Source organism: Ursus arctos, unplaced genomic scaffold, assembly GCF_023065955.2.
Source record: "Ursus arctos isolate Adak ecotype North America unplaced genomic scaffold, UrsArc2.0 scaffold_11, whole genome shotgun sequence".
In the NCBI taxonomy this organism is placed as follows: Eukaryota; Metazoa; Chordata; class Mammalia; order Carnivora; family Ursidae; genus Ursus; species Ursus arctos.
Window position 1 is genome coordinate 52,274,945 of NW_026622775.1, and position 72,089 is coordinate 52,347,033.

The window sequence follows — 72,089 nt, forward strand, 5'->3', positions numbered from 1 at the left end:
GGAAGGATATTCTATAATAATAAAAGATATAAATGATTTATAAATATATATTCCAAATCATTAGGAAGATATAACAATTATATATGCACCCAATGCCAGACCACACAAAGGTATAAAGCAAATATTAACAAAACAGAAGGGAGAAATAGACAGCAATTCAATAATAATAGGTTACTTTAATATCGCAGTTTTAACAATGGATAGAACATCCAGACCAAAAAAAAAAAAGAAAAAGAAAAAAAAAAAAAAAAAGAAAACACCAGACTTGAGCAACACTATAGACCAAACAGACTTAACAGACATATGCAGAATATTTCACTCAACAGCAGCAGAATGAATATTTTTTCCAAACATACATGGAACATTTTCCAGGATAGACCCCATGTCAGGTCACAAATCAAGTCTTAACAAATGTAAGAAGATTAATATACCAAATTTCTTTTCTATAGCATAATGATATAAAACTAGAGATTAATAACAATAGAAAAATTGGAAGTTCCACAAATATGTATATATTAAATTACACAGTCCTAAACAACCAATGGGCCCAAGAAGAAATCAAAGGAAAATCAGAAAATATCTTGAGACAAATGAAAATGAAAGCACAATAGATCAAAACTTGTGGGATGTGGCAAAGGCAGTACTAAGAGAGAAATTTAGCCCAACAAATGCCTACATTAAAAAAAAAAAAAAAGTAAGGTCTTAAATAAGCAATCCAAACTTATACCTCAAGGAACTAGAAAAAGAACAAACTAAACCCAAAGTTAGCATAAAGAAGGAAATAATGAAGAGTAGAAATAAAACAAAGACTAGGAAAAGAATAGAAAAGAAAATCAATAAAACTAAGACTTAGCTTCTTTGAAAAGATAAAAAAGTTGACAAACCTTCAGCAAGACTAAGAATAAAAGAAGACTCAAAGTAATAAAATCGTAAATAAAACAGGAGACATTACAATTGATGCAACAGAAATAAAAAAGGGTCGTAAGAGACTGCTATGGACAATTATAGGTCAGCAAATCAGATAACTTAGGAGAAATGGATAAATTCCTAGATACATACAACTTACCAAGACTCAATCAAGAAGAAAAACAAAACTTGAACAGACCAATAATGGGTAAGGAGATTGAGTTAATAATTAAAACCTCCTCACAAAGAAAAGCCCAGGCCTAGACTTCACTAGTGAATTCTACCAACCATTTAAGAAAGAATTAATGCCAATCCTTCTCAAACTCTTCTAAATAATTGAGGAAGAGGGAATACTTCCAAAGTCATCTTATGAGGCCAGCATTACTCTGATACCAATCCAGACTACAGGAAAACAAAACAAAACAAAACAAAAAACTGCAGACCAGTATCCCTCATGAATATAGATACAAAAGTACTCAACAAAATACGAGCAAACTGAAATCAACAGTAAGTACACTTTGATTAAGTGGGATATATCCCTAAGATGCAAGGATGGTTCAACATATACAAATTAATATAGGTGATTCAGAACGATGGGGGAAAATCACATCATCAACCCAACAGATGTGAAAAAAAAAAGCATTTGACAAAATGTAACATCTTTTCATAATAAAACCTGTCAACAAATTGAGTATAGAAGGAACATACTTCAACATAATATAGGCCATATATTACAAGTCCACAGCTGATATCATACTCAATGACAAAATAACTGAAAACTTTTCCTCTCAGATCAGAAGCAAGGTAAGGATGCCTACTCTTTTCACTTCTATTCAATGCAGTCCTCACCAGAATAATTAGGCAAGAAACATAAATAAAAGGCATTCAAGTCAGAAAGGAAGTAAAATTATCTGTTTGTAGAAGATATGATCTTATATGTAGAAAACCCTAAGACACCAAGAAAATCCCCCAACAACTGTCAGAATTAATAAGCAAATTCAGTAAAGTTGTAGGATACAAATAATTGATATATAAAAGTTAGCCATATTTCCATACACTAAGAACAAACCATCCAAAAAAAAGTTAAGAAAATAATTCTATTGATAACAGCAGCAAACAGAATAAAATCCTTAGGAATAAACTTAACCAAGGAAGAGAAAGATTTGGACACTGAAAACTATCAAACATTGATGAAACAAATTAAGGAGATACAAATAAATGGAAAGATATCCCCATTCATGGATCGGAAGACTTAATATTGCTAACATGCTCATAATACAGATCCAATGCTATCCCTATCAAACTCTACATGGCATTATTTTTTTTACAGAAATAGAAAAAAAAATCCTAAAATTCATATGGAACCACAGAAAAACCCCAGAATAGTCAAAACAATCCTGAGAAAGAAGAAAGCTGGAAACATCCCACTTCCAGATTTCAAGATATATTACAAAACTACAGTGGTTAACGATATGGTACTTGCATAAAGACATTAAATATAGATTAATGGAACAGAATAGAGAGCCCAAAAATCAATCCACACATGTACAGTCAACTGATCTTTGACAAAGTTGCCAAGAATATACAATGGGGAAAGGATAGTCTCTTCAACAAATGGCGTTGGCAAAATTGAATATCCCCATGCAAAAGACTGACATTGGATCATTATCTCATACCATACACAAAAATCAACTCCAAATTGATTAAAAGACTTAAATGTAAAATCTGAAACTGTAAAACTTCTAGAAGGAAACATAGGGGAAAACTTCTTGACATTGGTCTCAGAAATGATTTCTTGGATATGACACCAAAAGTATAGACAACAAAAGCAAAAACAGACAAGTGGGACTATATCAACCTCACAGAAGCAGAGAAACGGTGGTTGCCAGGGGCTCCAGATAGAAGAAACGAGGAGTTGTTGTTCAATGAGTATAGAGCTTAAGTTATGCTATATTAATAAATTCTAGAGCTCTGTTGTTTAGAGTTAATATAGCATTGTGCACTTGAAAATGTATTAGGAGGGTAGAAATAAAACAAAACAAAAACACAAAACAGAGCGACATAAGGAAACTTGGGGAGGCATTGTATAGATCTTTACCTTGACTGTAGTGATGCTATCACAGGTGTTTGCATATGCCTAAACGCACCAAAATGTACACATTAAGTATGTGCAGCTCTTTGTATATCAATTATACAAAGTAAATACACAGTAAAGATGTTAAAAAAGAAATTCTGTCTAAAATAATGAAATACCTAACTGTGGAAATGTCTCTAAAATCGTTAGTGATGTTTCTTTAAATTTAATGCTGACCACAATGCTTTGTAATTTTCCTTTCAAAAACTGGATTTTCCCAGCATGACACCCAGTGCTGGCATTAGTAAGAGACACTGAAAAACACTCATGCCAAGGAGTTAACAGGAAATATCTTGGCAAATTCAGAGTCAAAAGGAAAGCACAAAATTGTCAGAACACATATCGTGTTTCTCAGAATTATCTGTATCATGTTGGAAGTTTTTATACGGAAGTGTGTGTTGACACAAATGATTAAGGCCAGGATTCCTACAATTGACAGGAAAATGACCTATAAATAATGACCTGTGATGGGCTTGTCATACAGTCATTAAGTGAAATATTCTAGTACCAGTTTCCTCCCTTTGGTATCCCACTTTCCGGCTTCTGTGAAGTACTTTTCCTCTGCAAAGATCACTCATTTTATCTGAGACCATCAAGTTTTCTTTGGGCTTTATCAAATGATAATTTCATTCTCTCCCTTAGTAGATAACAATATCAAATAGAGTTTCACAAGCCTTCTTGGAACACATTTTGCTTGCACAGAAATTTTCTCTGGAGAGCTTCTTATTTCTCTTTCTATATAAAGAGCAAAATAAAATGCTTGAAGTGTTGAAAGTTTAGGATTTCTCAAGTTTGAGATAAAAAATTTTTACAAATCATTAAGCAATCAGTTTGCCAATTATTTTATGTAAAGCAGAATCTATATTTTTCTATTAAATTAATAAAGTTTAACATAAATGGTAAATGGTATTTAGAAATGTGCAAATGAGTTAAATATTACAATTCCGTCATTTTACCATATATATAAATATGAAAGATGTAAATTTCTGGAAAATCATTTTATTAACTAAACAATCAGAGTTTCTCCAGCTGAGGGATACAACTCTCAAGGCTTACAGAAAAGTAATAGTGGGGACAGTGAATGAAAGCATAGTTCCCTTTCAGTTTTTAGGGGCTCCAGCAGGGTTCTCTTCTTTGTCATTCCTCCTCCTCAACCCCCAAACACTCTGTGGACCAGTGGTCTACCTTTTTTCCTTCCTTCTTTCCTTCTTTTCTACCTTTCTTTTCCTCATGTTGATGGTTAAGGGATTATAGTGGAAAAGTAATATGTGATAAGCACTATCTTCTAAATCCACAAGAAAGATCCATGTTTTTAGGCACTTAGAGGAAAAGAAAATGGAGAATTTAAAGCCATGTTACAATGATCATATTGTAGTAAATCAACGTATGATATGATAAAAACTAACATGGAGTCAAGGCTGAGATATGTTTACAAAAATCACTCTATCACCAGAGAATCAATACCCTGTACATCCTATATTCAATGATTTACTATGTTCCTTATTCTAAATGCAATTATTGTGATAACTCATTTTTTAGAACACAAATGACCACATTTAAGACCCCTCTGTAAATCATCTCACATTCAATGATACCTAAGAAAGAAATAACACGTTGGTTTTGTACCAATGTTCAGAGGTTCAGAGATAAAGGCATCTTAGAATTACTTCATTTAGACCTCTCATTTTAAAGACAGTGAAAGCAAATTTGAGAGACTTTAGGGTAAATGTCACCTTCCAATGTTTACATGGCCAAAGCAAGACTGGTTTCTAAATAAGTGAGATTTTGATACAAAATGATGTATATCTGTAAGGCAGTTCTAATTATGGGACCAGGGTTAATATTTCCCTGGAACTGGCAATTTCTATTTTCTCTCTCCCATCCTCCTACACTCTCTTTGGACTGCCTGTGTGTCAATCAACATTTCTGTGTGACTTACTCTACAGGCTGGAGAGTATGAAAAGAAGAGAAAGTCCCAGCTCTGTGCTTAAAAAACAAACAAACGAACAAACAACAAAAACCTTCATAAACACAATGGAGAGACAGAACATGAATGTGTGAAAATAAGTACAGAAAAAATACAATACCAACAGTGGAGTCTAGTTCCTTCTATCCAAGTCCTAACTGGTGTCTCTCTCTTCAAAACATTTATCCCTTGAACCAGTCTCATCAAAGCTACATGAAAACTTTTCTAGAGGACCTCTTTGACTCTACTCTTTCTCTACCTGAAATCATCTCTACCTTGTGTCTTTTCAGGACGAACGTAGAACTATTTGGTCAGGTAAACAGCACTTGACATAATATGAACCATCTCTCTGCCCAGCCTTGAAATCACTTTTCCAGCCTCAGGTCTCATTATCCACCTAAAAAGGAGGTAATTTGCAGACAAACCGCATGGCCCGCTATTGCCAGAATACACCTATTTTTAAAAAACCTGCCTCTGTGCTCCTTGTTATGCCATGCTATATTTGATGCCCTGTCTTCAACCCATTCATCAGAATTCTGCCATCACTGATAGCCCAGGTCGAGTGTTTCCTTTTCCATAAAACTTTCCTTGTCCAGTCAGCAGTGATCCTAGAACATCGTTAGAAACATGGTTACATTGTTTTGGGGGCACTTAACACATTCACCCTTGAACTATACTTCTTTTATTTCTCCTAATAGAGTGTTTGTTCACTAAGAACTAGAACTACCAACCTCTAATTTACCTATACTATTTAGACTAGTATGGCTTTTTTTCATAGAAAATCTCAGGAACTAATTTTAAAAAGTACTAGTTAAGAAAGAATTTAACATTTATTTGGCTCAACTTCTCACTCAAAAAAGGAAAAGCAAAAGGTGAGCTGGTTTTATTTTTGAACAGTTAATACTCAAAGAAAATCTTTACAGCATTAGGGCAGGGAAAGATTTCTTAGGACAAAAAAAGCATGAACTACACAAAGCAATTTTTAAAAATTGGACTTAATTAAAGTAAAACATCTGCTCAGCAAAAGATATTACTGAAAATTAAAAGTCAAGCCACAGGCTGAAAGAAATATTCATAACACATGTGTCTGATAAAGGGCTTGAATCCAGAATATAGAAAGAATTTTCATAATTCAACAATGAGATGACCAAAAAAGGGGGATGTTATGTGAACAAATACTTCACAGAAAGTCATACAAATGGCTAATAAACTCAGAAACAGATGCTGAATTTCATTAGTCATCAGGGAAATGCTAATTAAAACTACCATAAGATACTACTACATACCCTTAGACTAGCTGAAATTATTAAAAACAAACAAGCGAACACATACTGAAACAAAACCCTAATGATACCATCTGTGTCAAATATGAGTACCAACTGAAACTCTAATATACTGTTAGTGGGCGTATGAAATGGTAAACCACTTTGGAAAACACTTTGACAATTTCTCAGTTATATATACACTTTTTGTATGGACTCATTGATTCCACTCCTAGGTGTTTACCACCCCCCCCCAAAAAAGAAAACATATGCTCACAAAAAGATTTGTACATGAATGTTGATGGCAAATTTACTCAAAATAGCCCCAATCTAAAAATAACCCAAATGTCCACCAACAGGTACATAGATACACAAATCATGAAATATTCATATGCTAGACTACAACTCAACAATAAAAAGAAACAAACTAATGATACATGAGGGAAGATGGATGAATCCCCAAATCATCAACCTGCATGAAAGAAGCTAGGCAGAAAAGAGTATATATTGTATGATTCCATTCTATAGTGGCCAAATGGTTGGCCCTGCTGCTGGTGGAAAGGGGATTCACTGCAAAAGAGACTTGTTGGTGTGATAGGAATGCCCTATATCCTGAGTGTGAATATCTTAGGACTTCACAGTGTAAAAGTAAAAAGACTGCACTGGCTTCTACAAAGGGTGGATGCCCTCTCCTTGGAAGTCTGCTTATTCATACATTAATAAATTAATTATAAAATATGTTCCATATTTTAAACTAATTTCAAATAAATTGAGTTAGTGAAACTTTACTACGTAAACTCAGGGTAGGATTTGTAGAATTGCAACAGAGCTGAACATGGAAGAGAAATGTACAGTTTGAAAGGTCATCTTCCAAAACTCTTGGGGCCAGATGGCTTTTGGTATTCAAATTGTTTGGATTTTAGACGAGCAATGTGGTGTATATACCATATTTTACACACCAACTCCACCATCCCTTAATTAAAATATGAATATTTCTGTAGTGAAACACATGAAAATTCATACAAAGTAAGTTAAAGGATATATATAACCTAATGTCAGTTGAGTGCATGTTTATAAGCCAAATGAGTTCTAGAACCACACTCATCCAAAACTTTCAGGTTTTTTTCCTAAAGGTTTATTTATTTATTTTAGAGAGAGAAAGAGAGAGACAGAGCACAAGTGGGAGGGGCAGACAGAGAGGGAGAGAGAATCTCAAGTCGACTCCATGCTGAGTACAGAGCCCCATGTGGGGCTTGATCTCAAGGCCTTGAGATCACGACCTGAGCCAAAACCAAGAGTCAGTTGCTTAACCTACTGGCTCCCCCAAAACTTTCAGGTTTTAAAGTTTTGGATTTTGGAATTGCAGGTAAAGTACTGTCTGTAGTTATTAAAATGACTCAACAAAGAATATGCCTGCTGTGTTTCAAAGTCAGATAAGTGGTTGTGATAAACTGCTTTCTTTAATCAAATATAGAAATCCTAGCCAACATTAAATTCATGGCACTGTTCTTTCAGTGAAAAACATAACCCCAGCCAAAGATAAAGTTTCTGGTTTTAGCGGGCTAACTATGACAATGAAGTGATATTTTTTACTTGAATGAAACATCCTTTTACTATTTATTTGCATTCAAAAATGTGTACCTATATTACAAAACTACATGAAATGAAGAATCTTTCTACAGAAAAAAACAGTTTTCTTCATTAAAATGAACAACAAAAAAAGTTCAACATGGAATTGAAGACAGAAAATTTAGATTTTTCATTAGAATCACTGCTTTAGTTCTCACTCAACTAGGTCTGATTTCTCCTATGTCCTGACCAGTGCTTATCATGCATGTGTGTGTACATATTTGCCTCCATTCCAAGGAAACACTGGTAACTCTGGTATGGTATGGAGGTAATGTGATACAGTACAAAGAGCATGGGGATGGGAATTAGTAAACCTGAACTTAAATCTGAGGTGCTCTCTTAAAACTTTTGTGACTGCAGATAATTTAACTTTATTAGGACTGTTGAATCATCTGTAATTTGAGAGATGTAAAGGAAAATTTTCTGGATTATTTTTAGGATAATATGGGCACAAGATACTGTCAATCATCCAACACAGAGTAGGCACTTGATAAGTGGTAATTTTAATAATAAGTTTATTACAGTATTATTAAAAATTTAACAGTGAAATCTATGATTAAAAAGGGAATGGTAATTGTGTCAGAGATCAGCTTAAAACCTCAACTTGTGAAAATGTTATTCTGCTTCTCCCTACAAGACCGTTACGTATTTTCACCACTGGAATTTGGCAAGAGCTATATTTGATAAGAGCTATATTTGATAATGTTTGATGAAACTGTACATTGTCTGCTGTTCTGAAACATCCTCTGTAGAGCCTGTGGTCAGGAATTACAGTCTAGAATAAAAAAGGTTCAGAATTCTAGAACAGGAGAAAAATTTTTCACTCAATAGGAAAGACATAAATTACAACCAGGGATCATTCAAAAATTAAGGTTCTGATTAGATTTTGTCATGGTGAATAGATTTAACTCATTTTAAGAAAGTTTGGGTATAAATCTGATGATGCAAATGAGGCAAGGTGTTTTTTGTAAAATGTCAGCTACAAATAGCCAACACGAGTCAAGTAAGCCATTTATTCTTGAAATATTTTTTTCAGATTGATTACTTCAGTATTAAATGCAGTTAAGCAATTGACTTCTTCCTCTTTTATTTATTTATGTATTTTTCACTACTCAGTTCTTATGGGAAATCCTATCTAGGTCATCATAACACAATTGAAAACAACTGATAATGAAAAGAATGCTAATTGGTTTCCTCTCTCTCTTATCACTGGTCAGTACACAAACTAATGCTTCCACATTCTTCCTCTTGTTTGTATCCAACCTCTCTATATATCTAGACTTTAAAATTTTTTTCAAGTAATCATGAACTAACAAAGCAATGCACTGCATTAGTAAACTATATTGATCAGTAGACAGTGAAATGAGCTTGGACTAGAAATAGTGTGTTTAAAGTCATTGGATCAAATATTTATTGAATAGGCACTAAGCCAGGTGCTAAGGATAAAAAGACGAGACTCAGTTTTGCCCTTTGGGAACTCAGTTTAGCAGGGGTGATTTGTAAGTAAACACATGCAATACAAAATGATACATGCAATAACAGATTGTAGTCAAAGTCATAAACATTTAGATGAATAATAAACATGCTGGGCTTGTAGAGATGGGGCCATTACACCACTCAATCCGTATATTCTGCTTGAAGACTCCTGTGGCCAAACCAACATTCCCTCAAGTTAGGTGAGCCAAGAACTATCAATCAATCCCTCCATTCTACCTCCTTTAAATGTTACTGTCAGGACTAAATTCTTGAACTCCCAGGCACTTCATTCCTATTTAATTCGGCCAATATTCAAAGTCTCAGAGACCTCTTTTAAAAAAATTGTATGATCTATAACCAAAAAAAAAAAAAATCCATTTTCTACTGCATTATGCTGTTTATCTTCCTGACACAATTTCTCCCAGTCCCTCCTCCTTGTCCTTTCTCCCCACTCATACAAAAGTTCCCCTAAAAGATCTACTCCATAACATAAAAATCCCCCTATACCATCAACTTCTATTTAGAACATTCCTTCCACCTCTGCCTCAACTGGACCCTGGTTCTGTCTTGAGAACCCAGTTTCACTTATAGGCCTCAAGACATTGCTTTTATTTTTCAGCACCTCCATATATTAAGCATTCAAGCAGTAATGTTAGATTTCAATCATTTCTTTCTGACTGTCTGGTGAGGACTCCCATTGCTGTGCGGCTTGCCACTTAGTCATAGAACACACTCCCACGCCCTATGGGTGGCACCTACCAGCCACTCAGTAAGTCCCCATTATTCAGCGAACACCTTGACACCTAAGTCACATATAGACTACCCCTATAACCCAAGATTTCAGCTATTATCCTATAAGATTTTCAGGTCCATGGCCCACCCATTTAGGACTCTACTACTCATTTCCAAAGTTCCCTTCTACTTCATTCTGACACTCATTCCTAAAGCCATAATGTGGACCTGGCCATAGCCTGAAGCTAATAAAATTCAATTCATCATCTGTCCATAATAAGTTTATTTTTCAGCTAAAATCTATGATGATCGTTCATCGATCTTTTCAGGTCTTTAGTCCTTTGACTTTTCCACACTCTACCCTACCCTTACTCTACTCCAACCCTAACTCTAACCATAACCATGACCATGACAATGACCATAACCATAACCCTTATCTTTACTGCCTTTCTGTTCAGTTTAGATTCTATGGTCCATTATTTCAGTTATTCTTTTTTTCCTTGTAAACTCCAATTCTTTCTGTGTTTTCATTTCATTCATTTAGCAAAACTAAATTCTAATGGAATCATTTTTCTGTGTCTTGGGCAGTGAATGATACTGGAAGAAATAACAAACAGAGCAAAGTAACACTATAAACTTATCATCACTGACTTCATCTAGGTCATTAACAAATCTCTCACTGGCTTCAATTATTCACACATCCTATACTTTTTTCAATCTCTATTTACACCACACCAGACCCATTGTTTCTCAAACCCAGATGAATTTACTCCCTAGAAAAGAAAAATAGAAGCTCTCAGATGGGCACAACCTTAATTCCCAACCACTCAACCTATAAACCTAATTGCATTTGCACCATCCACTTCTCCTCCCCTCCTGTTCAAACAGAAGAAGCACATTGTCCTTGACCCTGTTAAGGTCAGTTTGTCCTACATTCAATCTCCTCTCACCTACCCAGGAAGCATGCACTGTTTCTTATCTTGTTGCTCTTTTATGTAATCAAACACCTTTTTTCTCAAACAGATCCTCCCCGTAAACATTTAGAGTTCTTTTCATGTTAAGAACAAAACAAAACATAAACAAAAACAAAACTTTCCTTGACCCAGCTTTACTTCTGTCATCTTCTCTCTCTTCCTCTCCTGACCTTGACAGTCAAATTTCTTGACACAGTTGAGCACCTTCACTGTATCCCCTTCTTACCTTCCCATTCTCTTTTCAACATACTCTGATGAGCCTCATGAACTACTACTCCACTGAAATAGCTCTCACTATCATCAACAATGACTTTCATGCTACTAAATCCAAAAATCAATTTTGTGTTTCATGGCCTACTTTTCTCTGAGTAGTTCTGACCACTTGGCTTAGAGGTGAGTATAAAGTAGTTGTTAAAACTGTGGGCTGTGGAGTCAGACGACCTGGGATAGATTACCAGATCTGTCAATTACTAGCTGGGACTGAAAGCAATTAGTTAAAAAAGAAATCTCTCTGTGACTCAGTCCTCTTCTTTGTAAAATAGAGACAAAAATAGTACTTACTTCATAGGAATGTTGTAAGAATAAAGTAAATGAAAATATGTGACGTTCTTAGAAGAAAACCTGGCACCCAGTAAGTTCTCAATAAATGTTACTATTAATTCTATTGACCACTGCTGCCTTCTTGAATAATTCTATTTTTTGGCAACTACACTTCACACTCTCTTGGTTTTGGTAGAATGGTTATTTATATCTGCCCCCAGAGATCATATAAAAAATAAATAAACATTCTCAGGGGTTTAACAGTGTCGATTCAAATATAGAGTTTCTCTTGTAATCTAAAAAAAGTCATATTTCTGTCTACATGTATTAGTTTTCATTTGTAAATGGTAAGGCAGAAATGGCTGAAAATTAAACTCAATGTTTAATATCTGGGTTAGTTACAGGATCAAAATGTAAGGTGTATTCACAGACTATCCAGGTGTCCTAAATAAAAATTAGGACATTGATTAGGAAGAGTAGGGGTATTGGGGTAGATATTAACAAAGATGAAAATCTTGAATCTACCTTAAGCTTTCTTTCAGTGGGGTGCTTGTTCTTCTAATGACCTATCCTTACCATCCCTATTGTGTCCAGACCTATAATAAAGAGATCTGAGTACATTCCAATAGGGACAAGTAAAAAATTCAACCTAGGAAGAAATAGGTCACACTCCAAAAGATTGCAGTATTTGTCTAAGTTATATTGGCATAGACCTAGGGAATACACATGAGAATACATTTTAAGAATGTTAGACTAAGGAGGATAAAATATGACATTAGATCAGGCCAAATTAATCAACATAGGTATACTTATTCTTGAATTAATATGGTAGGTTTAATAAATAATAGTGTTCTCTATGTGCCTCATTTTTCTGTATGTCTCAAAGCTCAGTTCTATTTCCCAATGGCTCCCCAGATAATATTATCAATACACGGTCTTAAATTACTATTTATTTTCCAATGACTCCCAAATGTGTATCTCATATCCGTTATTTCTCTGAGCCCTAAGACCTCTAGATTTCAAATAATCTCATCAAAATCTCCATTTAGATATTTGAGAAAGAGAAAGTTCAAATTCTATATGTCCAAAAAATAAACTCATCATTTATCTCCTAAAGAGAGCTATACTGAGTTATACAGAGTTATACCTCTGTAAATGACTAGGTTACCCACTCATTTGCATAAGTGAGAAACCTGGGATTAACTCTTTTTTTTTTTTTTAAAGATTTTATTTATTTATTTGACAGAGAGACAGCCAGTGAGAGAGGGAACACAAGCAGGGGGAGTGGGAGAGAAAGAAGCAGGCTCCCAGCGGAGGAGCCTGATGCAGGGCTCGATCCCAGAACGCCGGGATCACGCCCTGAGCTGAAGGCAGACGCTTAAGGACTGAGCCACCCAGGCGCCCCATAACTCTTAACACTTCCTTCATCTCGACTGCTAGTAACTGATGAACAAGACTTGTCTTTTTACCCACTAAATAGCTTTCTAAATTATCCACTGTTCTTATTTTCACATTTCCTCATTCCTCAAAGATTCAGTACTTGCCACTCTCTTCAACATTTTGATATCTGTACAGATCATCTGTCAATATCATAGACCGTAATTCCTTGACAGTCACTGTCCCAATGATCTTTCTTGCCCCCTATCTCAGATACTAAATTTCAAGTTCATACTCTTGTTAAAAAACAAAAACAATAACAGCACTGCAATTCATGCAAATTTTCCATTTTAAGCAACACATTCTCCAACCAGCACCTCCCAGCTTGCCAGCTAATATCCACTAGAACGGCGGCTCTCACAATCTTTCCACCACTCTGGCACCTCACACATCAACCCTCATGTCTCTGCTCTCTCCTTGTGTCCTCTCTCCTTATCCAGTTTAAATTCAGGGTCAGTCACAATCATTCCTCACATATGCTCTGAACCCCTTTGACTTTCTCTCACTTTTGTGGCACTCTTGCAAAATGACAACCCTGGTCCAGCTCTTTGCCTAATCTCTGCTTGCAGTGACAGAACTTGTCTCTTGTTTCACAGAGACTGGTTAATAGTTCATCCAACCTATTTTCCTTTCCACCTTGGTACAAAGCTAGGCAGTATTTCCCAGCCTCTGTTGACTTAAGATGTAGCTATGGCATTGAATTTTAGCCCATGAAATGTAAGTAGAAATGATGCATACCACTTCCAGGCCTGGCATAAATAAAATTTCTTGAGATCCTCCATTTTCTATCTTCCCCAATTTTCCAACTAGATGTCAACATCCAGGATAACCCTGGAAAAACATGTGTTGAACCTCAGCCAGGATCACTGAAAGACAAAGTTATGCCACCTTGGATTCCACCTTCACTGCCATGTCCTACTACCCACTAGACCTTAGGTTACTGAAATATGAATTTCTATTGTGTTCAGCCACAAAGATTTCAGGGTTAATCTGTTGCAGCAGCTAGCATTACCTTAACAAATGGAACCACCATAGAACCATGTCTGTAGAAAATACACAGCTGAGCTAATTGGTCTCACTTTTAAACTCTTGATCCCTAATCTTAATTGTTACTTAATATTAACACTAAATTTCTGTGCTTGATTCAATCTCCTACTCTCCTGGATAATAATTCATACTTTTCCTCTCATCTCAAAACTTATACCTGATCTATCTGCAAATCCCATCATCAATACCTTCAAATATATTTTGAATATACACAGAATGTAACCACTGTCACAGTCAGGTCCAAATATTTCTAGTGAAATATTCTATTTGGTCTCTCCTTTCAGTCTTTTCCAACACAGCTGCCAGGGTGATCCCACTAAAATGCAAGACAAATTATTCCAGATCTCAGAACCCTCCAAAAGCTTTCTGTCAGGGTGTAATAAAAAAACCAGAAACAACACTGGACATTTCAAACTGAGGGTCCCTTAGGTAGGTGTTGGACAACTTAAAAACTGAAACAATAACACAACAATTAGTAACTGTGGGCAACAAGTGCCATCATTGGGCCAGGGAACAAAAAGGGAAGAGACAGGTTATTAGCTAGGAACTTAGAAGAAGGGCTCTGCAGAGCTGGTTCTCATACACCGAAGGGAGGAACCTCTGCCAGGGCGCTACAAGTTTCTCTGAGAGCACAGCCCAGGAATGTGCTAGACATGTCATAAAATACTGGAGGCTTGAACCAACTGCTGCTTCTGGGCAATGTTGGCAAAGACAGGGAAAACAGGAAGGAAGTCCCTTCCTCTGTCTTCTCTCTATGTATCCTGAAGGTAGAATCTAAAAGGAAGTCAGCTGGCAAAAGGAACTGGGAAATGTAATTTGCAAAATTCCAGCCCCAGTCTCAGCACCATAAAGCCACCCACTTTGGCTACTCAGCACTCATAAAAACTCCTCTACACATATTTTAACTTCCATGCAACAACAATAACAATCTCATGCTTCCACCCAGCAGGGTCCAAATCTTTTATCCAAATGAAGTCACTCTCACACTTTTCTCCATAAAGAGGAGACTCAAAGTCTTAACACTGACTGTGTCCCATCTCTGGGGGACGTTAAATCATCTTGTTTAGTCACCGTCTCACTAAAAATCCTTACACAAAGCAATAGGGATAAAATAAAAGATGAAACAAATTAGTGATTCCTCTGGGCTCAGATGGACTCACTCATCTGTCTGTGGTCAGCTGCTGGGATGGTTGGTCTTTGGACTCTCTTGTGTGTCTGGGGCCTTGGCTGTAATGGTTTGTCCCTGTTCCATGCGGTTTTTCAACTTCCAGATGGCAAGGACAGGCTCTTTTATGTGGTAGTTGCAGGGTTCCAAAAGAGAGAACAGAAGGATACAAATCTCTTGAGACCCAAGTTTAGAATCATACAGTCACTTCTGCCATATTCTATTGACCAAAAGAAGTCACAAGGGCAACCCATTTTTCAAGACATGGAAAAATAGATCCTACCTCGAAGGGTGGGGCTGTGGAAATTTCTATTTTGCAATGTGCTACATAAGTGAGGAAGAAAACATACATAGCTCTCCTTTCCCACTACATCTCAATTCCCCTGAATTGGCCCACTACGAGATGGAGATTTCACACACTGCCTAGCCATCTACTTTGAGCAGTGGTCCAAAATAATTTCTGAGTTCCTAGGATTAGCATCAACTTAATCTAGCTGATGTACACAGTCATCTAGTAAATGTGTGCAATCATGCTTTGAGAGGGTTTGGAAAGGTTTTATAGTTTATATTTATATTTGTGGCAGTGTTGTAGGATCCTTTCTCAAAGATATCTAACCTCCTTTTTATTTATTTATGTATTTTTGAGAGAGAGAGACAGAGAGAGAGAGAGAGAGAGCACGCACGTGTGCACATGCTGGAGGAGAGGAGAGACAGAGGGAGAGGGAGAGAAAGAATCTTAAGCAGGCTTCATGCCCAGCTCAGAGCCTGATGTGGGGCTGGATCTCAGGACCCTGAGATCGTAACCTGAGCCCAAATCAAGAGTCGGATGCTTAACCGACTGAGCCACCCCAGCGACCCTCTAGCCTCACTTTTAATCAAAGGACTCTAGGTCAATGAATTGGCTTAGGTTTGGGAAGTGGGTGAGAGACTGTGAATACTGAAGCCAGATTTCTACCTAGAATTTACCTATTATATTGACTAATTAACATTCTAGAAATCCACCCATATATTTTACTCCTAAGATATTTTACTCCTAGGGATCAAGAAGCCATAGTAAAAGATTCCTGTAAGGCAAGATATTCTGATTACCAACACTTCTTTGGGGTCCATTACAGTAATTTTTAAAAAATCTTGATTCTTGAAGTTCGTGTTGCTACTTCTGCTACTCTATGATCCCATGATATCTATTGAGATTAGGGATCCCTTTTCAATGACAGCACCTTCCACTGCCATCTTTAGCCTTTAGAGGCTAGCTACCACAGAGCTTTATAAGGATACTGGCTCATGCCTTAGTGAAGGGAATATACTCTGGGCCATCCAAAGAGATGTAGTGAGGTGGTACATACGTAAGTTTCACAAGTTAAGTTCATTCTTATATTCCTATATCCCTCAGGCTTTTCTTTGTATCAGTAAAGTACAGTAAATTCTCACCAAAACTTATTGAAAGAAGACCACTGCTGAACCCAATAAACCAAGAAAACTGTAAGGACAACTTTCATCTGGTCAAACTACTATATTAAATCTGGGATAAGAACACCTATGTTGATTACTTCGTCCTGATTTAGTGTCACATTCGCTCCACCTTGTTCTAACTCCCTTATAACATATTCTCACATACAACCCCTAGGCTCATGCCAGTATAATTAAGGAAAATATTTTAATTCTTTTGGGGTATAACCTGTTTCTTCCTTGATTGAGTTTTTCTCTTGTCTCTATTAGAAGGTGCTCAGATTTCTCTAGCTGGAGGACTAGACAGAATAGGAATGGTAGATCTTGAGGAGAATAAGCATCAGAGTAGATTCAAGATTTTCAGCTTTAATTGTGTCCACCTAGATATCTCTACTCCTTCCCAATCAGTGTCCCGATTTTCACTTAGCACACTTGGAAAGTCTACAAATAGACCTTCCATTGTAATTCTATACCTAACCCAAATACTTAAATGTTGAGTTTAATTTTTAGCCATATCTGCTCTGCCATATACGAATTTAAAAAATATGCATTCATACAAAATAAGAGAGTCTTTAGGATCACAAGGAGAAGCTCTGAGAATGCTAAACTCCTGAGCATGTCATTTTCCTTTTGTATGGTCCCCAGTGCAGTCAGAAATAGCCATTCTACCCCACAGTCATCATAGTTATCATTACCACTGTATCAGTCAACTGCAGCAGCCACTTGGTCCCCTAAGATATTTATTTCAATAAGCACTTTATCCCAAGTAACTGCAGGTGGTAATTTAATTAAATAGTGCATGCCATGGCAATATCAGTATCCCATTTTCTACTGACAAGGAACTTAACATTAATTAAATTCAAGGTCAAGGATATATCTCAAACAATTCTATAATCCCATCTTTGAGGCTTTCCTGGGATTATTCTTGTTACCTGACACTGTAATCATCAAGAAAACAGAAATTACATTAAGCATTTTTAACAGAGGGCATTTAAACAGAGAATTGGTAGCATGAGTGTTTGAAGGTGAAGGAACAAAAAAGGAACATTGCAGTAACCCAGATATTAATAACTCAGGAGGGGACTTCCATCCCTAGGTCCTAGGAACTGGGGGTAGGTGAGAAAATGACCAGGACTTAGAAGGTTAAAAGAGGAACCCTATTGCATTGGTCCTCAGACCTCAGAGTGAGGGGTCCCAAATGGCTGCTGCTGGAACCTTTGAGGAGGTGCCCCAGGGCTGATCCTGGAAGTGCTCACAGAGTGTGAAGGTTGAAGCCAGTAGCTGATGTTGACCAATATAAAGAGAGACAGGAAAAACAGAAGAGTGTGTCTCTTCTCTTCTCCCCTTGCCTTCCAATCTCCTTCTATCGCCTTCTATTGGCAAAAGTTAAAAGGAAGCCATTTGACTAATTGGGAAATGTAATTTACAGAGTCCCAGCTCCAGCATCATAGAGAAGAGTATTGAAGGTTGCCTTTAGAATCAAGAGAAAATAGGTAAACAGCTGACACAGGCTTCCCATCTCACCCAGAGTAAGTGCCGAAAACCTGCCATGATCTCTAGCTTCTGCATAACCCAGCCCCTTGTTAACCTCTCAATTTCATCTCCTGCTCATCTTCCCTACTCTTTCTGTTCTTACCATACAGACCCCCTGCTCATTCTTGGTCACACTAGGACTGTGAGGTGAGAACATCACAGTCTTCACATTTGGGGCTCATTCTGCATGAAATTGTCTCCCTGAAACTCCCAAGGCTTGCTCCCTCATTTCTATCCTCTCAAAAGCTACTTTCTCGGGGAGGCCTTCCCTGGATGCTCCACCTAAAATTTCAGCTCATCATGGCATTTTAAATTCCCTCCCCTGGGTTATTTTTCCCTTATGTACTTACCATCCTGTAACATACTATGTATTTTCCAAATTTATCTTATTGTATATCTTCTCCAGTAGAATTTTAGTTTCAGGGCACAGAGACTTTCACTTATTTTTGTTTCTGGCTAAATCCCCAGTGAAAGAACAGTGTCTGGCACATATCTGACATTCAATAAATCTTTTTTGAATTAGAGAATACCCACGAACATAGCCCTGGCCAACTTTCATCTGAAAACATCCAACAGTCTAACTGCTATCTCTTCATCCATTCTTACTGTAGGTCCATTTTGAACCCCAGTGCTATAGTGATTTTTAAAAATTAATTACATATTACAGTATATTTCAGGCAGCCAGAGGATAAAAGTCCTGTATTATTTATAATTATATCCTTATTTCTTTGTTCCAATCATGGTCCTATATCTAAAGTTGACTTACTTAGATAAATTTGACTCATTCAGAGTTCCGTAAGTCACGTAGGTAATGAAGATTTCTACACATAGCAACTTTATCAACAGTTTTTCACTTGACTTGTGGTTCTAATTTTCTTACTTATGAATCTTTGCAAAAATCTCTCATTACCTAATTTGGTTTTTCACACCATAGAAACCAAATGGACCATTCATAATCTGGTCTTCGTTATATAGACACAGGATGAGAAGGTATATATTTTACGTAAGACAAAAGTTATGGTCTTGAAATCTTGCCTGTGGACAAACATATATGTTAAATTCTAGGTTTTTATTTCAAAGGAATTTATAATAAATTAAATATGCATTCCTCTGGAAAATTCCTTGGGAATGAGACATAATAAAATCTCACTTAAGGTAAGTGCTCATATAAAATTCAAAAGTCCTCTAAATCACAAAATATGAATGTGTATTTTATATTTAGCATAGTTATTTAAAGGTCTAAAGAGAATAATTATTTAACAAAATGTCTATCGACTTTTCTCTTGTTTCTAAAATATAGTAACATGTTCCCTTTTTTCATTGTCCAAACTCTACTTCTGTGATCTCTGTAAAAGCTGCTTTCTTTTAGAAATGAACAGGTTGATAGAGTCTGATGGGAGGGTCAGCTACAACAAGAGTCTAGGCAACCATTCAGCACGTCTGCCTGGTTGTTTCTCTTGATTCTGAACTACCACATCCTTTGAGCTTTGCTTATGCCAAGCTGGTGGCTAGATGTTTATCCCTTCTCTTAGGAGACTCTCATCTCCTGGAGGTTAGGTTTTAATCACTTTGTGTCCACAGAGGCTTTTTACAGTGTAGATATTAATATTAGCTGATATAATTAATTTAAAAATTGGACAGAGAGAGAAATAAATGAAGCAATTCTACTGACACATCAATGGAACTTACTAAGCACAGCAAAATCTTTAGATGCAATGAAAAGAATGAATGCCCAGATTTATCGATTATGTAAAATCTAGTGTTCTATGCAATGAACTAGGCTCATAGATCTTGTGAGTGAGTGAGTGAGTGAGTGAGTGAGTGAGTTGGTATGTATGTATGTGTGTTTAACGGTTCAAGCTTAATTGAAAGGACGGGTTTTGATAATTCTCAAAACAATGCTGGCTTTTTTTTTTTTTGTATAAAATACAAACTGCTTTAAATAATTCTGAATATAAATACATGCATGTTCATTTCCTACCTTCAGCTTCTCCCCTGCAGATCTTGGGTCCTAGACTTTTCAGGACTGTCTTTTCCTCCGGCTCATGCTCTTTTACTTCCTTTAAAGCATATGTTATGCAACGTATTGAAAGGCAAACTGCTTATTTAGAAAAGGGCGATTTCTTTATGAGACCATCTCAATCTCCAAGGAAAATGCAGAGTCACACAAAAATATGCACAAACAGCTGGAGTACAGGTTGACGTTAGTGAAACCAAATTTTTTTTTATATTGGCAAATGTGAGTGAAGTTACTTTTTATAAAACTTCCCTGCTGTTTTCACAGCACAGCATGCAGTCGCATGAGACTGCGTAAGCTATATTTTCACAGAGACTTTTCTTAAAATGAGCTAGTACTGATTGTCTAATCTTTACAAAATACTTACACCTCTGATAAAAAAAAAAAAAGTCCTCCACATCTAATGGTAGGGTTGTAAGAAAAAAAGAACATAAGGGCATTTATTTGAAATACTGTGTTTCCAAACATATGAGTATAAAAAATATTTACTTTTTATCTTAGAATTATTTTCACTAGTTTATCTTTAATGTAATTAGTTTTTCTATCACGATTTAACCTTGGCTTCGTGGGATCTATCTGGTTGGATAGCAGCCAATATTTATGTTCTTTTAGTGTTTTCTGCGTGCTTACTTATATATTGTCTTACAAAGTAGATATTCCTCTTAACTGCCCTTCGCAAATGTTTGATGCTTGATTTTGCAGCTGTTATTTGATGATGTTAAGGTAAAATCCAAAGATCCAAATAACTTAGAATATTTAAGAGTTATATTTTTAATAAACTATCAGGTACTTGTATAATAAAATAAATGTATTCAAATTTATTATTGTAAACCAATTAAAATAGGAGGAGAAATAATAAATCTAATTTAACTGTTTACATGTGATGTCAGTATTTCATCATCAAAAAGATGTTAAAAATTATATTTTACTGCGGTGCTTGGGTGGTTCAGTCGGTTGCGTCTGACTTGGTTTGGCTCAGGCTATGATCTCATGGTCATGATCTCAGGGTCGTGAGATCGAGCCCTGTGTCAGACTCCGCACTCAGTGTGGAATCTGCTTAAGATTCTCTCCTTCTCCCTTTGTGCCCCACCCCCCACTCACTCGCAAGTACTCTCTCACTCTCTCTTAAAAAAAAAAAAAGAATTATATTTTAATACCAGTGACAATAGTCTAAACAAAAGATGTATAGCTCTGTCTCATGTTAAACTGAAGCTCGAAGCTCAATGTGGTTGAGGAAAGCACATTATACATAGTATGTATATATATTGCGTACATACTATGTATCAGGGAACTCTGCTCTTTCTTTCTGTTCTGCTGTACTCAGCACATATTTTCCATTTTCAAGGGCACAGGGTGGTTTCTGGAACTCCAGCCATCATATCACCATTTCTGTTCAGATACAGGGGAAAGAGAAAGAGAGGGCAACAGGTTTTTCCAGAAGTCCCACCCAACACCTTCCACCTGTATCTGACAGGTCATCCTAGTTGCCAGAGGCATGGGAAAGGTAGGCTCTTGGCCAGCTCATCATTACAGGGGTATAAGTAGAGATTAGTTACTAAGGGAGAAAAGGAGAATGGATTGGGCATACAATTTGCTATTTTTGCTACTCATCCATAAAGGAACATAGGGTTTTCCTGCTTTAAAGGACAGTATCCTTTTAATCCTCTGAGCTATCACCCCACATGTAAACAATGCCCCGGCAAGGCATTAAAAAGGATCACTGATTAACTTAATCATCTGATTAAAAGAAAACAAATTGAGTTTAGTAAGTGAGGGTGACCGTTGAAAATGGAAAATCATCTACCCTCATTCAAAAGATTTTATGATGGCACTACAACAATGAACTAGACCTCAAAAATGTGAAATTATTAGTAATCACGGAGTGCATGGCGATTTACTAAGAAGTCTGGTAAAGAGTAGAAAGTTTGGTTAAATGCAATTTTCTCTATTAAGGAGTTTGCAGTACTGTTTGTTATCCAATAAAAAGCTTATATTATTTTCAGGAGAAAATAAATGGCTATAATTTCTAACTCATTTATTAAAAATCTATACTATTCCTCCTTAGGGATCACTTGCTGAGAGTATCTTGGGACCATTAAGGAACTGTTTAAATTATGACTATTGTTTTCTGGAATTCTGAGAGCTAAAAGGGATCAAATCATCTTTCCAGAGTCTTACTCACTCCTATCATGGGCATGACTTAGAATATAAAATCCATTAGACTACTGACATCAAGCATTCAGAAGAACAGTAAATTATTAAAAATAACATTAACTCACCATCTCAAAATTTATGTAGTAACATGTGAAAACGTGCTAGACCACACAAGTAATACAGCACAAGTATATTAAACACAAACACGATAGAATTTAATATGTAATTTTATCGAGAACTGGTTAAGAAAAGTGATATAAACATTGCCTTTCATTTCTTGGAGAATAATTGGCAAAATGTTTTGGAAAGATACATACACACATAAATGCATTTTTAGCCATATGTGAGTGTGTATATATATACATGGAGAGTATTAAAACAGCCATATTCTTTAACATAGTAATTCCATTACTGGAAAGCTCTCTTAAAGAAATAATCCTAAATACTGAAAAAGAAGAAAAAGCTTATTACTTAATCTTCGTGGCAGCCATGTTTAGAAGTAAAACACTAGAAATAGTAGTTGTTCAACATGGGACAAGAACTAGGTAACTAATGATACATTTACTTATCGAAATAACTGCATTGTTAACTTACTAACTGAAAGGCTAAGTAAAGAGAACTCAAAGATATCACAGAGGTACTAACTGCTGGAAGCACCTATCACCCCTGGGGGTGGGAGCACAAAGGAAGGGAATGGGGCTTATGAAACTTAGTACCCTCACGCCTTCTTACCTGAAGTTCAGGTCTCTGAAAAGGCAGCCCCGCCAGTTGACGCTGATGTTTGAGGTGGAGCATGATGAAGCTGGGTCTCCAGTCGTTGAAACTGCAAACTCAATTCACTTGCTGCTACGGAAGACACTGCTCCTTGCAGCTCTAGAGGGATGTTCAGGGCTCAAGCAGCGGGTAAGCTCTTAGGAGGCATCTTCTTTCTCCTCTCCGTGTAGCGCCCCCTGTTGGCAGAGCTTAACTGGGCCAAAGAGGGCAAAGCATACTCTTCAGCCCCTACCTGACCCCTTGCCTGTGGGAGATCCTGTCAGTTGTGCTCCTTCCATCTCTGTGCTCACCCTCTCCCTCATCAGCTCCTCTGGCTCCCGGCTTCTGACTTCTGGGAAATCATGAAGGAGTTGGGGTGGGGTGAGGGTAAGCGGGTGCTCCCTGGATCTTCAGGGCTGAGCAGGAGAAGCCTGTGCCCAGGTGCAGTGAGCACATTCCCCCAGGCTCATGCGCCCGACAACGGGTACGCAAGGCTGCCTAAGGAGGGGTGAGCTTGTGCCTCACCATCCCAAAGCTGAGTATAGAAGGGTGGTTCGGAGATGCGAGACAGTAGCTTCATAACCGCCATTCTCTTTATTTATCGCCTGTCTCCCCATCTAGGAAATAAACGCTTAAAGGACAGGGTAGCTTCTGTTCTTAAAACCGTGCCTGGCACATGCCTGGTGCTCCGTAAATATTGTTGAATCAATTAAGAGAAACTCTTGTTATCGAAGGAAGAGGGAAAAATATGAAAAAAAATATGGCATCCTTATTTCTGCATTTTAGATTTTCCTAGTCCAGAAATCAACAACTAAAAGGCATAAACTAAGGGGACACCTGTCCTCTTAGTCATCCTGCTCCCGTCTCTTTTTAACTGTGACTTTGGGAAGTTACTTAACTTTAGGAACTCCAGTTTCATAATCCTAAAACTAGAAACAACACTTACTGTAAAGCCTGGTGAGATGGGAAATGTGGAACCCCTTCTCCCACGCAGGGCACGCGTTTGTTCAGTGGATTGCGCGGGCGAAATCACAGCACGCATTCCTACACCCTTCAACCATTGTGCATCCGGCATCATTTCCAAGTCGATATGGTTTCTAAGTAAAAATAGAAACTAATATTTATTTGTGCCACACATTATTATAAGTGTTTTGTCTGTAATAACTCATTTAATGCTTCCAACAATGTATGGGGTAGATGGTTTTATTTTTCAATTTTGCTGAAGAGAAAATGAAGGCACAGAAAGCTAGGTAATTCTTCTTAGGTTGCATAGCTAGAAAGTGACAGAGCTAGGATTTGAACCCGCATACTCTGGCTCCAGAGTCCATCCTCTCAGCCATTGTTGCTTGGTTTCTTGAATAAGACTTCTAGTAAATAATCTTATTCTTCTTTTTTTTTTTTTTTTTAGCTTTTATTTATTTTTTCCCCAAGTTTTTATTTAAATTCCAATTAGGTAGCATACGGTGGAATATTAGTTTCGGGTGTAGAATTGAGTGATTCATCGCTTCCATACAGCACCCAGTGCTCATCACAAGTGCCCTCCTTAACAGGTGATGGGTAAGAATCTTATTCTTAACGCTGATTCTGGGTCTTTACAGGACTATCTTGTGTGATTGTTCATAGGCACTTGACCCAGTTCAGCCAAAAATTTTAAGGAGAATTATTGGCTTTAAAAAACCTGCATCTGAGTAAATTGGATACACCAAGAATGAGGAGAGGTGGTGTCTCACAAGAGTACTTGGGTAAAGCTTAAATTCACTCAACCTAATTATAAACTGTTATCCCCCTATTATGGAAAAACCCTGTAATTGGATATCAGAAAATCCTCTGTAAAAGCTGGCCCCTCAGGCAAGGTTTAACACTGGTCTTAGAAGCTCAATTAAATATGATCAAAACAGTATTTCAAAAAAGTTATACTTAAAAAAATTGAAGGTAAACACTTCACAATTTGAATGCAGTTGATTTTGGATGGTAATGCAATGGGTATTGTTTTTCATTATCTTTTCCTTTAAAAAACATTTTTCTGAATTTTTCTAAATGAAAATAAATTATTTTAAAAAGAATGCTTATTTCTTAAGTATGAGAGGAAACGTATTCAAAGCAGAAAATTGAGATTAATAAAAAGAAAGGGAATCATACATAATCACACCATTATGTGTTTAAACTTTTTTATATTTTCCAGACTTTTTCCAGTGTAAGGACACTCATATACTGCATATGTGTGCAGAAATTTTTACCAAAAGTATCAGATCATATCGTTCATACTGCTTCATACTCTGTTTTTCTTTTCATTTATCGGAATACTGTGAATATCTTCCTCTATGAATAAATGCACATATATATCATACTTCACGTATCTTTACGTACGTTAACACAATTTTTAAACAGTCTTGTGTTGTGGGATATTTAGGTAGGCATCTTATAAGTATCATAGCCCAAAATTTATACGTTTGTTTGAACCACTTGTCTGGTGAGTTCCCCAGGATAAGTTCCAAGAATTAAAATACTGGGTTACTGGGCATATACTCTGTCTCTTAGTGCATCTTGAATATTTGTCCTCCAGAAAGATGACGCCAAACAACCCTTCTACCTAGCAGTATAGAATGCCTGTTTTCTTAGAGACCCACTCTGCTCTTTATCTTTGATCACTGCTGTACTTTTGTAATTTGTATTTCATCTTCTCTGAGTTGACTGTTTTTGTCCTTTGTCCATCTTATTTGTTGAGTTTTTTTGACTGATTTGTAAGCATTCTTTATCTTATATTATTTTTAATATGTTGTAAAAGCTTTTACTGCATTTTTACTCAAAGTTTGGTGAATTAATTATACAGAGGTTCCCTTTTTCATATATTTCATATATTGCATCTTAAAATAAGGATAAAATGCATATCCGAAGGAGTCCTGGGATGTACTGAAGACCCTAAGCAGAAACAAGAGCGTGAAAATCCCTGAAACACAAGAGACTCTCCTCGTTTGGCACTGAAGTTACAGGAAAAGGCTGTGCTGGGCTCATGACAGACTCTCAGGAAGAAAAGCCAAGAATTCAGTCTGGTTGAGAACTGTTCCTTCGGCCACAGGGAAAAAGTTTCTCTTCACCAGCTTCTTCATGAGACAAAACTAGAGATTGATATCAAACTCCACAGTGTATCCTCCCCAGTTCCTCTCTGCCTGGTCAGGGTCACTCATCCTTTAGATCTCGGCTCAAGCACCGCTTCCGCGAGGAAGTTTTCCCTGACCTGGCCCCCAGGTCAAACCTCTTTTTTGTGTGTTCACGAGACGGTGTGTACGCCTTTGCAGCATTTCTTACCGTTGTGATTTTACGTTTATTTACCTGGTCATTTGATTCATCTCTCCTTCTTGCTCACTGGAATGGAGACTCCCTGAGGGCAGAAACTGTCTGGTTTTGCAAGTTTTCATGTCCCTACACTTAAGCCTGTCACATAGGAAATGCACGACTAAGATATGTTAGGCAAATGGAGTGCATATAAATATGCATTATAAATTATAATTAACATCCATGGAGAGTGAATTCGGCTATTCTTCATTAATACTTGGGACGTTTTTACAAAGTGCTGACTTTAAGAGCCACCTCAGATATTATTAAATAGAAAAACCTGAACTTGGGAGATATAGGTAAGCAAGGCCTGTTTAAATAGAACGACTTTCCATTAAATCCCTCAAAGGCTTTTACAAAGACTATTGATTGATTAGACCCACAGAGACCTAGAGAGTAAAGGAAAAAATCCTCTGCACTGGGCAGTCCAAAATGATAGCCACTAGCCACGTGCGATTATTGAACAGTTGAAAGATGGCTAGTCGAAATTGAGATAGGCCATAAGTGTAAATTGTGCATGGGGTTTCAAAGACTTAGTATGAAAAAAAGAGTGAAAAAAAAACCTCAATAATTTTTAGATGTTCAAATGATATTTTGGATATACTGGGTTAAGTAAAATATATTACTAAAATTAATTCCAACTGTTTCTTTTTATGTTTTTATTGGGTCTGTTAGAAAATTTTCAATTAAATAAATGACTCACAATATATTTCCATTGGATGGTACTGCTCCTTACTATAACTCACAGATATAAAAGACTTCACCTAACTGAGATTAGCTTTACACCTCTTTCCTACCTATTTAAAAGAATTGAAAACTCAGAATTCAGCAAAAGAGAGACGTTTGAGTAATAAAAGCATATTATAAAAATCTAAGTATTAGAGCTTACTCAGTGGAAGTCTTACAGTTGCCACCCAATGTTTGTTTTCTCTTATTTTATTCACAGTTTAACAAATTTCCCTTTTCACTTCCTAAGGTCCAAGAAATAAATTTGAGTATTGAGCAAGGTAGCCAACAACAAACACACATATGTGGGAATTCAAACTCTTATTCCCTCACATCTTGTTAGGTGACAACCTGGTACGAAGGAAGGTAATAAAAAGTACTATGGAGAAGTACCATAAAGAGAAGATAGGACTACAGACTGAAGTTGTGGAGAGGGCAAGATGGCGTGCTTTGTGCAGGAACAAGTGTTACCCCCTCTGTAGTTTAATATAGTTTAGTGCAGTTACTGATGTAAGAAAAAGCTAAATGATTGATCAAAGAGCATACTCCATTTAAGAAAACAGGATGAGTTTAAAATTATAAAAATAAAACGTGGACTTTTGGTGATTTTGTCGACCAGGAACAGCTATTCACCTAAGCAAAAGGGGAAAACAGTGACAGGTGGAGAGAGGTAGTGGGAGATAAGAAAGAATAGAGGTTGTGTTCTTGTTAGCAAAGTTTTATTACAAAAGAGTGACTTTAAAAATCAGTCACCTTTTATTGTATAACAGAAGGAATTTTAGGACAAATATAGGTTAGAAACAGAATGTTGTGAAACAATATCTTAATATTGGTATCAGTTATTGCAGCCCACCTATTAGTAGGAAAATATTCTGCCCTGCCTCCTGTGTCAAGTACCATCCTCCCTGTGCTTTTATGACAAGATTTTAATGGAGCCTTTGGGTTATTATACGCTTTGGCCTGAGTGAGTGAATGACCATTAGGTCTGTTCACTGACTTCAAATCACATGTTATCAGTGAAACCTTCACTGCTGAGTTTCCTTTCATTGTATCTCCAGGCTGACCATTTCCTGTCAATGTCCTTAGAACGGAGAATATACTGAAAACTGGGGTCAGCCACTATGCCGCTAACTCTACACTTCTGGCTTTGAAAGATAAAGCAGTTTTTATTTTGTTTTGTTTCAAAATATTATTTTTTTTTCTTTTTTAAAAAAACCAACATTAGATTTTTCTGTGATTTGTTCCTTGTTAAAAATCAGCAAGATGCATTTTAAACAATGTAGTGTCATCCAAAGATTCACTCACTGCAAATTGAATTAATTTCTTGTTATGTATAGTATGCTTCATTCAAGAATTTTCATGCTCTGTCCAGCATAGTCTTTGAGACTGCACAGAATAGGAGCAACTCAAGTCTGAATATGACCCTTATAATATGGGGACTTCTGAAAACATAGTAAACAGTGTATAGTGATTTGCTCATGGAAAATAACTATTTTTTTAAAAGCCTATAGTGTATTACTTAGAACTTCAATGCAATATCTTTTGGATATCCATCTGCAAATTTGTGTTCACAAGTTTGTGTTCTTTTAGGATACATTTCATAGGGCATTTTATTTCTTCATCATGTTATCTTTGAAAACATAGTTGAGTCACTATTTTGACCATGTTGGGGGAAAATGAACATACTGATATGTAAAAGAAAGTCAACAAAACCCCAAATATAAATATCAAAATAAGAGGACTGTAACTGCCTGGTAGCCGAGGACAGTTAGCCCAGCTGCTTGAAAGTGTGACAATCACCCTCCCCCTTCAGATTTCTCACATTATTATTAGACTGGCTAATGACCAAGGTGCGAAGGATTAGGATTCTGGGCTCTCTAATTAGCAGTATACAACCTGTTTTTATTGGAATGACAGAAGGAGATGGAAGCTACTTACATGTGGGAGGAAATGGGATGGCAGAGTACGTAGTTAACTGCTTATTTTTGAAAGGGCTTGTTATTGTGTTGTTGTCATTCCTACTATTAAAGTGAGTTCCTTCCCCGTCAGCTTCAGAACACACTTCCTGCTCCGGGAGGAGAGAGCTATCTCCATGAACAATAAAATAAACTGATAGTTGTATAAAGGGAAAAAAATCACTTGGATCAAGAGATAAAATGATTCAACAATTTTATGCAGTCCCGTGGTGAGAGATGTTCTCCGTCAACAGCGCCAATGTAATTGGCATGAGGCACTGGTGAGGCTGGATTCCCACACAGTAGATTAACGTAATTCTGACAGGGATGAGGAAGGGCTCTTCTCTGGGGACAGGGCCTGGACAGGTGACTCTGAGCAAGTCCAACCCAAGGACACAGTGTACTATAAGAAGAAGAAGAAAGATCGTAAATGACAGTAAAAGAGGGCCTGAAGAAAAGATGTCCTACCTTTTGTTTTAGTTCAGTAGGCTCCCGAGCAGGAGTGAGAGATAGGGGAGAAAATATATCAGTTGTATGGATGTTTTCCAATGTATTTTTTGCTATTATTATTTTGGTTTTTTTTTTTGTTTGTGTGCTGATTTGGGGTTGGTTGATATTTTAAACGAAGCCAGTCACTCGCTTTCCTCATGGATTGAATGCCAGTTGAACCACTTTGGGCTTCCAAATGGAAAATTTTGATTCTCTTGCAATTATCCACACGAGTATGATTTTTCTTTCTTCTGCAAGTTCCAGGGTCTCTGCTTCTCTGTTACATGCACTCCAGGGACAGATGGCAGAGGAAGACACCACCTGTCTGACAAAAGACACTACCTGGTTGGTGCCCTGAATGTCATGCTGAGAAGCAGTAGCTGTCACCGAGGAAGTATCAATTGTTATATAATTACACAGTCAAGCACTTGGTCATATTCAGTTTTGCTGCTAATTATGTACTCCCTCATATTTTTAAACTTGATGTATATGTTTCTGCAAACTGTGAACTCCTAGAGAACAGAGATGGCATGCTTCTTTTATGGCCTCCAAATGACAAGGAACATAGAATCGAGCAGGTATTTGATAAATTAAATTCAACAGCAGACTATAATTTTCATGACGGCAGAGCTGTAACCTTTTCCTCCACCATTGTATCTCTAATGCTTAACACAATTCCTGACATATAAAGTACTTCATAAATATTTGTTTAATGGACAAATAAATGAATCTTCTAAAATCATGAACTGGGTTGTCAGCTGAGATTGAGTTTGCTGAGGAAGGCAAGAGAGGTGGAGTGGAAAAAACTTCCTACTCTTGGATGTTATGTCCCACTAAAGGGCGCATGAAGACCATCTTTTTACCGTTGGTTTTCTCTACATTATTGGCAGAGGGTCAAACATAAGGGCAGATTCAGAGAACTCTGGATGGGATCTAGTTATGCTTTTAAATCTTCAGAACCAGAATATACGCCACCAGCCTCTATCCCATTCCCATCTCCCAAGTCCCTCATCAGAGGATGGACTTGGGCCGAACACCTCACTTTGTTTTGGTTAGCTGGACCAGCTTATATTTTCTGGTCAAGTCATATAATCCTTTGTGAAAGTCACAGCATATGGTTTTGATTTTTTTACACTTTAAACTCAGAGGACAAAGAAACCCCCAAAAACAAAACAGAACAAAAAAACCCCTCTTGTCTGAAACATTTTCTGCAAGGTTAGCTATAGGTCCTGACTACCTGAGCACCTAAATTCATACACAAGGCTCACGGGTTTCACCCACAATTCATTAGTTCTATTTCAGCACATGATTCATTCTATCCACTTCACACACTAGATTGAAATTAGTGCCATGCTTTAGTCATTTTTCTATATCCTGCTTGGCACATGACATGTGTTCATCAGTATTTGTTAAACGAATGAATGAATGAATGAATGAATGGCCTGGCAGTTTGTCTTACTACTAACACATTTTCTTTTTCTCGTTGAGAGGAGCTGCTGTTTTTCAGAATACATCCATCTCTCCTCTGAATCATGTTCATGTTCTCTATTTTAAGACCTCATGCTGGGAAATCCCAATTTCCTATGTCACAAGGTTGATTTGACTACTCAGAAGCTTCTTAACCTTGGTTTGTTACAGCAAGTTCCCGGCATTCTGATTCATGATCTCCTCATTAAAATCAGAACAAAATATACAGACACTCCTTAGGATGTATTTTTTTTAGCTCTCCTTCTGCCCACCAAATTGAAACTATAGTTAGATTTAAAAAAAAAAAAGCAGCTGAATGGGTATTTCAAATTACAATTTGACTTACCTAGAGATAAATTAGGAAGGACAAAGCAGTCTAACCACAATCATGTAATATAGTTAGGAATATATTTAGGTATCCATTTAAAAAACACAAATGAAAATGATACATATATTTTTAAATGCCCTTAGGATATAACGTCCAGCACGATGACTAGAGCTAACACTGCTGCATGATGTACAGGAAAGTGGTTAAGAGAGTAGATCCTAAGAGTTCTCATCACAAGGAGAAATTTCTTTTTTCTTTTCTCTTTATTGTATCTGTTTAAGAAGATGGATGTTAACTGAACTTATTGTGATAATCATTTCACCACATATGTGAATCAAGCCGTCATGCTGTAGACCTTGAACTTACACAGTGATGTATGTTAATTACTTCTCAATAAAACTGGGAAAAATGTCTTTAACCTTTGAGTTTATAACTTAGGTCTTTTATCATCATATTTATTTTCCATTACCAGAAAGATAACATTTTAAATTAATGGGACCTTGAAAAGTTTTCACTATCTTTCCTCAAAGTAGGTGATCAGATAAAGTAGCATAGGATTTTTTGTCTCATGTTTAGAAGCAATTAGAATAAATGAACTGATCTGGGGAGCTCTCAAAAGGGTACTATTATGAAATTTTCTGATTCTAATACTATCCCCTTTGAGAGTCCCAAGACTATCCTATGAAATGATTGGAGTATTTTTCTTTTAGAAGCTTTCTACTTTTTGTTTTAAACTGCAATTCTGATTTCCTGAGATAGTATCTGAATACACTCTAACAAGAGGAGATGAAATCATTTATCTTGGAATAACTTTAAGAACTTTCACAATTATAACATAGGTAAAACTTGACCTCGGTCCCATCCCTCTGTCCATCCCATCTGTTTGGCCCCAGCCCTCAAGGCCTCTCATGAGCCAAAGGACCTCACTCTGAGCTGGTTATTAAATAGGTTGGAAGAGGTGTTGGCTGGTAACTTCAATTGTATCACTTCCAATAATACATTTTATTACAGGGTTTTATAAACAGAATATCCTTGAATCCAAAAGAAATGGTTGCTAGTAATGATATTTCTTGGGGCAATATTTTAAACTTTCCTATGATAGCCACCTGCTTCAGTGAGACCCTGTGAGCAGATACTTTAGGAAGCACTGGGCTGGTGGCTAGGTCGAACAGATGTAAAAACAAACAAACAAACAAACAAACAAATATTTTTCAGAATGGGCACAATGTGTGAAGATCAGATACTCTATTTCCCAAAACTAAAAAAAACCAAAAAACAAAAACCAAAAAAACCCTGCAAATTGCCCACATTTATGCCTCAAGGTCTTCAGTGGGGTGTTGTGTAGATAAATAGAAGGGATAGGTTATAAAAGAAGCAAGAAGGAGAAATGCATTTGTTGGTGTAAGTGCATTTGCATACAGATCAAGTCAACTATCAGACTCTAGAAACCTAAGCATCTCTCTCTGATGGAGAGATGTCATATGGCAAAGGGTTCCCAAACATTGTACAAGTCATTACTAAGATTCACTGATTCAATAGCTGTTAGCTACAGAATCATCTCTTGGACTAAATGACCTAAGACCTTAGATTTCAACTCTTCAACTTTTCTGGTTGAAAACTAAAATTACACCTTTTAAATAATTTATATCATATTATTTTAAGAGGTAAATTTCCTAGAATATTTTGTACATACAACATTCATTTTTCTGTGTCTGTGTGTACATGTTTGTAAATTTTTAAAATTTGTAGATACTTATGTTTATTTGCATTTTATTCATAAAAATTAAAAAGGACTTCCACTTTATATAATACATATTAAAAATACAGAAAAATGTTCATAAGTATGAAAAAAAGTACGATATACATGCAAGTTAATGTTAAAATACCTAATATTTACAAATTCAGATTATAATGTGGGTATCGACATCTGATTTGTTTCCCTTGTCATTCCACAAAAATGCTCATAAAAACCAAAGAGAGAAACAAAGACTCAAAACTTTTTATTCTCTCAATTTTAAATTCTTCTTTTTGATTCATTTAAGCAGCTTTTGACACTATTGTATTTCATTTTTTCTTCTTTCTGCAATATTTGTTATTCCAAAGAATGTATGTGGCACAGACTTAATGTATAAAGCATACTAATAAAATGAATGACCACATGCTCTTTTCCTATCCCATCTCCTGCCTCACCCTCTAGGCATAACCACTATTCTGAATTTTGCCATCCTCCCCACCCTTTTTAGTTTTATTGCATATGTACATAGCCCTAAACCCCATATTGTTTATTCTTCATCTCTTTAGGAATGTTATCACACAGTCTTCTGGGATTTGCTTTCTTCCCCCAACAATATATCTTTAAGAGTCATCTCTGTTGTATATAACTGATTTACAGGGTTTTGTTGTATGCATATAACACTATTTATCTATCCATTCTCCAGCTGATGAACATTTGGCATCTCCCAGCTTTTTGATACTGTAAACTGATGCTATGCACATTTTTTTTCTTCTAGTGCACATGAACAAGACTTTCCCTAAGGTAATGACCTAGGAAGGTTGTTGAATTGCAGTGTATGCAATGTCCTTGATTTTACTAGGAAATGTTAATTATTTTTTCTAAATCTTTTGCTGACACATCCTCTCCAATACTTGGTATTATCAAATTTCTTTTTTCCAATTTAGGAGAGTAAAACAGAATCTCATGATGTTCTTACTTTGCATCTCCCTGATCATTTATGAGGTTGGATACTTTTTCATGCAACTATTTACTATTCTTGTTTCCTCTTCTGAGAAATGCATGTAAATATTTTCTTCCTATTTTTCTATCATATCTGTCTTTTACTGATTTGTAGGACTTAGTAGTATGCATACTATTTATTGGTTATGTGTTGCATTCTTCTGAACTGGTTTTTCACTTCATGGTCTCTTGTGATGAATACAAATTCTTTATTGTTAATGTAGTGTAAGCTATCAGTTTTTACTTTTGTAGTAGTGCTTTTTCCGACTTCTTTGAGAAATTCTTCACTACTCTGAGAAGATTGGATTTTCCCATGACAATATTTTCCTATTTTTTGCCCTAAAAGTTTTGTTTGTCTTTCACAGTTAAATCTTTAATCTATCTGATAATTATTTTCATATGTATTGTGAGATTGGAATCCAATTTCATTTTTTCCACATGGATACCCAACTGAATATCTTTCCTTTCCACAGTTATTAAATACATTTCCTGTATCTCATAGTAAATGTCCAAATAAGCGTCCAAATGTCCTGGGTTATCTAGTGTTTCACTGGTCAGTTTATCTATCACTGTGCCACACCACACTTTCAAATTAGTATGGTTTAAAAGTAAATCTGAGTAAGTATGAGGCAGCTTCTCCCACCTTATTTTTCTGCCGAAGGAGTGTCTGTTTTCTTGGCTGTTTGCTCATCTGCATTTATTAAAGTTATCCTGTCAAACTCTACAAAAAACTCTAAGGGATTTTGATGACAGTTATATTAATTCTATAGATATATTTGAGTGAGAATTACAACTTTGTGATATTGAGTCCCCCTAGCAACAAATGCTGTTTATCTCCCTGTTCGTTTAAGTCTACTTTTTTTTTTTATTGTAGTATATTTGACACACAATGTGACATTGGTTTCAGAGGTACAACATAGTGACTGGACAGGTCTATACACTATGCTATGCTCACGACAAGTGTAGCTGCCATCTGCCACCATCCAACACAATTACAAATACCATTGACTATTCTCCCTATGCTGTATCTTTCATATCTGTGACTTATTCATTGCATAACGGGAAGCCCGTGTCTCCCACTCTTCTTTACTCATTTTGCCCATCCCCATAACCTCTCTCCTCTGGCAATCATCAGTTTGTTTTCTGTATTTATTGATCTGTTTCTGCTTCTGTTTGTTTCTTCATAAGTTTTGTTTTTTAGATTCCACATATAAGTGAAATCATATGATATTGTCTGACTTATTTCACTTAGCATAATACCCTCTAGGTCCATCCATGTTGGTGCAAATGGCAATATCTCCTTCTTTTCATAGCAGAGTAATATTGTGGATATGTGTACCACATCTTCTTTACCCATTCATCCATTGATGGACACTTAGGTTGCTTCCATATCTTGGCTACTGTAAATAATGCTGCAATAAACATGGAGGGGAGGAGTTAGACTGACTTTTATGCCTTTCAAAAAAGTTCTATAATTCCCTCAATAAAACATTTTTCAATTTTTGTTAGAATTATTCTCAGGCATACAATATATTTTCTTCCAACAGTAAATGGTAATAGTCTTAAAATCAGATTTCTTAGCTCTTGGTGCTGATACACAGAAATACAATGGGTCTTTTACTCTTGATCATATCAGTAGCCAGCTTGCTAAATTTGTGTTTCTAATAGTGGCAATTTGTGGGGAGGTTTTGTTTTGTTTTGTTTTCTACAAATAGTTATATCATTTGAGAATAATGACGATTTTGTTTCTTTGTATAACATTTATTTCTTCTTGTACGGCTGTGCTGGCTAAGACTTCCAGTGCCATATTTAATGGTATAGTAAGATTATGTGTCCTTAACTTGTTCATTATTATAAAAGGAATTTTCCTGATGTTTAACCATTAGCAATAATGTTTCCTTCAGCCTTTTGGTGGCTTCTCATCCTATTTAAAAAGTTCCCTTTTATTTCCAGTTTGCTAAAAATTTTTATCATTTGTAATGCTGACTTTTAGCAAATTTTTGGTCTGTATACATTTGCTCTTCAGTGTGGTAAATGATATTTATAGATTCTTAAATGTTAAACTATCTTGGATTCCTAAGATAAATAGAACATGGTCATTTGTGAATTATGTTTTTTATTCACTGCTCTATTCATTTTGGGCCTCTTGCATTTTTATTAGTGATTGAAACAAGCCTATAATTTTCCTTTCTCCTGTAATCCTAGCCTGATTTTGGTGTCAAGATTATATTAATGTCAAAGAAGGAGTTGGGGAGAATGTCTTCCTCATCAACTATCTTTAAAAATATATCTATATAGTATAAATATATGTAATAATATAAATATTGTATATAAGACCAAACAACTGGTACTTTAAAAATTTTGTCCAATTTGTCTGTAAAACTATTTTGGCCTGGTGTTTATTACATACAAATTCTAACTCTTGATTCAATTACTAATATATATTGAAAGTATTCTTTTTTGAATACTTTTGTAGGTGCTATTTTTCTCACAACTTGCTCATTCTACATATTTTCAATAACTTAGTTTTTCTTGGTATTTTCTTACTCTCTTTGAATCTCTGCTATAACTATAGTTTGTTGTCTTTTTAATTCCTATGGTTGGCTAGTTGGTTATGTTTTCTCTCCTTTTCCTAGAACAATCTCTCTGGAGGTTTTCCTTTTGATTTGGTTGATCCTCTTAGGTCACTTACTTCTGACATTTAAAAAAGTGTCTCCTAACTTGTACATTCTGTAGTTCTGTTTTCATACACTGGGTGAAATTAGTTTTCTTTTTCCTTCGACTATAACACTTGTAGCTATAAACATCTGTACTTCGAAATACTGCTTTCACAGCAATTCATGGGGTTTGATATGTAATATTTGTGTAATTGTTGTGTTCCAAGTACCTTGAAGTTCCCATTATGGTGTCTTTTTAACCCATACGGCATTTCGAAATGTGTTTTTAGGTTACAGATATTTGTTGTTATTATTGTTTTTTTTTTTTTTTTGTTATATGCACAGTGTCCAGAGCACATGGTCTCATAAAATGACTTTTAAAATTATTTTACACCAGATTTGAGCCTAATGCATGATTAATTCTTATAAATGCTTTGTATATACAGTAGATAATGTATATTCTCTAATTATTGCCTGTAGAAATCAAACTTGTTAATCCTGTTGTGCAGATCTTCTCTGTTTTTACTAATTTTTGATGGTTTGAATTGTCAATAATTGAGTGAAATGTGTTGAAATTTCTCCCCCGATGGTGGATTTGACAATTCTTCCCTTTTGTTCAAAATACTCTTATGTCTTATATTTTAAGATTAATTTTTTCCCATAAGGATCTGAGTTTAGATTTGTTAGATATTCTTGATAAATTCAAACTTTATCATTACTTTATATTTTTTAATCTTTAACAATGGTCTGATTTTAAAGTCAATTTTGTCTGATAGAAACCTAGCTACCCTATCTTTCTTTTGATAATATTATTTTGGTATATTTTTATTGTAGCCAGCCTTCAAGATGGCCCCTAATGGTCTCCAACTTCTAGTAATCACATTCTTGAATAGAGCTGACCTGCATAGTCACTAGGATGTTATATGAATGGCAGTGTGTAGCTTCAGGTGCAGGTGACAAAAGACATGATGGTTTTGTGGATCACCTACTCTACGGGAAGCCAGGGGCCATGTTGTGAGGTACGAGGCTTATTAGAGGTCTTTCAGCTCCTCACAGGCCTTGAGATCACTGCAGGCCTAGCCTACGTCTTGACTGCAGTTTCTTGGGAGAGCCTGAGTCAGAATCAGGCACTTCTGGATTCCTGATCCTCAGAAAATGTGAAATAATGCATGTTTGTTTTAAACCATTAAGTTTTTTTTTTTTTTTAAGATTTATTTATTTGAGAGAGAGAGAAAGAGAGCAAGAGAGAGCAGGGGGAGAGGCAGAGGGAGAGGGAGAGAATCTGAAACAGACTTCCCGCTGAGTGTGGAGCCTGATGCTGGGCTCCATCCCACAACCCTGAGATCATGACCTGAACTGAAATCAAGAGTTGGACGCTTAACCGACAGAGCCACCCAGGAGCCCCTAAACCGTTAAGTTTTAAATACATATCGATAGAGAGATAGAAGATAAAATCTGATCGTATCCTTTTACTTTGGCCTTCTCATGTTCTTATTTTATAGGCAAATAACATATAGCTAAATTTTAAGATCCAATCCAATAATCTGTCTTTTAATCAGTGACTTTATTGATTTACTGTTATTGATATATTTTTCACTTATTCCTACCATCTATATATTTTTAATTTTCCCACTTTTTTATGCTGTTTTTCTTTCTTTTTTATGCTCTTTTTCTTTCTTTTTTTCCCTGTGTAATTAATTGGTTGAGTTCTTTCTTATTTCATTTTTCCCCTTTGGGTGTTAGCATTTTTATAATACTTTTTACCTAGTCATTATTAGAGAAACATTTGCCATTCATATTTAACTTGTAATGTCCAAAGATATCTACTACCCTGCCTAAATATTATCCAGCTGTAAGAACACAGTAACACTACTTCCCCTCTGATTTACATCCTAATTTTGTCCAGTATTTTAGAGTAGTCCTTTTACATAAAACCACAAATAATTGAACACTATTGTTATTACTTTATGTAGACACTATTGTTTAAGTTAAGATACATGTCTGCCATTTTATCACTTTATGTTTTTTTTCTATCTCTGATTGTCCCTCTGTTATAATTTTGTTTTTCTGAACTACATCTTTTAAAAGTTCCTTCAGTTAAAAAAAAAAATTGTTGATGGTAAATACTCTGTTTTGGTTTATCTGAAAAAGACTTCATTTCACTCTTAGTTTTGAAAAATAATTTTTCAGGGTAGAAAAGATTTGATTAGTTTAGCACCTACTGTTGAGAATTCTGGTATTTGATTTTCAGTCTTTATTAGGTGATAGGTCTTTATTCTCTTAATGCTATCTTTTTTCTTTTTTTAAGAGGGAGCAAGAGAGAGAGAGAGAAATAGAGAGAGCATGAGCGCAAGTGCAGTGGGGGTCAGAGGGAGAGGGAAAGAGAGAATCTCAAGCAGGCTTGTGCCCAGCATGGGCTCCATCTCATGACACTGAGATCATGACCTGAGACGAAATCAAGAGTCAGATGCTTAACCTAATGAACCACCCAGGTGCCCCTATTCTCTTGATGCTTTAAGAGCTTCTCTTTGATTTGGGTGTTCTGCAATTTTTCCAAAACACATCTATGTGTAGATTTTTTTTTTTTTAATTTATACTGCTAGAGATTCATTATGCTTCCTAGATCTGTAAATTCCGGTTTTTCATTTATTTTGCAACTTCTCAGCCATTATCTGCTCATGTATTTCCTCCCTCCCATTGTCTATATTCTCTCCTTTTCTGGTTTCTAACTACACATATCTTGGAGCTTCTCAGCTTTCATCTTCTATATATTTTAACTTCTTTTTTATATTTTTTATTGCTTTTTTTCCCCTCTGCACTACGTTCTGGGTAATTTCATCAGATTTAAATTCAGTTCACAAATTACTTCTTTAGCTGTGTCTAAAATGCTGTTTACCTAGTTTATGGAGATTTTTTTATTTCAAAAGTTGTATTGTTCATTTAAAGAAATTCCATTTTGTTTTTGTAAAGTCTTCTAACCATTACTAATGGTTGTGTATTACTTACTCATGTTTGTGGTTCCATTTTTATTTTCTTAAGCATTTGTGAGATAGCTTTTAGTAGGGAGAATAATGCCCCACAAAAGCACTCATGTTTTAATCACCAGGATGCGTGAATGTTAGGATACATGACAAAGGAGAATTAAAGTTGGAGATGTAATTAAGATCACCAATCAACAGATGGAAGATTATCTGGGAATATGTATGTGGATCCAATATGATTATAAGGATCACTACAAGTGGGAAAGGGATTCACAAGAACTGGATTCAGAGGAAGAGATGTGACAACAAAGACAGAAATATCAGAGAAGGGCAACGTTTTTGGCTTTCAGAATAGACAAAGGGGGTCATGATCCGAGGAATAGAAGTGGTCTCTAGAAGCTGGAAAAAAACAAAGGAATAGATTCATTTCTAGAAATTTGAGAAAGGAACACAGGCCCACCGCACACCAATTTTGAGACATCTGACCCCCAGAACTATAATATAATAAATTTGTGTTCTTTCAACTACTAAGTTAGTGATAGTTTGTTACAAAGCAATAAAAACTCATGCATAGCTAGTATATGTTCTCTAACTACTTCAATATCTGAAGTCCTTAAGAGTCAAAGACAATTGTTTCCCACCTCTGCTGGCCATTACTTTAGTGGTTAATTTCTTCTTTTTAAAAAAAATTTTATTTATTTATTTTGAGAGAGAGAGAGGAGAGCAGGGGGAGGGGCAGAAGGAGAGGGAAAGAGAATCTCAAGCAGGCTCCATGCTGAGTGCTGAGCTGGGTCCCACAACTGTGAGATCATGACCTGAACCAAAATCAAGAATCAGATGCTTAACCGATGGAACCACCCAGGCACCGTGATTTATTTCTTCTTATACTTAGCGATCCTTTTATTTTGAACTTATATTTTTATGATTTTAATTTGTAGAGATTCTGTAGGCTTCATTGGGGATGTTTTCCTCTGCTTCTACCAGGGGTCTAGGGGCAATAAAAACCTAAGAATTAATTTAATTCTCTGGACAATTGATTTTTACATGCAGATATAGCTATCAAATGATTTCTTAAAAATTTAAAGGAAAAATAATATACATATATATCATTTGGAAAAAATTCTTTAACTACTTTCTCTAGTTTTCACATTGTAATGGTCAGAGGTAAAAACAAAAACAAAAAAAATTTTATCTTCAGTTCAAATGTTCATGCAAACAAGATTATGGATTCTGATCTTTGTCTATAACATGTTTACATATGCCAAAAGGGAAGCTTGAAAGGGTTGGAAATTCAGAAAATGTTGACCATGTGTATAATTATTGAGATCTTATGTATCCTTATGAATCTTTTTTTAATTTTATTTTTTTAAAGATTTTATTTGTTTATTTGAAAGAGAGAGAGCAAGAGAACACAAACAGGGGCAGAGGGAGAGAGGGAGAAGCAGACTCTCTGCTGAGCGAGAGCCCAATGTGGGCCTTGATCCCAGGACCCTGAGATCATGACCTGAGCCAAAGGCAGAGGCTTTAACTGACTGAGCCACCCAGACACCCCATTTGTGAATATTTTTAGTTAGGACTTAACACCACAGGACTTGGTTATCTAAATTATATATACCTATTTATTCAATTTTAGCCAGTTGTTTTCATTTATAATTCCATGAGATTTAGATAATGGAAAGCAAAAACATGAAAGATGATATAAATCAATGAATTTTGCCATCACAAACTTGGATGAAAAACTCGGAAGGAAAGAATTTAAAGCCAATGATGGAAATTAGATTTTATTACTTTTACTTATTACTTTCACTTATTATTATTTATTATTGATGACTTTTACCAACCCAAGTTCTTCATGTATCTTTTCTTCACAAATAAGGTAGAATTATTTATATCTCATATCAACTGATTGTACGACTAATTCTTAAGTGTAATTCTAGGTCTATTTAATTGCCCTATGGGAAACATTAAAATTGTCCGCACCATCTCTTTTTACTTACAGTATAGTCTATTGCAAATGCAAACGTGGGCATCTGTGGGAAATAATTTATAAGCATATGAGCTAGAATTCTTTTCATTTATTTTAAAGTACATGAATTCACTTTAAGCATGAAATCATCCTGTTTATTCTTCTTCATTTCAAGATTTAAGTATGATGTTTAACTTGCCCTCCCTTTTATTAGTCATAGCACATGTGAGCATGATGTATCAACCTCCCAGCAACTGGGTCAAAGTCTGAGGCAGAACGTGTCTATATGGATGTATGTTATGGGCATGTGTGAATATCAGACAGAATTATCTTTTAGAAATCCAATGATGATTTTGGCCTCTTTAGTTGACATTTTGGAACACGTGTAGTCTTGCATCTCTGCCTGTCTTGCATGAGTTAGAACTCCTTCTCCTACAAATATCCTGAAGTCTCACCTACACTGACTAAACAATAAAAAAATTCACCAACGTTCTATAACGGGGCTTCGAAAGGTCAGGCAAATTTCCAGGATGGTTGATTCAGTGCTCACCAAGGTCATCAAAGACCAAGGTTCTTTCACCCCTTGTGTCTGACACCCTTACTTTCAGCTTCCTCCTAACGAGCTGGGAAACTGCCTGCAGCTGTTCCAGATATCCCTTTGGAACATGAAAATTTCAGGAGGAGAAGAGGAATGAGTTTTCCTGTGATTTTCTCCTAGGATAGGGGGAACATTTCTTAGAAGGCAGACATCCTTCTTGTCTTATTGGCAGGATAAAGCAAACTGCCCGTTCCTGAACTGGTCACCGGCAAGGAGATTAGCATTAACTTTGGAACAATCAGGCTCACTCTGAAATCAGAGGGTGGAGTCAGTTTCCACTGAAGCACTGGCATGACTGGGAAGGTTCTATTAAGCAAGAAAAAGGGGGAAAGCACTAATGAGCAGGCAAACAAGTGTCAACTACATCACTAAAATACTTGATTTATGTCTTTAGATTTTCAGTTGTTACAAGAAAGTCACTTAATCTTTAAATTAAAACTTCTGATTTATATTCCTAATAGAGATTCGTAATTGGCCAGTTCCTGAACTGCTAACTCTCTTGCTATATGATTGAAATAGTTCTTCCAGCTGGAAAAGAGGGTAAAGTGGTCCACCAAACAATTTCACAGTGAATGAAATCATGGGAATGAAACACCAAAAGTATATCGGCACTCCTGAGCATTGCTGCCCTTGTCCAGGCAAATGTTCAGATGCAACTGGAACTAAAAACAACCTTATTTTCAAAACAGAGCATGAATTCTCCTGGAGGAGGGCATGAGGCAGCCCTTTCTAAAGGCGTGGTGGTGTTTGTTTGGACCATTAGCACCCCTCACAGTGTGCACTAGAAAGTAGCTTAGAAAATGTGTCTTAAACTACTAAATGACAGAATAAAAACAAAGAAAAAGCACAAAGTCAAGGGAATGGCTTAAAAAAGCATATCTGGACCATGGAATAATGTGCAGCCTCTAAAATCACATTTTTAAGAATACTAAATGACATTGAGGAAAATGTATAATGCAACATTAAAAATTAGAATACGAACTATTCATATTATGATCCCACTAGTAAACTAATTGGAAAGACGTAGAAATTTTTTATTATTTTCTCTATGCATTTTTTGCTCGCCAAGATTTCAAAGTTGTGGTAGACTGTAGTGGTGCCGCGTATTCTCTGCCGCCCTTGCCGAAGAATCGTGCTTTTGTACCCATCTCTTGGATGACTTGCTTTGATCAATTGAATGTGTAGGGAGAGATGTATGCCATGTTGGAGCAGAAGCTTCGGGACTCCTGTGAGCCTCTGTCACTGCTCTCATCTTCCTGCTCTGAGCACAACATGAGCAGACAGGGGTCATTTGTCATTCTGCATCCATGAATTAAGAACACACGTGGAGCTCACATGTAATGTAGAAAAGACATAAATCTCTGGCATTAGAAGCCATTGGCATTTTGGGGCTATGTATTACATCAGAATAACCTAGCAAAAGCTACCAAATACAGAGGTCATGGGCTTTGTGTTTCGATTCAGAAAAATAATAAATACAAAATCACACTCTATAATATGAATGTTATTTAAAATTACAGCATAAACCCTTTCAGGAGAAGGAACGTGACTATGCCATTGCATGCAGGCCTCAGGGAGAATAGGAGGAAGAGGATTTGTTCTAAGTCCATTTGCACACTCCTACTGTGCAATGTTGAAGTTTCCCTTTCTGTTTGTTATGAGCATCCTTTATTTTTTTTTTTTTGGTTCTATGCTTCCTCATGAATGCTTCCACTGTCCCCAAGCAAGTATAAATAATACAGCAAAATATCTAGATTACCGCTCTTTTCTTCAATCGTCATCCCTCATCCTCTCCTACCCATTTCAGTCTCTGATCAGAAAGGTCACCATCACTGTCAAATCTAATGGCCTTATATTTAGTGCTCATTTTCTTGTTTTTGTTTGTTTTTGTTTTTTTCCCTAGCCTTTGATTCAGGTGTGTATCCCTGTCCTTACTGAAGCTTTTTCTCACTTGGTTCATGAGACACTGTAATGTTCTGTCACTCCTGACTCTGCTGGGACCACTCCTCTCTATTCAGTTGGCATTTCCTTATTTTGCCTTCTCTCATATGAATGTGTGCCTTAAGCTCTGTCTTCATACTTCTTTTCTCTTCTTTTTCCGACAGTATCTTCTTTGTTGCACATGTCCTTTTGTCTCGGAGATGCACACACAGAGGAAGGAGCAATGTATCTGTGAGTTGCTTTGATCTCTTTCACCAGGAAACGGTGGCATGGCTATCGGCGCATAAATCCTCTGGAAGATTGTATTGCATTCGGAGATTAGTATAAAATTACACTACAGGAGTTAAACCTGTCTTCATTCATTAGTGAAAAATCTGCTCATTGTTGAAATTATTCTAAAACTTGTCCCATGGCAATTTTACTATCTAACCTCATTTTCTGGGGCTTTTCCTGGTATGATATATGATCACTATTTTTCATAAACCACACTCAACAACAAGAAATAGTCCTGATCTTGGCAAGATTTAATAAGTTATGTAATTGCTTGGGATTCCAAATATGAGTTCATGGACTGTTACATTCACATAGAAAAAGAGCCAAAATCTAAACTAACAATTTTATACAGCCTGCAGTATGCTAAGAGATGTTTATTTCCTGTGAAGCAATGAAAGCTTCTGTAAAACGTCGCTTGTTTTCCCAGTTGCTCTGTTGGAACCTAATTAATGGATTTTCCCATTTGAAGTATTTTTGAAGAGGTAAAAATGTTACTCGTAGTCAGAAAAACTCATCTTCGCCCTGAAATCATATGTTGTGATCATCTGTCTTCACACACAAAGCTGTCCTGAAGATATGAAATGTATCATGTTTTAAGGGCCCTGGAGAAAAAGATTTTAGAGTTTACTTTTGGTGACTTATTCCAGTGACTAAATCCCCTCAGGAAATTATTTCTCATCTAACCTGAGTATTTCACAATATGCTTAAATGTTTCCTTTTACTATGTCGTCACTAAAAACGTCTGTAAAGGAACCTCTCTAAACTGAAAAACCATTTTTTAAATTACTCCTTGCCAACTCTGTTTAATCTAACTCAAGTCATTTTTAAAAATAATAAATCCTAAATCATTTCTGAGATGCTCTGAATGCTTTCCAATTAAGGTTCTCATTGAGTCTCCAGTTTTTAAGTTCTGTGTTAGATACATTTGTTTTCTTAATTTACGGTCCTATAATTCAGATTATTGATACTATGCCCACTTAAATATATATTATTATAAAACGAGTGCTTTTAGTCAGGCTTACAAAGAAATGCTTTTTGAACAAACAAACCCTCCATCAAGTTCACACCAATAATTGTCGAAACAAAAAGATGGTCTAAGAAAAAAAAATTTTCTGTTAATTTTTTTTAACTTCCTGACTTTTGTGGCCACTGTTCCTCTTAGGCAGGATTATCACAGTGCAACGTAAATAGGAGATTAACTTTACAGTCACTCTCCATTCACCATAAAACTCCTTGACCTACTCAAGTCCAGTAGGGTCAGCGTTTTCTTTGGCCAGCTTGAATCTTTGGCTGTGGTACTGTGGGGCTCACGCCATGGAATACTGTCAGCACAAGGGATATCCTTTGGAAAACAACGCAAACTTGCTCTCTCTCTCTCTCTCTCTTTTTTTTTTTTTTTTTGTTGCATACAACTGTAGGGAAACTCTCATTCCTCAATTCATTAATGTCAAAGAGTCTAAAGAAGTTTGTAAGGGACAAAGAAAAGCCTTGCTAATTAACCATTGTGTTGTAATCATAATCAAGATTTGCAAAGTAGTTTTTGTGCCAGGTAGCACAGAGATTGCACAAAAGACAATTTCTGCTGACAAATTTTCTGCCAGCCCTGTCTGTCAGGCCTCGATAGTTGGGCTCTTTGTGCCAAAGCCTTCTGATTAATTAGGAAAATTCAACAAGCAATTATGAAAATAACGCTCCAAGTCGTTTAGGCACGAGGTAGTGTTTTCCTGTTGGATTTCAAGTAAACAAAGGGATATCGGTTGATTGTTGGAGAAGAGTTGATTATAACCTTTGACTCTAAATAATGAGTCTGTTTCTTAATTCCATTTAATGGTTTAGAATTCCAAAGCTATGGAGTTCATTAGGGAAGCAGAGGAAGTAAACACATGGAAAACAGGGAAGGGACCCACTGACTCCCAACTGGCTTCTTTTCCCTAACGTTAATTGGCAGGTGGACTAAATCCGTAGCCGCTTCTCATCACATACAGACGAACTAACTAACGTTTAGCTGTCCCCATGTTATTTTTCATCCTAGAATCTGGTTGTATATGTGGTCAGATGAATCGATGATGGGAGCAGTGCTGAGGGACTTGGGGCTACATATGAGTGGAATTACTGAGAAGTTGATAGAGACGGCTGTTTTCAGTTACAATTTTAACTGGACACAATGGCTTCCCCACAGGAAAGCTCAGGGATCCATAAACCTAGTGCACTGCTCCCTTACAGGAAAGGAGCTGTTTATTACTACAGCCTATGCCACCTGCTCAGCTATCAAGTGTACGTTTGTTCTCTTGGGAACAACAGGGTGGGGTGGTTACTAGAAACAGGGCTGAAAGCCAGCAGTATTCCACTTCCAAATTCCGGCTGGCTCCTCTAGTGACCTCTGTCTCGTCCTCTCGATAAAGGTAACCGCTGCTTGTTTAAAACAGGAGCCAGATATGTGGTGCCTTGGGAAATATCCACACTTCACTGGTATTTTGGGGGTACAGAATGCCTACAAAATTACCCTTGTCACCAACAGATATTTATTGGGCATCTTCTATTAATATGTGGTAGATGAGTTAAAAGGCATGTATTAGTCTTCATGGATTTACATAATATGCTTCCAAAAACCGAGTTTGTTATAAAGGGATTATTTTGTACATTGTTTTGTAAAGCTTGTTTTTTTTGGTTAAAAGAATTTATGTAATGTAAAAATCCAAAATGTACATTTACATAAATCTAACATTTCTGAAAATTGAATTAGTCCTGTCATAGCTAATTGTCAGGCATTGTCTATGCTAAACAAAATCAATTTTAAAGATAGCCATCAATGACAAAAAAAAAAAGCCCAAAATTTCTTCCCATAAAGAATCAGAATGCTACCATACAAATTTTTTTTTTCTACTGTTGTTATTAGAACAGAGTAAGAAAAAGTTTGCTGTCCTTCGGACCATATGTTTGCACGATTAGAATCATGACAGTGTATAATGACAAAATATTCTCTGTGCCCTCTAACGTGGGTGACAGCTCCTGGGCGCGGTGATTCTCCATAACCACCCAAGTGGCAGAACACCCCTAACAGGCGAGATCACTGGCAGCTGACAATTGAATGTATATTCTTGACTTCTACAGTTGGCAGAGAGATAGAAACAATGTTCCAGAAATTAAGGTTGTTGAAAATATGGATGTCCAGAAATGGTATGTGGGGGAAAAGAAATGCTCCTTTCACACTTTAGTAAGCTTTGGAAACAATTACGTGATCACTCCAGAGATCCCCAATGTTTTAGAAATACAAAAGCTGACAAAATCTCCTAGTATTTTATTTTATTTTATTTTTATAATTAATTCTTTTTTTAATTTAAATTCAATTAGCCAACATATAGAACATCATTAGTTTCAGATGTAGAGTTCAATAATTCATCAGTTACATATAATACCCAGTGCTCATCATGTCACGTGCCCTCCTTAATGCCCGTCACCCAGTTATCCCATCCCCCCGCACCCCCAACAACATATTTTAAAAACCCAAATCACCCAGCTTAGACTCTTTTTTTTTTTTTTAAAGATGGTATTTATTTATTTGAGAGAGAAAGCGAGAGCACGAGTAGAGCCGAGGGGTAGAGGCGGCGGGAAAGGGAGAAGCAGACTCTCTGCTGAGCGGGGAGTCTGACCCGGGCTCCATCCCAGGACCCTTGAGATCATGACCTGAGCTGAAGGCAGCCACTTAACTGACTGAGCCACCCAGGCACTCCCGGCTTGGTCTCTTTTTAAGAATTTAGTATTACTGTACAATACAAGAAAAACAAATGCAGTAATAGTAATAGTGAAACACGATTGGAAATTCATAAAAACTCCACTCATTAGAACTGTTAGTACAAGAAGCAAGAAGTTAAATCCTGCCAAGTTAGCCGTGCACAGTAGCACTCAGCCACAGCACCACCACCACCTGGCACATACCTGGCACATACCACCCCAGCCCTCGGACCTGGTTTTTTCAAATGCTTCATGAATTAATTTCTTAGGTGGAGTTGAAGAGGGAAGGGAACATACAGGTAGCAGCACAGAAAGGGAAAGTGTACTGTTACAGTCTCTGCTGCCTCCAGCTAGTTTTTTTTTTTTTATGACTCGTCCCCACGTTTTAAACATGAGACCATCCAAAATATATATATTTTTATCACAATTATCTTGCCATTGACAGCCTCAGGGCAAAGCAGGCAGGAGATGAGCTCTAGAGAAGTAGATCTGAATTGATCCGGAAGGCATGCCAGTCTTTCCCCGTGATTTCTCAGGGATGCAGGGACGCACGTAAGGTGTAGGTCATCTGAGAGAGCTCTCATTTCTGCCCGTGGATGCAAACCTTTCTTTCCGTGATGTTGCACGTGTGATATCATTGTTCCGTGATGTCATCAACCTTATCAAGAACGATGCATTAGTTAGCTTGTGCTATCACAACAGAATGCCACAGAGTGGGTGGCTTAAACAGCAGAGATTTCTTTTCTCACAGTTCTGGAGTTCAAGATCGAGGTACCTGCAGTGTTGTTTCCTGGTGAAGACTCTTGTGCCTCGGGGATGGCTTCCTCCTCACTGTGTGCTCACATGACCTTTCTTCATGGCCGCTCTGGAAGAGAGGTCAAGAGGGAGGGAGATCTTTGGTGTTTCCTCCTCTTTTTATAAGGGTACCAGTCTTTTGGATTAGGGCCCCAGCTTTATGATCTTATTTAACCTTAATTCTCTCCTGAAAGGTCCTATCTCCAAATATAGTCACATTGGGGTTTGGGCTTCAACATATGAATTTGGGGGAGACACAGTTCAGTCCAAAGCAAATGATAAATATTGATTAGTACCAATCAGGAATATGCATGGGCCACTAGCGTTGTCCAATTAAATTACTAATGCTAGGTAATAATTGTGTAGATTAAACTAAAAGCCAGTTGAGAGGATTATGCTAAGTAAAATAAGTCATGGGGAGAAAGGCAAACTGTATGATCTTGCTTATGTGTGGAATTTAAAAAAACAAAAAGAGAGCAGATTGGTGACTGCCAGAGGCAGGGGCTGGGTTGGGGGAAAGTGTAAATTGGTCAATGCTTACACAATTCCAGTTATAAGATAAGTTCTGGGGTTGTAATGGACAGCATGGTGACTGTACTGTATTGTATATTTGAAAGTTGCTAGGAGAGTAGATCTTAAAAGTTCTTACCCTAAGAAAGTAAATTTGTAACTATGTGAGGTGATTGAGGATAACTAAAATTACTGTAGTAATCATTTTGCAATATGTTATATATCAAATCATATTGTACAACTTAAATTAATACAATGTTATATGTCAATTACATTTCAATAAAGTTAGAAAAAAAGAAACTTAGCAGATAAGATCTCACTTTATGCCATAAACAAATGTAACAGGAGACACTTCATAGTGTTTATTTGAATCAAATAGACTGATTTAGAATCCCTTCCTTTACTTCCTAGTTATGGGAACTTGGGCAAATAGCTTAAAGACTTTGAACCCCAGACCTTTAGTATGAAAAAGGGTTACTCTAAGGTTTAATATAAGGGATTTTGTATTAAGTATTTAGCACCATACCTGGCACATAATCTATAATCAGCAAATGGTAGTTAATGTGAATTATCATTCCTAATATGCTAAGGGAATATCAAAATCAAATTAACTTTATTAGCAAGTGGACATTCGTCAGAATTCTCTGGTAAATTAAAACTTTTGTATTCTTCACACTGCCAGGAAGGAATTTTCCTGGGCTGCTTTAGGGTTGTAATTCAAGGCAATGTTGTTCTCTTGGGTGTAGCTAGAGCCCCCAAAAGGCTTAATAACCTGCCTTCGGCTCAGAGATGGCACCTGGTGCAAATCACACAAGATGTCAGCGGCTCAGGTGCGTTCTGGAGGCTGCACTATGAGAGAAGAGTCATGGGCCGTGAGAAACCAGAGTCCTGAGAGACCAGTCTGTAGACAGCACCGAACTAGTGACTGATGTATTCTTGCTTGCGACACCTTAAATCACATGCACGACGCACAGGTCGAAACACTACCGCAGCCCATAGACCAATATTTGCTTATAAATATAAGTGAAGATGGATGTTTTGATTTTCAGCTATAAACCTTCTATTTTTGGCCACATTGGCTTCAGGGCATTTTAGATCTTATGAGCAAAGCAGTAGAAGATTTGATGTGATTATTTTTTAATTACGACGTTTCACACAGCTTTTGACATTTTTAAGCAATTCGGTTCTTTCCTAAACCTGGTTTTATAGATTTTTCTAGGTTTGGCATTGCCCTTGTGTCTTGGCACAGCTTTATGTTACTATTTTTAAAAATGAGCGTGACAGTGTAGATACTGAAATGGAAACTTTGAGCCAAAACAAAGCTTGCGTTCAATTGGAAGAACCAAGAGGCTGACATTCAAATGTCAATGGATTCCCCTACTCACTTTTTATTTTTTTCACATTGTAAGATTTACTTTAAAAATCTGGATTGCTATCACATTAAAGGATGTCCTTTTGATTTCCATTACAGTGAATATTTATAAGTGCATTTAATTTTAATTTCGGTTGCCTCTTAATGACTTTATTTTTGAACATATCCTTAAAAATTATACTGTTCAAATAATTTATCTCCACTCAACCTTCCTCCTCATAAAAGAATTTAAGAGCAGGAGACATTGTAAAACCTTGTGCTACATAAGGGTGTGGTGGCTATTATCACATAAAATTAATGAAGATATTTTACTGTCTAAGCTGCCATTGAAGTCTGGATATCTATGTTTGCTTTGTCTGAAGCTATACTTCATCTCCCTTTAATGCTCTCAGCAACATTATTATTTAACACGTAACCGGATGATATTCCAGCTATTTTTTCCTTTTCGAAACCTGATTTTTTCTTCTGCTAAAACCTGATAAGGTTAACAGTTGTATCTGAGTTTATTGGTTTCACACTCTGGGAATTTACTTTCTGAAAAGAGGAAAATAAATATCAGATCCTTTGGAAATGAATGCAGTAAAATTTTGGCTGGTCATTTTTTGAGAGACCAAGAAAAATGCTGTCAACCATAATGCTAAATTTGGAAGTGCAATGTCGTGCCAACGGGTATTTTAGCAAGGCTGATGCTATACTTGGGAATTTGTCAAGTACATAAATAATATTTCATAGCACATTTGGCTATGTGCAAAGTAGATACAGGATTTATTCTTCACCCTAACAACGAGAAATACCACACATTTAAAAATGTATTAGGGAGAGTTCCTCCATTCTGTTCTATTTATTTTCATGGTATTCATTAAGGAAGCACCTAGGCGTCTTTTAAAATGTCATATCTTAGCTAACACCATGGGGTTTTATCCACCACATGAACTTCAGTTCTGTTCAGACAGCTAATGGAAAAATAAATAATTTAATCTGTACTCCTGGACAGCAAATCCTGCGGGTTAAAGCAGCTGCAGGCTGGTGAAACGAATATTTTTTTTTTCCAACTGGCTGTCCTTAAAAACTCGCTCAACTCTTTCTCTAGCGATTGCTCTTCCAGAACCTTTGGTGAAGGCAAGGACAAATGTGCAAAGATAACTAAATGCATGATTAGGTCTATGGTGAAAATACAATTCACTGAGGAACGACATTCTATTATTCCTAAAGATTCAGCATTTTGGAGCTCAGAAGTACTTGGAAGAACAGTTCTGAGCAGGCTTTCAGGAAAAGACACAGATTCTTAGACAAGTTAAGACAGACCCCGATTGTCTAATCTAGGGTCCTTTCCATTGCACCATAGCTCTTCTTCCCTGCAAATGGGTTATTGTAATTTCCATGTTCACAAAGACCTATGATAATTCATGGATATTTGCATAGGTTTGTGTATACCCAACCTTTTCTGTTTTGACACTAAGGATTGAAAAAAGAGAGGATGGCCCTGTTTCCTCCCACACATCCAGAGATTTCGGCTTTTGAGAAGAGGTCACTTATTTTTTTCCTAAGATTTTATTTATTTGTCAGAGAGAGAGCACAAGCAGGGGGAGCAGCAGACAGAGGGACAAGCAGACTCCTTGCTGAGCAGGGAGCCTGAGGAGGGGCTGGGTCCCAGAACCCTGGGATCACGTCCTGAGCCAAAACAGATGCTTAACTGACTGAGCCACCCAGGCATCCCAAGAGACGGGGTTACTTTTTAAGGGGAGAGCATTGTATTCCTCTGAAGACCCAGAAAGAGCGTTAGATTTGAGGCCTCAGCTACCACGCTCAGTAAGGACCCCCCAATAATGCTGTCAGGCCTCGCCTTCACATGCTTATTTTGGAAACTGCGAAAGCACCACTGAGCGCCCGTAGTCCCAGGGCAAGCGTCGCGAGGAGGATGATAAGAGCTGTTGACAGGCAGACACAGCCTTCCCAGTCACTTTTCACTAATCTGACAGTAACATTTATTGAGTATTTTGCACGTTTTAAGCTGTACGATAACCCATGACTGTTATCATCCTTATTTCACAAAGAAACTGAGTAAATTGTCCAAAATCATACAGGAGGTAGACGTAAGAGTCAGACATTGACCCAGGAAGCCTAGTTGCTGAGCCTAAGCTTTTAACTGTTTCTGTAACTCCTTGTCTTTTCTCTCCAGAAACGGTGGCATCGAAGGCCAGCCATGTTCTCAGTAGTGTTGATTAGTACCTTTTACGTTTTAACATCTCTCATAACAAGCAAAGGAGTTTTTCATTAGGTTTGCTTTATGATTCTAAGTAGATAAACCACCACTTTATAATTTTATGGAATTGAGGCAAATAAATTGATTGTAACCCTTCATTTATAACGCATTATAATAATTGGTCCATGCAGGGCTCTACTTTTTGTTTAATTAATTTAAAGTTTTATGATTATCTGGGGACCTGTTCCTCAGGTTAAAAATGAGGATTTTTCACTTTTGTAAAATATTTAATTCTAAATATACTAAAATTTATTTATCCATTCTTCTACTGATTGATATTTGAAATGTTTCCAGGTTTTGTTTTTTAATGACATGGTGGTATAAATATTCTTACATGTCTTCTGCCGCACATATGTCTTCTAAATTCTAAATCTAGGAGAGAGATTGCCGGGTTATAGGATACGAAAATATAAAAATGTTCAAGAAAATGTCAAATTGTTTCTTAAGGAGTTGTACCAATTTAAACTCCCACTAGTAATTTTAAGCAATACTATTGATTGATTTATTTTTTCTTTAATATTTTTTATTGTTAAACTTATAATAATCAAATGGTAGCTCACTGTGGCTTTGATTTGAATTTTGCTAATTACTAAGAAGTTGAAAACTTTATATTTTAATTGGCTCTATGCGTTTACTTTTAAGATAAATGCTCCTATCTCTTCCCACTCTCCCACTAAGTTGCTTGCCTTTTTTCTTACTCATTTGTAGGAATTCAATATATAGTCTATGCCAATTATTTTGGGTTGGCTATCGGTGTTTCAAAATCATCTTAGTTATTGTTTTGCCCTTTTGAACATCTTTTCCGATGAACAGTTGTTAGTTTTCATGTAGTTTAATTTGCCATTATTTTATGTTTAGCAGGTTTTAGAGCTTATAAGACTGGATATCTCTAATTAAAAAGAATGCTTTTGATATTTAAGTCAAAATTTATTTAGAGTTAACATCTGTGTAAGCAATAAGGGTACATTTTTATTTTCCCCCTCACTGTTAACTCTTTTCCCAGCTCAGTTTTTTCAATAGTCTCTCCTTTCTTCACTGATGTTTCACGGCATCTTGAACAATATTCCTTATATTTTTAGAGTTCTTAGGGGCTCTCTAGTATCTTCTGCTGGTTAATTTATTTGTTTTTGTGCTTGTCCTACACTTACTTAATTCCTATAGTTTATAACAGGGCTTGCTCTCTGGTAAGAAGTCTCTATTTCATTTCCTCCCCCTGTTTTAGGTACATTCTGGCAACACTTAACTGTTTTTGTTTTTCCATATAAATTTTAGAAAAAACATGGCAAATTCCATGAAAAATACTATTGGAATTTTAATTGTAGTTACATGGATTTATGAGTCAATTGGGAGAATTGACACCTTTTATGTATCACTTTCCTAGTCATGAACATGAGCCATCTCCACTTTTTTTTTTTTTTAAGATTTTATTTATTTATTCAACAGAGATAGAGACAGCCAGCGAGAGAGGGAACACAAGCAGGGGGAGTGGGAGAGGACGAAGCAGGCTCATAGCGGAGGAGCCCGATGTGGGGCTCGATCCCTTAATGCCAGGATCACGCCCTGAGTCAAAGGCAGACGCTTAACCGCTCTGCCACCCAGGCGCCCCACCCATCTCCACTTTTTAAGGTGTCCTGTAATTTCTTTAAGTAAAATTTTATCCTTTACCTCATCAAGATCTTGCAACTCTTTTGTTAGGTATGTTCTTCGATATTTTCTAGTTTTTGTTACTAATGTAAATGGTGTTATTTTAAATTATATTTTGTATTTTTTCCTGTTGGATAAAAATGTAAGTGACCTTTGTATATCGATTTTATATCTGGTTATCTTGCTGACCTATATTATTATGTGTAATGATTTTTAAAGACTTTGTAGATATATAAAAATATATAATAAATGGATACTAAATAGTAACAATTTTTTGACCTTCATTTAATAAGATAATCTTATTTTTCTCCCTTAATCTATTAATCTGGATGAAGAAAGACATTTATAGATTTTCTAAGATTAAACTAACTTTGCATTCTCGGTATAAACTAACTGAATCGTGGTTTATTATCTTTGTCTACCCACCTTGCTGGTTTCAGATTGCTATTATTTTGTTAAGCTTTTCTTCAGCAATTGTTATGAATAATTTAAGCTTTCAGATTTCCTTTTTAGTTCTCACCTCATTGAATACCTGTGGACATACTGTTCTCTAGAGAATTTATCCAAGGTTAGAATAATCTATTTCTTGAAAGTAGTAAAAGTATCTACGAAATGGTTTGATCCTGGTGTTTTCTTTGTAGAAAGATTTTAATTACTGTCTCAAATTTATTAATAATTACAGCACTGTCCAAGTTTTCTGTTTATTCTTAAATCAATTTTTGATGTCATATTTTTCTATGAATTTATTCATTTCATCTAAGCTTTCAAATTTATTTACCAAGTTATTGATTATATTTTAACATAGACTTTTAAACTATTATATCTGTATATTCTTCTTTTAACCATAGTCTTATTCATTTACACCTTTGGTCCAGAGTTTAGCTAAACTACTCCATGGCATTGTTGTCTCAGCATCCATTTTGTTTGGCCAAGTGTCTGGCAGGGGCCTGGAATTGATACTAGCCCCTGGATAGCAGCCACAGAGTCACAAGCAAATGTAAATTCTTAATATGACTTCCTCCACAGTCCTTGTGATCCATCAACAGTCTCCCCTGCCTCCCAGCACCTGATGTCTTATATGTCCCTTATCTAAGACTCCTGTGGAGCTTACCACACCCCCACTCTTTTGGTTCAAATTGACCAAACCCTAGTAAAACGCATGTGTCCCAGATCCTGCCCCTCTCTCTGTCTACACTCTGCTTTAACCTCTCCGAGTTCCCCTTGAAGGGTGGTGTGTATTTCCTCCAGGACCTGTGAGTAATAAACTGCTCTATTTTAACTCTCCCTGTGGTCTGCTTACCATCTGGCACCCTGTGCTCCACTTAACAAATGTTAATTTAACAAAGTCATAACACTTTCTTTATATTTTTCCTGAGGAGTCTCAGAAAAATCACCATTTTATTTTTGTTGATCTTTTCTAACGTACTTTTTTGTTTTCTGTTTCACTGAATTCTCATCATATAGCTGTTATTTCCTTATTTCAAATTCCTTTGGATTTATTTTACTGCCTTACTCCCCTGACTTCATAAGTTGGACTGCTTATTAATTTTCAGTCTCTGTTACTTTAAGTACTTAACGTTATACTTTTCCTTTGTATCACAACTTTCACTGTACCCCCCAAGCTTTTATACATAATTTTTTATTTATTCAATTATAAGTAGGTTTAAATATCCATTATGATATTTTCTTCAACACATGGGTTTTTGGAAATATATTCTCTAATTTTGAATTTTCAGGGATTTTAATACTTATTTCTTTTTCTATTACTTTCTAACAAAATTGTCTTGTGATCAGAGTGCATGACCTTTTTGAAATCAATTTTCTGATATTTGTTGAGACTAACCTATGTTCTCCTGCCTGGTGAATTTTGGGCACTTTTCACAAATGCTTAAGAAGAATGTGCATTCCCTAAACATGGCATGCAGAATTTTAAATATGCTTATTCGATCACATTTCTTATTTGTCTTATTTAAATCTTTCTCATCTTTGCTGATTTGTTTGTTTGCTTAACCCATTAAGAATTCAGAGATGGGGGCGCCTGGGTGGCTCAGTCCTTAAGCGTCTGCCTTTGGCCCGGGGCGTGATCCCGGGGTCCTGGGATTGAGCCCCACATCAGGCTCCTCTGCTGGGAGCCTGCTTCTTCCTCTCCCACTCCCCCTTCCTGTGTTCCCTCTCTCTCTGGCTGTCTCTCTCTCTGTGTCAAATAAATAAATAAAATCTTAAAAAAAAAAATTCAGAGATGTATTGACTTTTTTAAGTTTGATAGTAGATATGTCAATTTCTTAAGTTTTTAGCAATTTTTGTTTTGCATATTTTGAGTTTATTTTACCAAGTATAGAGAGTCTTTAGAATTGTATTTTCTAGCATTATGTAGTAAACATTCTTAAAGAGTTTCTGGGGGATTTTTTTGGCTTAAGTTCAATTTTGCTCAGAAGTAAAATAAATATGCTCTGTTTTTTTCTTGGCATTTGCCAGATACATATTTTTCTTTTTTTTCAACTTTTTATGCATATATTTTAATGTTTATTTCTTGAAATAGACAAGAAATCCAACATAGAATTGGATTTTTGAGAATTAAACTTAAAAAATTCTGTCTTACCTCATGAAGATATTTGAATTTTTTTCTATGTCCTTGCTTCTGATTTCCATTTCTCCAGATTATTATGTTCTTTCCTCTTTTTCTTCCATTATAAAGAATGACTGATCTTTTTGTTGTACTTTTCCCCATTTTCATTATTGTTGTTGTTACTGTATTTGCTTGAAATGTGTAACTCCATTTCTATTCTTTTTTTTTTTTTTTGTGGTCACCTTTGAAATTTCACTAAGAATTTTTACTTGACAAAGCCCGAAGTCCAAAATAAATAAAATAAAAAAGACTCAACTGCATTAACAACAAGATATTTTAGATAATTTCAGCTTTAGCATTTTGGTGTGCTTTCTTTTTTCTTTTTCTTTTTCTTTTTTTTTATAGAGTGAGAGGTGAGGGGAAGGGGCAGAGGAAGAGAGAATTTCAAGAAGGCTCCATGCTCAGGCAGAGCCTGATGAGGACCTGGATCTCACAACCCTGAGATCATGACCTGTGCCACAATCAAGAGTCAGACACTTAACCGACTGAGCCACCCAGGAGCCCCTCAGTGTGCTCTTTTTTTTAACCCCACAAATTAAACACTACCTTTTTTTGATAGAGAAAATATTGTTTGGATTTTCTTTTTTCTTTCTTCCTTCTTTCTTTCTTTCTTTCTTTCTTTCTTTCTTTCTTTCTTTTACTTTAAATGCATTTTTTAGAAGTTTCTTTAGAGCAGTTCTCTTGAGGGTAAGTCTTACAGTTTTTATTTAACTGTAAATGTCTTTATTCTGCCCTCTAAGGGTTCTGCTGAAAATAGACTACAAAATGACAAGAATGGCAGCTAGCAGGAAATCAGCTAGAGGTTCATGTCATAATTCAGGCGAGGGAGGATGGTAGACTGGATAGGTTGATAAGGGTGGAGCTGGTGAGAAGTGTATTTGTTCTAGATGGATTCTCAAGGTCTAGCCACTGACGTTTCCTGATTGGATGCAGCCTGTGATAGAGAAGAGTTAAATCTGAGAAGGAGTCAGAAGGATGTGAGAAACTGAAAAGATGGATTTGCTATTAACTAAGATGAGGGACCGCAGGTGAGTAACATTTGGGGAAATGATCAGGATTTCAGTTTGGGCTATGTTCATGTCATACTTACTAGATCTCAAGGGAAATTTTTAAATATGTGAGCCTGGAGCTCAGGAGAAAACTCTGTATTTTCCAGTCATCTGCATATAGATGACTTTTAAAACAATGAAACTGGGGGTGCCTGGGGGGCTCAGTCGGTTAAACCTCTGCCTTCAGCTCAGGTCATGATCTCAGGGTCCTGAGATTGAGCCCCACTTCGAGCTCTCTGCTCAGTGGGGAGCCTGCTTCTCCCTCTCCCTCTGCTCCCCCTGCTCATGCTCTCTCTCTCTCAAATAAATAAATAAAATCTTTCTAAAAATTAAAAAAATAAAATAAAATAATGAAACTGGACCAGACCATCAAAGGAGTGAGTACATAGAGTGGAAAGGATTAAGAACTAAGTCTTAGGAAACTTATGTTAAGAGGCAAGAAAGAAGTGGAGGAATCAGGCAAGGAAATAGAAAAGGTGCATCCAGTGAGGTAGGACGGAAAGCATCCTTGAATCCAAGTGAAGAGAGTAGGTAAAGGAGAAGGATGTCAGGATCTGTGCTTTACGCTACTGATAAGCAAATATGTGGAGAACAGAGACGCGACCACTGATTTAACAACGTGGTCGAAAGTATGGATGACTTTGACCCAAGCAGCGTTGGTTGAATAGAAGTAAAGCACTAATTGGATTAAATTGAAGTGGTGGAGAAAAAATGGAAACAGCAACTTGTGAGAAAATTTTCTCAAATTGACAAAGAATCTGAGAGAAAAAAAAAATCCTATTTTAAGGAATTTTCCAGCTCAGAAGGAAATGGATCAATATCTGACAGGTAAGTGGGTAGAGATTTGAATCTTACTGTGAACTGAGTAGTATTGTAATCACTAGCCACAGTAACTGTTGAGGCCTTGAGATGTGATTAGTGCTGAGATGTGCTATAATTATAAAATATATATCAGATTTCAAAGATTTTCACCAAAGAAAAGGTAAAATACCTCATTAGTTTTCATATTGATTACATGTTGAAATGATAATATTTTGGATGTATTAGATTAAAAAACATATTATTAAAATTAATTCCATCTGCTTTCGAGTGTTACATGAAATGCAGATAATAGAACATTTAAAATTACATAGTGGCTCGCATTCTATTTCTACTGGACAGTGTTTGTCTAAGCCATTATGTCACTAAGCAACCTCTATGCCCAAGGGTATGAGGTGTGAAGGACACAAAAATAAAGGAACTCCTATCCACTAGGGATTTAGACACTTGATAAATAAGCAATCTTATCTAAAATCTTCTTTTCTGGGGCTCTATAATATCAATGTATGCATAATTAAGGGTAACGAAAACCTTCAGAATAGGGAAGATATTTGAAGCAACAATGAAAAAGCCTCCTTCCAGGACTTTGAAATGTTTGTTTTAAAGCTATCAGTAGGATTTCATAGAAGGGGGACTACAAGGACTTCATTATCTCAAGGTCTTATGGAAATTAGTAGAATTTCACAAAAGTGTTAGTTGCTGTAAAATTTTATAAACATTGAGTCCGTTTAAATACATAAATGCATAAATATGAAACACTGTAGCTAATAAGTTCCCTGAATACTTTGTGCCATTGATATTTTGAAATTAATTTGATTTCATGGTACTCCGAGCATGAAAGGAATGCAATTTTCACTAAAAACTGCTTAATCTAGTTATTATCTGACTATTTGTGTTCTCATTGGATATTTGATGAATGCTTGCTAAAGATACGGCTTCATCTCCTGCCCGGTAATGATATAATTACTGAGGATGGAGGAACCCAGCTGTGTTTTGGTTTCATTGAACATCTTGAACTATTATTCAAACATTTTGGGTAAAATAAAATCTAAAATACATTTTGCCAAGGACTTTTTCCATTTAATTTTAAACCCACGTACATTTCAGAAGGAATTTAATCCATATGTTTTTGATTCCTTTACAATTAACTCATCAAAGTTTTTGCTAAGTAAGAACTGTATGATATTCAGGAAGCTGGATAAGCCTTTAATGATGTTTATTTGTCTGTTCATTTTTTTTTCGCATTCTCTAACAGAATGTCACCTTTGTGAGACAAACACCATTTTAAACCATTTGTCATAAAACAAAATCTACAATGTTTTAGTTGTTTTTAGCTGTGTCCAACATGAAGTCCTCCTTTATTATTGCAAAAACTTTTTGGAAAGCTAAATTATCATTAGTTAAAAAGAAAAATTTAAAAACCTAGTGATAAAAACTTCAGACACTGTGTAATACTCCCATCACTGGCAACATTAAACAGGGATTGAATATTTGCTAAGTGACTATTTTGTATGCTGCTTTTAATTTATATAGAGTAGGCAATGGCTATCGCAAAGTCTGGCATAAAGTGGGTACTTAAGAAATATTTTCAAGTGGCTGAATGAATAAATGATAAATGAATGATTGACTATATTAAACTCAACTGGAAAATATCTTGGACCTTTGCTAAATGGATTTTAGATTCCATTTAATAGATCTGCTACATAGACAAAACAATGTAATAATCTCATACTGATAATTTTTTTAAATCGCTCAAATGTTTAAACAAAATGTATTTATGTAAAATGAAAAATATATATATTCATTTGCTCAATCACCTTGAATGAGGTACAAATATATGCACATATTATACCATATGCATAATATACAAACATATATCATATACGTTATAAATCTATTACATATATCTATGTTTACTATGTAAGCAAAATGTGCACGTGTATACATACAGTATATTATGTACACATATTATAATTATAAACACTATATCTTATTGTATATATTACTTATTATATAATTGTATATATACGTATATTATTACACTATCTCTTCTGATTGTCACAATGATGCCATTATGTACTAACCCGATTTTCTAGAGAAGAATACAGAAGGAAGAGGCTACCTTGCATTTGTAAGTAATTGAAATATATTTGGAAAATCTGCAGTCTTCTTTTGAAAAGATTTCCAAGATGAGGTATTACTACTGCACTGATTTTTTTGCATGCTTTGGTTGTATCCCAAAATATATATTCTCTAGGCATGTTCTAGATTCTCCAGCAGAATTACGCATTGGCAAGATTTACTACACACAAGGGATACGCTAATGGAAGTCCTGTAAGGCTCTTGAAATCTCGCTGGGCCAAATTCTTGAAACCACTAATGCAGGGTATTTTCTCCACCACTGAGCTATCTCAGATCTTCCTCGTCCTTTCATAGCTCTCTCCGGTCTTTCGTAATTCACATGAAGTTATTGTTGTATAACTGTTAGAATAGGTTTATCTGTCCTTCAACTACTACTACACTTAAAATAAATAATATAATTAAAAAAAAAACCTGCAAAGGTTATATATAAATAAATTCCAGGACATGTGCATCTAATTTTGCTTTGTCTGTGTCCAGTAGCCTGAAATAAGCAATTTTCGGTATTCTTTATATCTTTGCACTCAAGGCTAAATTGTTAATGAACTCCCAGAAGAATGACTATTTTGCAGAAACTTGTGCTGCCTGATCTGTCTTATAAGTTGGAGGACATGGAGATTAGATATTCTTAGAAAAGTTGCCCGCATTTTCCTTTAGAATCTGTGGGTTATACGCTTCGGGTGCATTGAAAGGCCCAATTTATCTTAATCGAGCTCTCATTTCAATTCATCAAAAGCTCAGATCTTTTCTTAATTCATTGCAACACATTATTTTTTTTGTTGAAAATGTGCCCAGAGACATATGCATTATATGCCTTTTCTTAAACTAAAAAATAAACAAATAGTGAATTCTGTTAAGTGAACAGACGCCGAAATTCTGTATTCTGTATCTATCGCCAGACTGTGAAATGCTCATCTCCTTCTGAGAACTGTTAGAAAGGACTTCAGTTCTGGTTGGCAGTAATATTGTACTGGCAGACTTGCACATGCCATATGAATTTTATGTACACATGTGAAGCATGGGCTGTGGTTCTGCCATCGGAAAATGAACTCTTCAAAGCCATGATCAATTTCTGAGGCTGACAGCATACAGATTGGCTTTCTGTATACATAGCATCGCATGTAATGCTATTCCATCTGACATCTCTTTTTAAGATTGAGATCCTGTTAATTTACTCCAGACTATATGCTCAAGACAAATTGACTATTCTCAGTTACTTCAGTTTAGGATTCCAGTTTAGACGAACCCCCGTAGCAGGTGTAATGTCTTTTGGTTTTGTACTGCAAACTGTTGGCAATTCCCTTGCCAACCTTTGCTAGAGTATAAGCAATGAATTGTGTCTTGTTAAGGGTCCCTCCGAAGCCTAAAGAGGGAGTCCCACCTTTCTCCCAGCTGCTTGAACCTATCCATGCGAAGAACTCATTCATACAGGAAATTAATCTAGCACACATTGGCCACACACACTAATTATGTAGCTTTTCTTTTTTAATTCAACATTTCATTGCGCTCTTTCGGTTTTCAGTGTCGAGCTGCGCAAGTGCACACAGAGCTAAGTTGAAACTAACCTTTCCACTCTCTCCACCAAAAGGGCACCCGTGCCTGCGCAGACGGTGATGGGCGGGCCGCGTGTGATTCGTTTCCGTGTCAGTGGACATTTTGGACTTCTCAGAAGCAATTTCAAATGTATTTTAAAATAGAAATAAATAGAAAATGATGCAATGGACTGTGCTCTAAGTGTTTGCATTAGGCAGACAAACTTTTTTTTTTCTGCTTTAAGAGCTAACAAAAGTTAGGGAAGTGAAATCAAGTTATAAAATAATATTTTGTGCTTTATGTGTGTGTGGTGGTGTGGGGGGGGGTGGACTTTAGCCCAAATAGTAGAAAAGTTTTAATGAGCTTCCAGCTTTAATTTGTGAGATAGGGAAATGTGGTGACCAAACGGTCTCATAATAATATATGTTAGCTATAATATAAAGTATTAGTCAGAAAAGAAAGAGAAATAAAAAAAAAGTCACTGGACAAAACCAAGATCTACAATTTCTAGTCATGTCTTTGCCATTAATTTGCCACTTAATTCCTCTGGCCTTTAATTCTATCACATAAAATAGGGGTTCAATTTATATTGGCACTTCGAAAATAAGCTTCTTAGAAACTAGCTCCTCACGATCCACCGTAAAAAGAATTTCATGATCAAATAAGTTCAAGGAATTTAGATACTGGATTCTCTCCTTGACAAATTTAGGAACACATGAGGAAATTTGCATTTGAAAAACTTTGAGAATTCCAGCAGTCAGAAACCACATAACGTAAGGTTGTTTGACTTGGTGTTTCTGAATCTTATTTGACCATGAAACATTGTACTATTAAAATGCTGGGAGACATACTTTGGGAATTGTTGCTTTAAATAGTTTCTAAAATTCTGTTGTTCTATGTTTTAGGGATATTTACATTTCACCACTGAGTTGCTAGCAGTATTTAAAAAAATTGGTATTTTTAGTTAATATGGCAGTAATTTGATATTTTGTCATTTTATTTCACTATCTCATATTTGAATATATTATATCTCAAAAGTGAATGTGAATGGCACTGAGATAATAAACAAGCTCTGGTCTCCAGATTCCATGATCGTGTTCTTTATCCTCGTAAATTTGTGTTTTTATCTCTTTGATCTTTTAATTAATTGGCCGTGTAGGGGAGCAAATTTACCACCCCCAAAATGTGTCTATTTGGCATGTGGATTGTTTTAGGCTGATTATTTTTAAGAAACAGAAGGATCAGGAAGATCCTTTGACCTCCCCCCACCAAGTGCCTAAAATTTAGATAAAGGATCTGCTCCAGGAAGGAGCTATCACCACAGATAATTACAGTATAATATGAACTAGGGGTGGTAGACAGGGAAGAACTTAGCAAAGTCTGTTTGTTAAAATTCCTCTCCATGTCCCATTGTTTCTGGATGGCCCAGCAAACACTTGTGTTTACCAAACATTTACTCTTTCCATTCTTTCTATGAATTGCCTTCCTTCCCTGTGAAGCCCCAGACCCCTACCCTTTCTCCTTAGTCTAGAATGACATTTATACCTCATTTTGCCTACCTGACTTTGGAATCTCTCAGGTTTATGTGGATTCCCCATATGCACATAATTACATTTGATTTTCTCCTGTTAAACTGTCTCCAGTTTTAGTTTAATTCTTAGACCAGTCAGATAAACCTTGAAGAGTAGAGCAAAATTTTTCCTTCCCAACAACCACTTTAAACTTTAAACACTTGGAACATTGTTAATTTCACTATTGCATTCTTAAATGTCAGAAGAACTTAAGGTCCAGTGAATACTTGTCAAAGTGAGAACTCAAAGTTCAAATTCTTTGCTGTGTGGCTTAACTTACTGGACTCTGTACCATCCAAATGACAGACATGATCCAAACACTTTAAAAGAAAGTGATAGATAGCTTCTATTTAGTACTCTAGACAAATCACTATGATGCTGGGTTCATGGGCAAAGTTTGCAGTGGAGGAATTGAGGAAATACTGTGGGATATGATTAAGTGCAGCTTAAGAATGGTACTCTCTATAGTTACAAGACAAGAAAAAGAAAAATATTTGGGAACACCCAAATCTCATCAGATGCCACATAGCTCTGTTACCTTGAAATGACTCAGGCAATAATTTGTCAGCTGCCACACTGAGCGCCATGTGTCTGGTGATCTCACAAAGCTGAATGCTGCCTTCTGAATCAGTTTCATAACTGTGATTCACACTATGCAGATAATCTGCCCCTACATTCTTTTCCTCTCGTGCTATTTCAGCCTTTTTTATCAGTTCTCCACCTCAGCTCCAGAATTAACCAACTAATTATACCAGAATGGCTAATACATGAACAGAGAATACTTACATTACTCTTCATACAAGTTTCAGAAAACAATAGTTCATTGAAGAGACAATGTTTGACTAATTTTGTCAGTGTACTTTAAGATAATACTAATTCTAAACTGTCTCCAACATCCCAAGAATATAAAGTGCTAACTTCCGTTGAGTATGGCCTATGTCTTAAAGAAAATGGTGCTCACCTGCTATGAATTTTCTGCTGTAACTTCAAGACAACAATAGAATTGCTTTGCAGATGAGGAACACGGGACTTACATCATAGAGCTAGTATCAGAGTTGGAAATAGACACTGTCCTCTATATCACAAAACTCTACTCTTAATTGCCCTTTCCATTGTTTCTCACTTTCAGAATAGGAAGTTTTTACAGCTCAAATGAGGCCAAACACATTTCTTAGTCATTTCATGACTACTGGTGTTTTTCTCCACATTAAGGATTCAGTGTAGGAAGTAGTAATATCAGCATCAACTACTAAACTACATAGTACTGAAATGAATATTGAGGAGTAAAAGGATATTTATTGGATTAAAAAGCCAGTATTCATTCATGGAAATAGAACATCCTTTTCTTTTTTCATCATATGTACACTGAAAGGTATACATAATGAGGAAGTTGAAATACATCTATGGATTCTTCTTTTCAACATTACCCCGAGAATTCAGTCATTGCTGTTTGAGTGAGTCTACGTAGAGACTTACAGAGATATAGTTATTCCATTTCTGAATAGTTACCAATATTCTCATGGTACAAGTTGACATGAATGTATTACCACTAGCACCAAGTAGGAATTTTCTCCTATGTGCTGGCAAAAGCCAATAGTTGACAATAGAATATTATAAAAGCCCCCCTTTCACCTGATGTTCACACCTGGTACTGGAAAAGGAGTCATGCTTTAGCTATAGTCTTGACCACTTTTAAGTGGAAAAAGTATTCATTATTATACATAATCTTTCCATAGAAAAGAGATTCTGATTTTAAATTGTATTGAATTGGAAATATCAGTCTCCCAAATGCCAAGTAAAGTGGGAAAAAAAATATGAAGAATTTGGGACAACATTAAAAACTAGATTGATAATCTAATACAATAAAGAGAGCTGAAGTAACAAAATATTTCCCAGATTTTGCCTCACAGAACAGCCAGATTTTAATTCATGATGCAATCTAGTTTTTAGGTGCATTTTAACTACTATGCATTTCACTACTATAGAAGTGGTAAATTTTGAGGCAGCTAAAAACGTGTGCTAAAACCCCACCCACTCTATTCCCACCCTACACCACTGCCAGGAGCTTGGTACATCTATACAATGTCAGCAACTCCAATAAAGCATCTGAACACCAAATAAGGGGAGTAGACAGAGGAGTCCATCCAGGACACCTTGTATCTTGAAAAGTCTAGTTTCAGTAGAAGCATGTTTTTGGTTGCGTAAGAGACAGGAAGAACCTGGGAGTGCAAGCTGGGAGTCCCAGCACTTCACATACAACTTTGAACTGTCAGAAAAGCATGTTGTAGGATTATAAGAAGCAGCAGCAAAATATGGCACACTATCAAATAATGAATGTCTATATTGAGGACTATGCATATTGATAATTTCTCCAGTGAAAACTTTGAGAGGAGTTGGATATCAAACAGTCTAATCATAATTCGCACTCTAACAGCTGATGAACAATTAGCCTGGATAAAAGTAACCTTGATAAACACGTTAGAACCTATAAAAAGTCTGAGAAATAGCAGAATAAAGGGAAAAGGATGACATTCTAAAGCTCAACGTGATTTTTACATATCAAGAAAAATTTTCCGTCAACTGTTAGGCATTCTCAGAAAATATGAGAAGATATGGTCGCCTAGAAATAGGAGTATGTTGAACAATGAGAAAGGCTGAGCTGGAAAAGAAGAGGAAAGATAATAGGATGAAAAGGAAATGAAAACCAATAGATGACAAACAGTTGTAAGAAGCATAGAATGTAAAAGCAAATTAAAACCTACAAAATTGGCAGTAAAGAGAAGAACTGATACTTTAGGAAACTCTAGTAACTTAAAGGGGGCAAACAAAAAAAATGATCTATAAAATATGATATGTGAGAGTATTAAACTAACTGGATAGCCATGTGGAAAATGACAAAATTCCTGAAGGCATACATCAGGATAAATACCAAGTGGATCAGAGAAGCAAATGGAAAAATAAAAACACATAAGTACTCGACGACATGGTTATATTTCTCTATAATCTCAGAGTGGGACAAATTTTCGCAACTATGACTCAAAATCTAAAAGCAATAAAGCTCTATGAACAATGATCTCTGGCTGGCTCAGTCAACAGCACATGCAACTATTGATCTTAGGGTCATGAGTTCAAGCCCTACACTGGTCATACTTTAAAAAAGAAAAGCAACAAAATAAATAAATAAATAAATAAATAAATAAATAAATAAAGCAAAAACATCATTAGTTCAACTACATAAAAAGATTTTTTAAAAATCTGTGCATGACAAAAAATAAGTAAAATAAAATAACAAATACACACTGAGAAATAATGTTTGCAAATTATATTGGAAGCATAGGATTGATGTCCTTATGATATAAAGTTTCTAAGGAAATAGAGTAGAAAAAAGACTAATCATTCTTTTTTATAAAGGGCACTAGAGGTGTTAAACTGAAAAAATGCAAGTGGCTTTTAAGTGTATGAAAATATTCTCAAGGCTTGTTGTCTGAGAAATACTTTGTGTAATAACACAGCTGCTATAGATAGTGATTCCTGTGATGGACCTGGGCAGAGTCCATTGACAACCTTCTGGAAAGGATTCACCATCTAGGTTCCATTAAGAACATTTGTGATTCATGGGAAGAGGTCAGAATATCAACATTAACAAGAGTTTGGAAGAAGTTGATTCTGACCCTCACAGAGGACTTTGGGGGGTTGAAGACATCTGTGGAGGAAGTCACTGCAGCCATGATGGAAATAGCAAGAGAACTAGAGTTGGAAGTGGAGCTTGAAGGTATGACTAGATTGCTGCAATCTCATGATCAAACTTGACAAGGATGAGGAGCTGCTCCTACGGCTGAGCAAAGAAAGTGGTTTCTTGAAATGAAATCTATTGCTGGTGGAGATGCTGTGAAGGTTTCTCTGACTGACCGTACATGGTTTGGTTTTCTTGGTTATTATTAATAACTCAACTGATGGAGCCACCCAGGTGCCCCAAAAGGTGACAGGTCTTTATGCTAAAGATTCTATATCACTGTACATAGAGCCCACTAAGAACAATGCTCCAAAGAGGGCTGTTCACCATTGGTTGTTCATCCTCTCGGCTGTGTCCTGCTGCAATGTTGCAGACTCTCCCACCTTCTTAGGAGAAAATGCTGCTTTCATAATAATCTCTACAAAGATCTAATTGTGTTTCTAAAGACTACGTTGCTTAATATTTCAGTCAGAATCCTCTACATTTAGATTTCTTTATTACTGAGATCATTGGAAGGGACCAACCTGACACCTTCATGTCTAATCTCTCCTAGAACCAGTGGTGATAATGCCCCAAACACAAAGTCTATCTTCCAAACTAAGAAGAAACAATTTAAAGATTTAATTAATTAATTAACCAATTAATTAATTTATGACAGAGCGAGAGTGAGAGAGCACAAACAGGGGGAGGGGCACAGGGAGAGGGAGAAGCAGGCTCCCTGAGCCCGATGCAGGGCTAGATCCCAAGACCTTGGGATCATGACTTGAGCTGAAGGCAGGTGCTTAACTGACTGAGCCACCCAGGAGCCCCAAGAAGAAATAATTTATCGTGCCCCTAATGTTTGTTTTCTGTCTTCCACAGTGTTTAATCTCCACTTACCACATTCAGCAAGAGGAAGAAATTTGTGACAGCATAAAAAACAGCAGCTTCTCAAAGTTGCATACATTTTTTATATCTCCCTCAAGCTCCCAATAATAATAATAATAACAATAAAAACTACAGCCATGATAATGATTTCAATGGAAACAAAGAGCAAATACAAGTGACAGAACATTTAGATGAAATGTTTGAGTGATCCTGACAAGGTTTCCATATAACAAAATATAATATTTAATAAAATTTGATTAGTTTTTATTAGTTATTATTTTTCTTATAGCAATATATGCTCCAAAAAAGTATAAGGCTTAGGCTATAAATCATCTGATGATCATTTCAAATGAATAAGTGTATGTTTTATTTGCAAATAAAGATAAAATCCAAATCCATGTATTAATATTTGATTTTCCAGTGAATATTTTTCCTGAACAACTGTTGTCTGAGCTCTGAAGGGAGTGTCTTGAGACTGCCAAGACGGTGATTGTTTCCCAGCATGTTAGCTTAGAGATGAGCTAGATGAGCTAACAAATTTCTAGCCGAGTTTTAGCTAGCACACTTGAGGTTCATTAAAATGCTTTGATGCACTGAGATCTTAGCATATAGCGAGGCCATAAAATCATACATACACACACACTTTTTTCTTTTTTTTAAATTTTATTTGTTTATTTGTCAGAGAGAGAGTGTGTGCGAGCACAAGCAGGGGGAGCACAGGCAGCAGGAGAAGCAGGCTCCCTGCTGAGCAAGGACTCTGGGATCATGACCTGAGCTGAAGGCATATGCCTAACCAACTGAGCCACCCAGGCATCCCACGCACACTTTTTTCTTATACTTTCCAAATTTTTGTCTTTTTTTTTTTTTTTTTTTTAGTAATAGCAAAGTGGTCCCATAGCTGTGTTTAATCTTGTTCAGATCTCCTCAGTTTCTCTGACTGGCAGTACATGGTTTGGTTTTCTTGGTCACTATTAATAACTCAACTTTCTTAACTCAAATACTCAATAATTTATTTTCCTTAACGTGTAAGTTTTACTGTGGTTTGCTTGTATAGGGGTTGGATATTTATTATATCCTACTGAGAACATGCATCCTTTGGAAAATCATTGGCTGAAATGGCTTTTTTGCATTTGTTACTTAGAAGTACTGTCCTTTCGGGGTGCCTGGGTGGCTCAGTCAGTTGAACATCTGACTCTTGGTTTTGCTTAGGTCATGATCTCACGGGTCCTGGGATAGAGCTCCGCATGGGGCTCCCCACTCAGTGCAGAGTCTGGTTGGAAATTCTCTCCCTCTCCTCCTACCCCCACTTACACTCTCTCTTTTACTCTCTCCGAAACAGACAAAAAGAAACTTAAAAAAAAAAAAGTACTGTCCTTTGGAGCAATGAAGGGTCTGGAACAATCTTGGGGAAAAAAGTCCTTAGCTCCAACCGTCATTTTAAATTAGTAGAAAGTTATGAAAATTAAATCGGTAGCAGGTTTACAAAATAAAGAATTTACCCAGAGTTCCTCTCTGGTTTTGAATGGTAAGAAAAGCAGTAATTTACTTCATATTTTAAAGAACTATATGAACAGTTTAATTTTTGGTCCTTGTCCAGGGAAGGCAAACAGTGTCAAATTTGGTCATTTTTATTTCACAAAATGAACAATAGAAGATAAGAATTTGGTGCAATACTATGAGATAATTCAACAGGTATTAAGACTTTTGACTTCTGTGTTTGTTATTTGTTTTGTTTCTTGCCTGGTGTTTTACACACACACACACACACACACACACACACACACAAACACACACACGACACTACCAATATGATATATGAAATCCAATTGTTGTTGAGGAAAGTACTAAACCTGAAGAGAATTCAGTTTATTCCTGTATGAATTTTACTCTGGGTTTACTATGAAAGTAGCAGACTGGTGAGAGTATGTGCTAACAAATCAATGTGCAATGATTCATTACCGGTGCCCATAAGGCTAGCACTGAGGGCTTCAGTCATACTCTCTAACAGTCTGGATTTAAAACAGACGTACATGTGCGTATCATTGTCATCATTATTTGCTCACTGTTGAGAGCAGAACATTGTCTGAAAGGCAATTTTATTTTTAGCTTATTTACATCACAGGCCTATTCTTTTCTGATCTGGCAAACTCTAAGCATCCCACACAACTGAAATATTCGACTTGACATTTCACAGATAAACTACTATTTGAAGCAAATAATGTAGCATTCTTATGGAAAACATTTTTTATAATTCAAAGATGCTTGGACTTTTTCACATTCTAAAAACAGAATTACCTTTGTGTAGATTGGTCAGGGATTTAATATTATTTGAGATGAGTGTTCTAAAAGTTACAATCAGTTGGGAATATACCCTATATAGAAATTGTATCCTACCATATACATTGTCACTGTTAAATAATATGCAACACTTGTAATAGTAATGAAAAGTAAGAACTATTCTTTATTGTCATAAATCAGCTTTCCACAGTGGTGGAGGAGTGGGAAAGTGTTCAATAGCTAACATTTGGTAGGTAGGGAACTGAGGTTGAGAGAGAGTAGACTGTCCATGGTCATGAAAGATATTATGTAAAGTAACTACAATTCTAGTGCAGATCTGTTTGACACTAAAATCCATACCCCTGGGGCACCTGGGTGGCTCAGTTGTTTAAGCATCTGCCCTCAGCTCAGGTCAGGAACCCAGGGTCCTGGGATTGAGCCCTGCGTCAGGCTCCCTGCTCAGTGGGGAGTCTGTTGTCTCTCTCCCTCTGCCCCTTTCCATCCCCTGCTCATGCTTGCTCTCTCTCTCTAGTGCTC